Below are 72,089 nucleotides of genomic sequence, written 5' to 3' on the forward strand. Positions count from 1 at the left end.
TACCCAAAGGAGAGTTTCTTGGACCCTAGAAAAGTCTTCAAACACATTGTGTACACATTAAACTTTTCTTGCCCTCTGAAGATGCTTTTGAATCAAATAAAAATTGCTTTACTTTCAAAATCAAGAATCAATTTTCTGGAGTTCCCTTGTTGAAAAGGATACTTTTATCTGTGATCCCATCTGATTCTTGAGGAATCTGATAGCCCATTTTTCAAAGTTTTGTTGGGAGTGCTCCAGGATTCACTTGGGGCTCATTTTATAACCCAGATTGTCTCCCTCTGCCCTTCTTTCTTCCTCATTTCAGACTCCATGTATGCAGTCATTTGTTCTCTTCATCTCCTAGTCAGTATGCCCCCATCTACTCTTTGGGGTTTCTTTAGTCCAGAATCTGGCTTCAAAGTAGGATATGATATCTCTTGTCTGTTCCTCTGTCTGTTTTATAGGAAGGCAGATATTTACTTGATCATTCATTTTGGTTGTACACAGTTCATTCATGTGTACACTTACCAAATGAGAGACCTTTTTAAATATATCTACTGAATTTAAGACACTATTCTTGGCCTGTTTGGTTTCTGTATAAATAAAATATAATGCTTATAACCCATTCTCTCCTATAGTTTATAAGCTTTTGTAGTATTTGCCTTCTTGTGTTGCACATTTATTGTCATTAAAGAAGAAAGGGGGAAAAGTGAAATACATATACAAATATGGAACACTTGAGGAAGCTATACAAGCTTAAGAAATCATATACAAGTATACCTTGGCAATATTGCAGTTTTGGTTCCAGACCACCATGATGAAGCAAATATTGCAATAAAGCAAGTCACACAAATGTTTTGGTTTCCCAGTGCATGCAAAAGTTATGTTTACTCTATAATGTAGTCTGTTAAGTGCACAATAGCATTATGTCTGAAAAAATATGTATATATATCTTAATTTAAAAATATTTTATTGCTGAAAGAAAGCTAACCATCATCTGAGCCTTCAGTGAGTGGTAGTATTAACATTAGAGATTGCTGATCACAGATCACCATACCGAATATAATAACAATAAAAAGTTCAAAATATTGGGAGAATTACCAAAATGTGACACAGAGATACAAGTTGAGCAAATGCTGTTGAGAAAATAGCATCAGTAGACTTGCTCCACACAGGGTTGCCACAAACCTGCAATCTGTGAAAAGTGCATTATCTGCAAAGCAAAATAAAGCAGTCAATAAAATGAGGTATATCTGTAAAGGACTCCGAGTCCAAGGGTCTGTTCTATAGTTTCTGATTCCTTTTTTGGAGAGTTCCTGAAACCTCTGTATCTGTACTCCATTCCCCATCATACAGCAGTGTTGATTTCATCCAACAGATCTCTTTTGACCTCGGACTTCAGCTGCCCTGCAAATTCATGCTGACACCTTCTTCTTAGAAAATTTCACATTGCCAATTGTGGAAAGAATGAAATTATTATTTGTAACTAGTGGGCCATGTAGTCTTATGTTCATCCTATATATTGATAAGGAGTTTTATAAATAAGTGAGATACTCTTCAAAAAGCAAATCTTATGATTCATCCATTTGAAGAACATTTCACTGATGACCAAGTCACAAGTGTTCAACTTTCTGCAAATACAAAAATTATAAATATATTATAAAAATTAAAATAATAAAATTTATGGCAGTTGAATGGGGGTGATTTTGCTAATTCTGATAATTTTTGCACAGATTTCATTGAGTAGATTTTACTTTGTTTTTTATTGAAATATTTTAAAAATATTTAAATGGTAGAGTTAAAGGACTATAAAGTGATACGGTCTTATGAATGCACTAATATTGAGAGGATACTACTTCATTACCAAAACCCAGAAGTCAACATTTAATATGCAGTTTTTCAATTTATATCAACTCCTTTTGAATCCTTTAAACATAATTTCAATCTCTGTCAGTACTTTTAAAGAGTTCTTTCACAGATATATAAAGTTGATGCTAGTTTATTAAGCTTAGATTTGGAAAATTTAGATTAGATTTGGAAAATTGTAACATTGCTTGCTTTATGCTATGATTTTTTAAATATTTTAATTATTTCATTAAAATTTCATATTTGTGGTTAATGCCTGACATAATGATGTCATTATGACAGTTCACCCTGGGCATCCTTCCTTCCTGCTGTATTGCAGTGTTTTACTTAACATATTGGATCATTCAGTAAATTGCTACCAAGTTGATGTATCCCAATCATTGTTCCTTGTTAAGTACCAAAATTTCAGAATTTTATTACTCTGGACTATTTAGGTTACTTTCAATTCTTTTTAATGTATTTTCTTTTCCTTTAAAATTCAACTACTTTTAGTAGAATTTCACCAGTTTCACTGAAGTCATATTAACTTAATTTTGTCAGCTTATTATTTATACTTTTTGTATTTCAAATAGCCTTTAGTGATAAGATTGCTTCAGTCTCTGTGAATAATCCTAAATTCTTTAAGTGTTAAATTTTACTAATCTTCAGGTGGTTTTTACTGTTGATTCATCAATTACTCAATTCTGCATCAAGTTTAATCCTGAATTCTTAGCTATTAGTAACTAAAATATTAATATTCCAATTTTTTTCAAAATTCTTCCCAAACATCATATTGATGGTGAAAGTATTTCAGATTAAGATTCTATTCTCATCCTGATATTTTGGTTACTGCTTAAATATACTTTTTTAGCTATTAAATATTAAAGAAAAGGAAAAGATAATAACAAGCTTACTTATGACTCTTGGCTTTGAATAGATCATCCATTGCTTAAATTTCTTATATGAAGACAAAATAAAAACAAATCAAGAACTTTCCCCAAAACAAAACCAATCAAAAGTTGCTAAAATCCTGATCAAGAATAATTTCTTACAAAACTTCATTAATATTTAACATTAATAAGTGTTTAATAAATAAATAATTTGGTAAAATAAGTAATTGGTCATTGAACAAATGACCATAATTGCCACTCAGACAATTCAGACTTTTTGGTGATTTGAACTGTAGCTGATGCAAAATAGTGGTAACTGCTGTTGCATGCACTTGTAGCTTCAGGTATCTTCTCTACTTTCTCTCTTCCTTCATCTCTTTCCCACCCTTCTTCTTTCTAACTTCCTTATCCACTATTGGTTAAAATGAAGATAGTTTTCCCTCTTTACTAATACTGCCACATACATGGAATTTGCTTAAAACGCTACTGTGATGTACTGTAAAGCTAAGAGGCAAGTTAATCAATCATCAATTATTATAAAACTTAGAACTGAAAAGAATTCCAATAAGTCACTTGGTCCAGCTTTTCACCACAAACAGGAAGCATATGAACCCCCCGCCACACACACGTGCAAAGATTAACACCATATACTTTAATCACTGAGGCATAAGAAAGTTCTATAAACTTTCCAAGTTCATCAAACTATAAAGCAAAGCTCCCATTTGTGTAAACAGTCTCGTTAAAGACAGTAGGGGAAAAATTAGGTTGTAAACTGTAACTGTAACCGTGTAAGAATGAGATAAATGGATTAGCAAAGATTATAATAGTATAGTGAAATTTTAAGTGAACCTTTTGATTTTTGCCCTGGGTTTTGAATATTCTATAATGTTATTATAGACTTACAAAAAATAAAGTGTAACGAATTAACTAGGTGAAAGAACCCTATGAATTATTTAAGGCACAGATCAAATGCAACTTCCTCTCAGAAAGTTAAGGAAAAGAATTGTTGGGGAGTACATCCATGAAAAGGGTCAGACGAATGAAGAAGACAAGTCTTCGTTCCTGAAAGGTGTGCTTAGACCAGGTTGATCTGCACATTCTGTATGAGTTTTCTTTCAGGGGTAGTGACCCCCACCTTCCCACAATACCCTAACACTCCTTATATGCAAATGTGAGAACACCTTTATCAGTGAAGTCACCCCCCCAAAGTATGGGAAGCTAAACAATCTGGCTATAGGAATTACCTATGGTTGCCTGATGCTCAGTATGTGGAAGTCTAGGGACCAGCAGAGTTTTACACAGTGGGGAGGAAGACAGCCACACTAAGGGAAACTGCCTGAGCACAACGCCCTGGCTGAGAGTGAGGGTGACCCAGGCAATCCCAATAAGTACCAGGGTCATTACTGGAAATTCCTACTCCTTGCATCACGGGGAATTTCAGTTATGAGAGAGAAAAGATTAACGAGTTTCTTCATTCTCGTAGTGCCTTAATGAAATCCTTGAGTAGCTCCCATAGCCAAGCCCCCTGATGTGACATATATGTGCGATAGTTCTATCACCACAAATCTCCAGTACTAGTTTGTAAATGCAGAATAAGGGCCATGTCTGTGTTTTATTGTCAGTGCCTCATGTATTATCAGGATAGAGTAAGTGAGCACTTACTGCTTGTTGAATAAATGCACATTAGGCCCTTTCTTAACTTCTGCAGTTAGAAAAATGTAATTCAAATTTCATCAACCAAAATTTTCCATAGCTATTTTATTCAGGCCTGTGTTTTCCAGTCTTAATACATTAATATAATTCGAGTTCTATTCTATTGTATAACCAATTATGTTTAGATGATGAATGTGATGGTACCTTGACTGCTTCTCATCTAAAATAGTCCACTCTCCTTAATAGGGAGTTCTGCTTCAGTAATGTCTTTTTAATGCCAGATAAAATATATATTTATGCAATTTCTTCCACAGAAAAATTTTTAAGCTTTTTTCTATTAATATAAAATTAGATAATAAAAGCCCCTTATTTAAGACCCATGAGTTACAGATAGCAGCCCATTCAGTTATCGAGGCCCATAGCTTTCAGAAATTTAATTAAAAATAAGTGGACATCACTGGTTCCAAGTCTTACCTCCATATTTTTTAATGTGAGTTAATTAAATCACTAGGTTATCTTGGGAATTATATCATTTTAAAAACAACATTAAGCTTGTCGTCTACAAGCTTTTCCCCAAGTTCAGCTAACTTCTTTAGAAGTCCAAAGTTTTGTATAAATTACTAGTAAATTAGCCAAAAACAATCTGTAAGATATAAGAATATACCATAATTCTATAAAAATTAAAAATTGAACTGCCATATAGTTCAGCAGTTATACTTCTGGATATTTACCCAAAGAAAACAAAAACACTAATTCCAAAAGCTATACACCTCACAGCGAAAAAAAAAATGTGACAATGAATATGTGAATGTTCATGTATAACTGAAAAATTGTGCTCCACACTGGAATTTGACACAACACTGTAAAATGACCATAACTCAATAAAAAAAAGTTTAAAAAATAAAACAAAAACAAAAAGCTATACACACCCCAGTGTTCATTGTAGCATTATTACCAATAACCAAGATGTGAAAACAACCTAAGTGCTCATCAGTAGATGAATGGATAAAGAAGATGTGCTGTATATGTACAATGGACTGTTACTCAGCCTTGAAGAAATGAAATCTTACCATTTATGACAACATGGATAGATCTACAGGGTATTATGCCATGTGAAATAAGTAAGACAAAGACAAATACTGCATGATTTCAGTTACATGTATATAGAAAACCAAAACAAATGAAAACACCTGAGATAAAGAGAGCAAATAGGTGGTTGCCAGACGTTGTGAGGTGTGGGGAGGGTAGGTGAAATAGGTATAAGAGATTAAGAAATACAAACCTTCAGTTACATAATATATTAGGCATGGGGATATAATAGACAGCACAAGGGGTATGGTTAATAATACTGTAATAGCTTTTTATGGGGATAGTTACTACACTTATGATGGTGATAATTTCATAGTGTATGCAGTTGTCAAATTATTATGTAGTACACCTAAAACTAACATAATATTGTGTGTTAACTCTTTCAATAAAAAAACAATACATTGAAAGAAACAAAAAAGATTATTCTAAAACTTTAAATAATTTTTCTGAATAATTTGGAGAAATTATTTTCCAGATGCGTGCATGTATGTGACATTCATTTAATTTGACTGACTCATTCTTTTATCCATTCATTGATTCACTCATTCACCCATACACTAATTCACTAATGCAGCAAGTACTGACAGTGTGCATGACACTGCTAAATTATGGATGCAGGTCAATGAAGGAGACACTGCATAATAAATAGAGTAACGGAGGAGACAGGAAGACAAGGAAAGAGAATATTTTAAGAATGTGATAAATAATATTGTTCTGACAGCAGAGATGCTTATGGAAGGGTCAAAGAGGCTGCCCCCAGTGTCTGGGAAGAGACAAGAGATTTCTGGGAAGAAGTGACAGCTAAGAGAATTTTGAGGAATGAGTAGGCATCATCCCAAAGAAGAAAAGTGGTTTACTTTATCTCTGCAGTTCACTTAGACACTGCTCATTTGTGATTATGTTTTCTTACAGTTTCAAAAATCCTGAGGAAAAAAAGTCTCATGGATTTTTCTGTAAACTGACTCACTGGTTGCCTGAAATATCTCAGTCGAGTTTTTAATTATGGGGAGGACACAGCTTGAGTGAAAGAAGATAAAACTAACGTTGATTTATGATGGGGACAAAAAGTATATGTGCACATTCCTCCAAATCTACGTTTAATATTGTTCCATCATTTTAATATATGCTGAATGATTGACTCTACCTCGGTATTCTATATTCTACCTTCTTTATTTATTTATACATTTATTAAATATTTGCTGAGATTTTACAACTTGCCAGTTGATACTTTTTCATAAAGATAGTGTGGCAATAGCAAATTAGAGAAGGAGAAAGAATATTAGTGTCATAAATAATGATGGAAATCAGATTCGCCACTCTGTGTCATTTAATTTACGTACATTATCTCATTTGGTTTTTTAAAAGTATTTTATTTACAAAAATCTACATGTGAAAAGTTAAGTTCAATGTCACCCAAGTTTTAAATATCCAAATTGAGAAATGAACTCGGGGATTTTGTCTCCATATTTCAAGAAATAGCTGTCAACTGTAGTGGCTGGAGAAGACTTCATGGGTGAAATAGGACTTCAAAGACTCAGGACCAGTTGTCTGGGGTTTAAAAAGATGAATCTGAGAAGAATTAGACTTTCACAAAAGGGGAATCATCTGTGCAGTGTGAGTCCGTGTCAGAAATGTATGTTTTATATCCAGGGAAGAATGAGTTACATGGTTTTGACTTGAACAGCTCTATCAGGTAGACAAGTGACAAATAATCAAAAACAAATGTAGACTGAAAAAACTCAAATATCAGAGTAAGAACTATATCCTCTATCCTGTAGGTGCAAAAGGAAGCCACGGAAGATAGTTTCCTTCATAGCGCTGCCTTGAGCAAGCCCGGGGCATGGGCAGAGAAGTGAAACTTGTGGCCAAAGTTGCAATTTTTTAACACTGAGCTCATTCCTTCTCACTGCATTGAAGCTCTCTTGGGTCATTCGGTCTTTCTTTTCCTTCCTTCCTTCCTGCCTTCCTGCCTTCCTGCCTTCCTGCCTTCCTGCCTTCCTGCCTTCCTTCCTGCCTTCCTTCCTTCCTTCCTTCCCTCCTTTCTCTTTCTTTCTCTTTCTTTCTTCCTTTCTTTTCTTTCTTTTCTTTCTTTTCTGTATCTCTGTGAGCTGAATGCTCTGCCTTTTTGAGTAGATGCTGGTGCAGGGGTGGGTGTTTAGAGGACTTTCCATGGTTATTGTTGCTATGGTGACTGCCTTCTTGATATTCACTTGTTCCTCACATCTGCTGGTGTTTTGTTTGTGATCTCTGGGGAGAAGCATCTCTGTGTGGTGCTAGCAGGAGAAGAGTGGCTCTCTAGCCACACTCAGAGAAAGCAGTATTTACACAACCCATAGGAAAGCGTTTCATAGTATCTTTTTTCCCTCTTTTCACACAAACTGGGATCTGTCATCAATGGATGATGTCAATGATTTGGGATAAAAGATGGAAATGTAAAGAAAATGGAAAAATGAGAGGGATTAGTGACATCTATGCGAAGAATTCCTGATCTGAGTTCATGTGACTTTCTCAGTGGGATATCTGTAGTGAGATCTCTTTTATTCTTCAGAGCTTTTCTAAGGCCATTGTTTATTGATTGCATTTCTGATATTCAGAGCTGGGTTAGGGGGTCTGCAGGGGATCTAGGTCTTGATAATAGTAAAATCAGTAAGAAATCAACCGGTTCTAATGATGACTCTTCATAACACAGAGACCTGCAGTAAAATTACCTAGTTCAAAGGGTAAGGTGATAATAACCCACCCAGGCCAGAGGCGTTAGTTTTGGAAGAACAGATGATAAGGACAAATTCCCAGACAAGGACTTGCAGACACTCAGGCTTTTCCATGGGAGACAGGATCCAGTGTAGAGAATTAGTTACTAGATAAAACATTGCTGGTAGTCTTGACAGGCCTTTAGATATGAGAGGCTTCTAGAACCTGAAAAAGGAGAATCCAGATTTTAAGCAATGAATTTGTGATAGTACCAACTTTCTATCCCACTGTACCGTGGAATAGAAACTAGAGTCAAGGAAGAAACAGAGTTGTGTGAATTGACCACAAGTTTTGGGACTGAGGAAGTTGGTAGATGTCTGATCCTGAGAACAGCAATAGGACTTTGTGTTTCTGAGAAACACTGCACTGAAATCCCAAGAGTTTTAGTAGCACCAGCCAAACTGCTAGCAGAAAGGCGTGGCCAATGTAATACTGAAACTAGTGATGGTAGTTGAGTAAGCAAGGGCTAGAAATATCCCACATTTAAAACTAACTCAGACTAGTGGTGTCTCCCCAGGGGACCAAGAGTGTATCTTCCTCATACCTTTGTACCTCCAGCTTGTGTAACAGTGTCTGCTATGCAGTAAAAACATGATTGGGTGAATGGATAAGGAACACATGAATGATTACCTCGCATTGGATGACAGGGTAGGGAGGAAAGAGGGAGATATTGATGAAGGTGGGGCCATACTCAGTGAGTAAGCAGGAGAAATTAAGCACTATATTGTCAGGATTTTAAGAGAAATCACTACTTATTTTCTGACAAAATTTTATTTCATAATTATCTGGAAATGTTTACAAGGAAATTGCCAAAAGAGAGCTATTGTGAAAAGCCCGTATGATGAGAGCCCTGTAAGTACAGGCTCTAGTCTAGAAAAGCTGGGGTAAGCGGCAGCAGCAGCCTGTGGAGATGGGGGGCAGAGCGGCGTGGCAGGCACGACCCCTCGGTGCGTCTGCAGCCCCCTGTCTCTCTGGGTGTGGGGGGCTCTGTCATATACTGACTGAGAGCACAGGCTCTAGAATCAGGCTGACTTGGGTCAGAGTTCCCCTGTGACACTGCATTGCTGTTTAAACTTGGGAAAGTAGTTTACGCTCTGTATTTCAGCTTTCATGGCCCCGTAGTTACGATATTTATACCAAATACTTAAGGTTCACATGAGAATTAAAATAACAGTAGTACCTGGCATTTATTGATTGCTCACTAAATGCTAGGCGTGTTCTCTCCCTCTCTCTTTGTGTCTCTCCTGTTCACAAGAGACACTTGGAGGCAGGCTCTGTTCTTAGCCACCCAAACGTTGGCACAGGGCTCATCCAAAGCCCATAGTGAGTAACTGGCATAAATGAGATGCGGACCCCATCATGGAGCTACAGGGCCGGTTATCTTAACTGCGTCTCCTTTTTCCTCTCTGAGAATTTAATACATGTAAAGTAGTTGGTGTACAGTCAGTGTCAGCTGTTCATATCTCTGTAAATTTTAGCTGTACTCTTGGTGATCAACTTGATCTAGAAATAGTAAGGTTAAATGCTAGTGCTGCTGCTGCTACTGCTATCACTACTACTGAAAATAATAACGTCTGCTACCATTTGCCTGCTCTGCGCCAGGCACTGTGCCGTGCATTTTGCTTGTACTATCCCATTTTATTATATAGTAGCTGGTGTAGTATACTATCTCCTTTAAATAGCAGCAATGAAAATGTAAACAGTAATGTGTTTACACACGTAAACAACAGTTTACGTGTGTAAACAACAGTAGCAAGGGCTTAGCTAATACTTCTGTTACAGTATTTTGTATAATATTAACAGATTTAATTCTCTCAATGACCCTGAAGGTAGGCACTTTTACTGTCCACAGTTTACAAATGAAAAACTGAGACACAGAAAGGTTAAGTGACTTGACCAAGGTCGCACAGCTAGTAAATGGCAGAATGGGTTTTATGTACAGTCAGTGTGGATCAGAGTGCATACTCGTAGTCATCATCTGGAGCCGAGAAGGAGCTGAACTCGGGGCAGGCTAATCAACATGCCCAGAGATGCAGCAGGTCAGGGCTTCCCTGAGTCAGTGATTGAATGTGTTTAAAACTAGCGCCTGCCATTTACTAAATGAGGAAACTCGTTTAGTGAATGGATTCATTTCCTAACCTCAACTGAGCACGCTGTCCTGAACTGCAAAATGCAGGTAAGATCACACCCTGGTCCCTTCACTCCCTGTCTGTTCTGTGTTACTCTGTGAGCACTGACGGTGGGCCGTGCACTGGACTCGCTGCAGCAGCTCTTGCGGCCGCCAGGACAGTGCGGCCCCTGCCCCACTCACTCGCCTCACAGACGTTCTGCAAGTGGTACCGAAGCAATGAGAGCCTTGAACGGCTGTGCGCAGGCTGCTCTGGGAGACACAGCAGGGGACTGGACCTATTTAGGGGCCCAGGAAAGACCAATCTGAAGAAGAAATTTTGATGAGAACCCTTCAGAATGAGATCTTTGTATACAAATGAAATAAAGGCCCGTGTGTTAAAACTTAACTTTGGGAAAACAAATAAGACTTCTCTATAAATGTAAAGAAATGAAGTTGCCAAAGACAGTATTTTTCTGGCTGAATACAGTGAGGAGATCATAAAATGCAAAGATTGGAACATCTATCCTCCTGCCATTTTTAAATTAGTTAAATAATTACCTTAGAAAATAATCTGTTTCAATGGGTTTATTTTATTATTGAAATAATATGGTTGCTTAATGCAGTTACTGTAGCCAGGTCATATAACTCACTGTGATTCCTAATTCAATTGACTTTACTGTCTTACTTGTACAGGGACATATTTGTAGGCTTTTAAAAGTTTCTCTGTTCTATTTTTTGCCACCTTCATCCTTCTTAATCATCATTATTATTACATTCTTCTTCTTCTTATTAGGCAAGGAAGTAGCATGAGATCTCTAGCCATATATGCAGAATGGATGGAAGGAGTCAAGGTTAGGTTTTATACAGGCAAAGAAGATGGAAACATTGGACAATCTCAGTATGAGGAAGAGAGGATCTTGTTGGAGGAAAAGTGGAAACAGAGCAGGGCACCTCTTGAGTTATGCTCAGTGTAAATCATGGCCTCATTAGACATAAAATGGAGAAACAGTTGCGCAGAATAAGGCAGAGCCTAGGGTGGCTCTCAGAATTTGAAACTTAATAACTCTGAACCAAATCGTATTTTCCTTTTCATTTCTGATTCCTTCCTTTATTTATAAACTCCTATAATCCTTTATCTTCATCTCTTTGTAGCACATGTAACTTTTCACAGACGTATACTCACACACACAATCACACACATATGCCACATACTTTGACTTTTAGACTGTGCAAACCCCCAGGGCAGAACATCTGTTTGTTTTTCTCTGCCCTTCTCTCCAAAACTCAGACCCAACAGTGCTCCTCACAAAAAAGACATGGCACGAACATTTTAAAAGCACTATCCACTATGCTCAGTATCTTTCATCCTTTATTTCTTTTTAACATTGGGACAATTCTAATACATAGAATAATCACCTTGTTTTTGAAAGGGATTATCTTAGAAGAGTAATCATTAGGTACCTTATCCAAAGTCATAGTCAATAATAGTAGAGGAAGGATTTGAACCTCGAATTTTCTGAGTTCAAATACCCTGTCCTCTCTATTCCAGCAAGATGTTTTCCCTTGTTTCCCCAGAATAAGTATCATATATATATATATATATATATATATATATATGAATAAATAATTGCATGGAGCCTACAATTGGAAGTTTCTATTTTATGCTATGTTTTTAAATGTACTGTGGATCACATTTCATGCTGTTCTTAATCTGTCATCCTCATCTCCATCTCTGGAGAGTACATGAAAATTGGACCCCACGTGTGTTTTCTACTTCCGGTCAGTGCCGTTCTGTCATGTTATCTCATCTTCCATTTTTTTTTAAAGACGTGCAAATGATGTTCTCTCACTTATTTCTCATTCTTTCCTTGGACGAAATATTGCCTCCATGGTCATGCATCCCCCTGGGAGTGTGAGGGGGTCTCAGTAATTACCTTGGAAATCTCATATATAGTAACAATAATAGTGTAACACAAGTCACAGTCTACTGAAGTAGCACAAATCTTATTACAAGTTTCTGTGTAGCAGCCAATAAGGTTATTGTTTTAGAACTGCAAGTCCTTCCTAAGAGAAATATGGCTTATGTACAAATGAACAAAGGAGTATTTATGGAGCTGAAGTAAATGAACACAAATTGGATATATATTGAATATGTTGACCTTTGAATGACAAAGCAAGACCACATAGTGACTAAACCACATGGGGACAGGAAAATTACCTAAAAAGGTTGCAAAGCCACAATCAAGCAAATGGCATATGCCAGGAAATATACAGATCCTGTTAGAAAAAATTGATAGTTCTCAATAAAACTCCATCTGGTTTGCCGGAACCCATTCTAGGTCATTTTTATTCATCCCATCCCAAAGCTACAAAATTTGATAAGGCTTGTGTGAGAACTTCAGGGAGGGATTTGCGGGCTGTGAGGAAGGGCTCCTGCGTAGATGCTGGTGGCCACAAAATGTAATAAAAATTCCCATTAAACTTCTTTTCTGTTTACTGACTTTCTGTCCATCTGTTTCTCACTGAGAACAACAGCTTCCTAGGTCTGTTAAAACCATAAGAAGGGAGGTTTTTTTTTCTTTTAAAATGTTGTACCTTCAGCACCAGAGTCAGAAACTCCTCATCAAATGCAAGTGTATTGGAGTCGATGTTCAGAAAACTCAGACATGTCTCCTAGATACTGTGTAGCCAGACTCAAGAGAAATTTCAGTTCCAGACTCACTTCTTAGAGAGGCTTAACAAACATCATAAAGTTGAAAATTTTTCTTGTAAGTCACTCTGAACACCAAAACAAATTTCCTTGACAGTCTCCATTGTACATTTTGTGGATCTTTCTTGGATAGATGCTTGCACGGTTTCTGCACAAATGTATTTAAATGTTGTACAGCAGATCTCTGGAACGTACTCATCTTGTGGCACGGAGACGTTGTGCCCGTTGAGGACAAACATGATATGTAGGTTTATTTTCCAAGTGTAGATTTACAGTAGCTTGATAAGTAAATTCATAGGATTGCTAGACGGGCAGTATCATGTCATGAAAAGGGTATAGTTCTATGCCATCTTAAGAAGTTTTAACTTCTAGTTTTGCCACTTTCTACTCATATGATCCTAGGAAAGCTATGTAGTTCTGTAAATCAGATTTTGTGTAAGATGCCTTCTAACAATTATATCCCATACTGTGATAAAGAAGTTAATCAATGTTAAAAAGTATTTAAGTATTCAACTACATATCTAACATAATAGAAACAGACTATTTAGCAAACACTTGGATTTTTTTTTATTTCATGTTTTAGCTCCAACTTTTGTTTTAGTTAGGGTACAGATATGTATGTCTTTGTAACACCAAATGTTGAGATCACACTAATCTAGTGTGGTATAGTAATGAATGGGTTTTGCATACAAGCCAACAAGAGTATGAATTCTAAATCCTTAATTTAGTATCTATGTGAGCTTAGGAAAGATAGTCAAATACTTTTGGGCCTGTCATTTCTGATTTGCAAAGAAATGGTACTAAAACCAGTCTTAATCCACTGTGATGAAGACTCAGGTTTGTGTGCTCCCTAAGAGCAGCATCTGTGCCCTTCACACTGATGTAACCTCACACAAGGTAGGTCTTCAAATACTTTCCAATTTGTGGAATGATTAAATGAAACAACACGTAAGCATCAACTGACACATGATATCCATACATGCTAGTTTCTCCTTGGGCCCAAAAAGGAAAATTTCTGTAAGTTACCTTAAACAATGAATTGTCTTAATGAGTAGGGTAAAGGGAGTTTGTCCTTTTCAGCAAACTAAACTGGCGTGGATGATCTAACCACACCAGCCAACTTTGTAATTTGTATTAATCTAAACCACCTGTTTGCCATCTACACACACCCTCTCATTTTCAAACACGCTTTCCTCTACTCCCTAGCACCCTTGCCTGATTAATTTTTTACCATAGCATTTATTGGTTTCTACCATACTTAAATAATTTATTTCTCTCTCCCTATCTCTCTTCTTCTCACTAGACTGTATGAAGATAGGGCATTTTGCTTTATTTATTTATTTATTTTCTACTGCTTTATCCCCAGCAACTAGAATGCAGTAGGTGCTCAGTAAATGTTTGCTGAAAGAAAGAATTAGACAAAGAATATCAATATTGTTTTAAAAGACCATTCCAGATCTTTTCACATTCTTTCTAATGTATGCTTTTGACCATCAGGGTTAGAAAGCACTGCAAACATATGTTATCGCTGTCACCCAGTGCCCAAGGCGGGTGACTAGTGTTCTTTCCTTCGGGATGTGACTACAGATCCTCCATAGCTCATCCAGTGCCCTAGGCAGCTCTTCCAATCGATTAGGGTCCCCACTTACAATGGAAACTCAGCACCTCCCAAAGCCTACTCTCTATACTTCCTTTGTACTTTTTTATTCATACCACTGTTTTACTTCTGTTAATGTATTTATTTCTTAGAAGTTAGATTATTAGGTCAGTTTACATAACCTAACGTTAGGCAGAGGGCCATGAAAGGACAGACAGTATGACGGTTTGCATATCAGCTATAACTGTGCCACCACCTAACTTTAAGGCTTAGAGAAAACCGAAAGGCTTCATACCTCATCAGGTGTGACAGAGCATTCTAAGGTACTGAGGAGCTTGCAAATTGACATGGCACTTGCATGAAGTCTAATGAGACAAAACATAAACTATGAGAAGATAACTTGGTACAAATATAATAGAAAAGCATTAATAAAAGAATTACTAAAATTTAAAAAGACAACCTAATTTTGACCTTTACCTCATCTGAAAAACAAACACTGAAGTTCAGGGAGGTTAAGTGAACTTGTAGACTTTAGTACTTGAGCTGGGCAAGAGCTCACAGATACTTCCTTCCACCTTTTCATATGCTTCGTGAATTTATTTCTTGATTTTTCCCCTTGGATTTAAACTCTATGTTCATGACGTGCTTACAAGGATTTACTAAGTTTATGCAGAACTGAGAAGAACAAATTAATGGTGTTAAAAATTCTATTGCATTTACTAATTATATTACTATGTGTTGGATAGGAGGAGGAATGTGTGAGTATTCAAAACGAAAAGAAAGAGTGATACTGTGAAACTAAGTATGCAATTGGGGATTTGCTCAATTTCAATCTTCAGCTGATGTTGGTGTTAGTACATTCTGGTTCAAATTAACTCAGCTCATGCACAATTGCTGCAAGAATGAGTCACACCGCTGGGTTTAATGGAGAGATAATGACTTGCATTTGCGGTGGCGATTCTGAAATCAAATATGGAAAGAGACTTTGTTTGTCCTTTGCAGTTTTGCCCCAGTGTGGGGCCATAGATCATCACAATTATTTTTTTTTTGGCAGGGGCCGGGGGAGGGGGGGAGGTGGTCTCTGTTGGTTTAATCAGCATTCTATAGTATCAGGCAACTAACTGTTTTTGGCATTACTTCTCATTTGCTCTGAAACAAGCTTTTGGTTTTTTTTAAGGTGCTGATATTTTCTAGAATTCTTTGAAAGGCATCATTCTGAGAATCTAATGTGTTTTATCAAGCATAAATACAACTGTGCACACGTGGTAAGGGGTGGCCTCTGCCCTGGAGATTGACAGGACCACAGACACAGGTGGGGCTATACTGCAGTGTGGGGGGAGCAGCAGAGGAGAGCAGGGCAGTGTGCCCGATCAGCACTGAGAGTCAGGGACAGGCACGTGCCAAGTCCTTGAGATGTGTTTGTAAGAACAAAAAATTCCTTGCTGTAGTAGGTAGTTGTGTTATGTTCAGACATAACAGAATCAACAGAAAACTGGAACTTAGGGTAAATGCTATAACCCAAGTCACAGATTGTTATCACTTGGCAGGGCTGGATCCTGTACTGTGATTGTCCCGTCACCGTTTACGTGTCTTCCTTGTGAAACTGAAAATACAAGCATTGTCTCTTACTTTTCTCCAAATTAGGACAATATCCAATAGACAGTAGAGATCTTATGAATGTCTGTGCGATAAACGAAGGAGTGAATGCGTCAACAACTTCCCCAGGTAGTACCCTGTGAGGTCACGTTGGCCCCCTTGAAAACCTATTGTATGTCCATTTACACTTTCTTGCCAATAACCCAGTCAGAGACAGAAAACTACAACATCCACTTCCTTTTATGCATTTTCCCCCAGGCCTTATTTTGCTGCAGGTGGATTTATATCTAGATGAAAGTATTACTTAATAAATTCAGCAAGTATTTATTGATTATCTACAGTGTGTTGAGAACCATGATAGGCAATATAGACATAACAGAAACTGCTGATGTATTGGGTGAGAAAGATGAACTAGGAAGATACCTCGGTAAAATGATGCTTGTGTCAGAAACAGTAAGTAAGCAGTATCCTTCAGATGAGGAGGACAGAACATCAGAGAAGGGAGCGCAACCAGTATTCAGAATTCCTTCCTATCTTTTCAGTTCACTTGTGCCTTGTTCTCTCTGCTTGTCTTTACACTTTCTCCAGCTTTATTCCATGTCTGGAACAAAGATTTCTGCCTCTGGATAAGTCCCCAAATCACTTTTCCTTTCTCAAATGTATCTTGATTTGTTTACCTGGTTCCTGACCTTAACTATCTAGAGCACTAGTGATGGGAACGCAAAATGGAGAAAATAACATAATGAATTTCCACATCCCCATCACACAGTCCCGACAGTCATGACCATTTTGTCAGTCTTGCTTTCTCCATCCCCTCCCCACTTCCCCCACTCCACCCCCAGAATATTTTAGAGGCAAATCATAAGTATCATAGTATTTATTTCACTTGTGAACACTATCGTATGTGCCACTGTCAGCAAGAACTTTTTCCCTCTTTTGTTTTTATCATTTTATCATTTCAGATTTGTGGTACAAGTTCTTATAACAAAAATTAGGAACTGAGGAAGCTTATATCAGCTCACAGTTGGCAGTACTCAGAATCACTTCTTTTGATCCAGTGTTTAGGTAAATCCTTTTTTTCTTTTGGGTGAGATTTTTTCCTAGGAGGTTGACCTCAGTCTCTCATAGAAATGCTTTGTTGAACTGACCCATTATTCCATATTTTTGACTCATTTACTGAATCCTAGAAGAAATATATCTCACATTCACAAACTGGGAATTCTGTGTCATAAGAGTTTAATGGAGTGGCATATTAATTAGGGCTTTGTGTTTAAAAACAATATTGGGAAGGGGTAAACCCATGATTTCTTGAATGTAACATTGGGTGAATCGAATCTTGTCATCAGTTGTGATACGCTGAGCATTTACATGTAATAAAGACCACACTTTTACCTGGCAGGCAGAGCCGAGCTGAGAGGGTTGTTCTTTGGGGGGAAATGTAAAGAAATCATCGATGACTGCTCTCTACCCAGTGGTTCTGACCATGGCAAGCAAGTGGCAGTCTGATGTGGCATAAATATTAGATGCTGACAAATAACTCTGACATTTTGGTCAGACCCAGCAACTTGGCAGAGATGAGTGCCAGCGTTTGGTGACAGACGGCTCGAATCTGACAGTGTGCTTCACTGCATGGACTTTCATCCATCACAGAGATATTTTTAAAAATCACAGAACACAAAACACCCAACACTCAAAATTGGGTGACAGGAGGTGGGATCTGAGAAAAAGGCAAATCAGAGGCAGCGACAAAGACAGAGAGCCTGAATTGCAAAACAGTGACTCTCGTTTTATTTAAGATTCCCATTTTTCAACATTCTCTGCTCCATAATTTAGAAGTGCATTCTGCTGATATTTTTATTAAAATCACAAAAACAAAGAGTGTTGGGAAAGTAAGTGGTTGAAGTTGTTCCTGAGCCTCATACCTGATCATCAAAGAGTTAAGATGATCTAAGTATTTTTTGTAAATGTTTATTTACATATAGTAAACATGTATGTAACTGTATAATAAATAAAATACATATCATATGAAATATATAATTTATCTATATTATTGACAAATAGTATATAAATATATATCCACAATATGTAAATATCCCATACAACTCAATAGTAAAAAGATAAACAATCTGATTAAAACATGGGAAGAGAAACTTAATAGATGTTTTTCTAAAGGAGACATACAGATAGCCAACAGGTACATGAAAAGGTGTCCAGCATGACTGATCATCAGGGAAATGCAAATCAAAGCCATGCTGAGATGTCACCTAATACTTGTTAGCATGGCTGTCAGCAAGAAGATAAGAAATAACAAGTGTTGGCGAGCCTGTGGAGAAAAGAGAGCCTTTGTGCACTTTGGGTGGGAATATAAATTTGTGCAGCCACTATGCAAAGCACTATGGATGTTCCTCAAAAAATTAAAAATAGAACTACCATAAGATCCAGCAATTCTACTTATAGATGTATCTCTGGAGGGAAAAAATTCATGATCTCAAAGAGATATCTGCACCCCTGTGTTCATTGCAGCATTATTTACAGTAGCCAAGACATGGAAACAACCTGAGTGTCCATTGATAGATGAATGAATACTGAAATAAATATATGAATATTATTCAGTCATAAAGAAGGAAATCTTGTCATCTGTGACAGCATGGATAGACTTTAAGAACATTATGCTAAATGAACTAAACAGTTCAGAGAAAGACAAATACTTAATGATATTTATGTGTGGAATCTTAAAAAAACAAAAAAGAACTCATAGAAACAGAGAACAGATCAGTAATTGCCAGAGGTGGGGGGGGGTGGGAGGGTAGGAAACCAGTGAAGGTAGTCAAAAGGTACAAAAAAAAAAAAAAAGATTTGATATAGGCATTTTTCATTAAATATATATGATATTTACACCATATAAGATAATTGGCTCTCCTAATAGCACAATCTGCTAATAGTACAGTTTAATAGAAGTCAGTCATGATACAGTGAGATTTTGAATTAGACAGCCCTATTCTTCAATAAAAAAAAAAAATTGAAAAAAAGTCCTAGTTTGTGCATTAGATCTGCAAATTATTAAATGTGTGAATTAACCTTCCTAACCCTCAGTTTTCGCACTTGTTCATTCATATATCAAATATTTATTGAACACCCCTAATGGGATAATCATTCTTCTTGTCCCTAAAATACAGTGGTAAACATTCGAGAAAGATGGCCCCTACCCTAGTACGATTCCAGTAGCATCATACAAAAAATGAACAAGTTAGAAAATAGTCAAGTTATATTTGTGTTATTGACTGCAGAAAATAAAATAAGATCATTTGCAAGTGATTAGGCCATGTTTGGGGGTTGAGGAGTCTCATTTAGATGGGACGGATGGGGAGGACTCTAAAGTGGTGATAGTTTTGCCTAAACTTTAATAATGAGAAGTGCCAATCATGAGAAGACCAGAAAGAAGAAAATTTCAGACAGAGAGAATAGCAAGAGACAATTTCTTTAGAGACTGTGGAGTCTTGGAGAAATAAAGTGAAGGCCAGTTTGGACATAAATCCCTGTCAGAATATCAAACTACCAAAATAAGTTTCCTGGAATCACTAAGTTAAGGAATGTGAAAGTGTTTTTCCCACGTGTAATGCATGATGCTTCAAAGAACTCCTTTATCGCATATGTGGAAAAATACAATTAGCATCCTAAGTAGTTGTAGCCCAAAATAAAATGTACAGCCCTGAGCCCTTTTACGAGGGCCCTCCTTTAACCAGTTACAAGGGAGGTCCTGGTGTTGGTCTTGTTCAGATACAGGCACTTTCAGGAGTTGCTGTTAGGTATATAAAGGGGGAAAGAGACACACTACTTTGTGAATTTGAAGATTTCTTATTCAGTGTTGATAAGCATTTGATTTTTGTTGTTATTGTTGCCGGTATTTATTTTAGGATTAGAAAGAATCAAGCTCTGAATCAAGCTCTGAGGGATATTACACAATCTGAGTGTTATATATCCTCAGAAGTGCTGAGATTTATTATTGGTGTTATTACCGAAGGCACAATTACTCTAGACTCATACCTGTCCCTGATCCCCTGCCCCAGTTTAAACCATCCTCTACGTGACTGCCTCAGTGCATTTCCAGAGACCATGTTCAGTTATGTTTTTCTTTCTCATAACAAAATCTTTTGAAGGCTTCACCATTTTATAGATACAATTCATTTGACACTTAATTAAAAAACCTGTCCTATATATGTAATAAGTACCAGACACTGTAGCTGGATTTAATGATGCATCAGTGACTAAGTTAGACACCGTCCTTGTCATCAAGGAGCTTTTATTCTAATGGAATAGATACGTTAAACTAAACAGCAACAACAATAATGATAATCACAAGAAATTAATGCTGTATTAAAAGTGATACCCAGCCTCCCCTAAAACAAACTACAGTATACATAGAAAAAAATACATAGAAGTAGAACAAATTCAATGGAATGTGTAAGGGAGTTTGTGGTACTGGAGAGTAATATTACTTCTGCTAATTACTAGCTCTTCCTCTTGCTGCATAAAAAATATATAGCAAAATGTGGTGACAGCAATTTATTTGTTCATGGTTATTTGAGTCAGCAATTAGGGCTGATCTTAATTGAACAGTTTTCATTCTGATTTTGTCTGGGGTCATTCATGAGACTGCTGATGTCCAGCAGCTCAGACTGGGACTGAGAGTCAATCCCAGGTAAACTCAGGCACACATCTGGCTATCGGAGCTGGCACCAAGGTCCTAAGTAATCTTAACATAGCAACACTTCTGCTGCTTCTGTTGGACAAAGCAAATAACAAACTCAGTCCAATTTCAAGGAGTGGGGAAATAGAATCCACCTCTTAATGGAAAGAGCAAGAAAGAATGCTTGACCATGTTTAATCAACCACACTTTAGAAAAGATTATTCTCCCTGGATCTTAACTTGACTGTAGCGTGGAGAAGTAACACGTACTTCTCAAGACATTTATTATGATCACATTATGCAAAGAATTTGAAATATCTGGTATATAGTTTATAATATATAGTTTATACTCAGAGAGTGGCATGAGATTCTCCAATCCTCTCCCACTTAACTGTGAAAACTTATTGTGCACTTAAGAGGAATACAGTGATGAAGAAAATATTGTCTTTTTCCTTAAGAATCTTTTCTCTAAAGAGTTGGACATTCAGATATCATTCACCAGTAAAGGACATCAGAAAGATGTATAATTAGCAAATTGCTTATGAAGTAAGTCAGTGTCTTTCTGTTGCTTGTTTTATTAATTTCTAATATATCTGTGATCAAATTCATGGTTTTATGCTATTAGATTTTTTTCAAGGAGTGGCCCTGTCTTCTTAGCAGCATTCACGTACCACTCCTTTACTTTCTCACTCATTTCCCTAACAAATATTTGCTGAGCACACAGCTGGTGATGTTGTGCAAGAGACTGGTGACAGAAAGATAGGTCCAATATGGTCAGTGATCTTAAAGAAGAGCTTGGTCTTAGATATGGAGGGAGGGGTGCAGTGAAAATGATCATAGAGGGTGACCAGGGCTGTAAGAGAAGAAAGCATGTGGTTATTCTAAATAAGATATTCTTGATCTGTCCCCAAAGAGGTGACATTTGGATTAACTGTTACTGGAATTTAGCTGGCCAAAGAAAAAGGGATTTGGGTAAGATCATACAAGGCAGCTGTAAGTGTAAGAATACAGCAGTATAAGGCTATGGTTGTTCAGTGGGAGCCCCCAGTTCAGTTAGGCTGCAGCTTAGGGTACTGATGAGCTGGAGTAGGGAGAGCAGGGTGTGAGAACTGAGTCTGGAAGGGAAGCATGAACCCCATGACCCTGAAGTTCCAACTAAGGCACATGGATTTTATTTTGGAAGATTTTTAAGTTCCCCATCACCCAGTGAAATTCTTTATCAAAGCCTTTCATGAAGCCAGACAAAGATCAACATTTTCACTAGTCTTAATAAAAACATAAGAGTGCCCTCTGGAAATACTGATAAAATTGAATTTTTTATGTAATACACTGAATTTTGTTTTTCCTCTTTCTCTTGTATTCCACTGTGTCTTCCTTCTGACCCCCTCTTTCTCACTTCTTCCCTTCCCACAAACATGTATTGAATTCAAGCACCATGCTGTGGACTGCTAAACACAAATTCCTGGTGTGCATCTAGGGCTCTGGTCTTCCAAATCAGGCCAGCTTTTTCACATCCTTTGCACAGGAAGTTCTGTCAGAGATGGTCATTGCCCTTCTCTGCACTAAATGGCCTTATTCTTTGAAACTCAGTTCAAACTTTTTATTGTTCTATGAATATTTCTCTGATTCTCCAGAATGTTAACCACGTCTCACTCTTACTCTACATGTACATCTGTAGTTATGTTATCACATCACTGTTCTAAGGAGGGGCTGGGGTTCTGTAGGTGAACCCTCAACACACACACACGCACACACACGGGTTCAGACAAGTACTCAGACTTGCAAACTCGACACCAGTACTCAGATGGCACTAAGATCAAGTGCCATTAGTTGCTATGAGATTTATTGAGCCCGTTGTTCACTCTGAACTTCAGTTTTGTTTTGTTTTGTTTTTTTTTGGTCTATGGAAGAAGAGAGGTTGAAGTGGTGAGCTCTCTATCATCAAAATCAGTAATCCTTTAAGTGAGACATCATGCAACATGGTCTTTAAAATCCATATACTCGCAGTTCCTAGCCTCATCTGATATATTCACAACCATTAGTGTTTCCATGTGAGAGTACTAATAGGAAAAATGACTGGAGAAGACCAAAATATCTGTCAGACCCAGATGTGTAGAGGTGACTTACAGAGGGAGAATTGGTCATCTTTGACACTCCGTGAATCAGTTTCAGAAAGTGATCAACATGAAGGCTGTGAATGGGGCATAAGACACTAATTAGAATACCCTCTTCTTAGGTCATTCCCTTTTGGTCTCTCCATTTCCCATGTCAGAGTCTGCTTTTTAAAAGCTGCTATGGACTGAGTTGTAACTTTGACTGGCACGTAACTGTTCTCCTGCATGGGGGCTGATTGAGAGACACCCTGCTTCACAGAGCTTGTGAGCATTACTGCCTCTGCTGCTCGTCTCCCTCTGGCATCTGATATTTTATGAAAATTCAGGAGTCTTGTAGAATAGGTGTTATTTTTAATTATTCCAGGTGAGCTTTTTAAGTTTAAAGAAACACCTCTAAGTGGGCAGCCCTTGCCGGCACCCTGACCATGGTGATCATTTTGAAATCAGTTAATCCACGATTCCAATTTTATTTTGATGGGCCTTCTAGGGAAAAAAAGAACAGACTTTTGGAGTCATTTAACTGAAGTTTTAAGCCCCCTTTCCATTCTTTACTAATTTTATTCTTTACTAATACAGGACTTTTTTTAGTAGATCTGATCCTTATTGTCTACACCTGCTAGATGAGGAGTCTAATGCCCACCACAGAGATCTGTTGTGAAAATGAGGTGAAAGATTGATATACTACATTTATCATATCAGCTGGCACACTGTTGAAACTCACAGACATTTTTCCCTTTAAAATCCATGTTTCCTTAGGAACATATTGGTAATTAAACTGCTCAGCAGCAAAAATAATATTATCAATAAATACTTTACCTATTAATGTATATATTTATATAGACTAGAATAACAAAAACCAGAACTCTTTTTGTTGGTTTATTTGTTTGTGTGTTTATTTGTTTGAATGGAATTTAGGATAAGGAATTCCATGAACACCGGATTATTGAAAAAAAAAAATCCTAATGAGTGAAAACAGGTAGGATCCAGAAAGGGGGGTGACAGCAGCTATGGAAGGTCAGCTCAAGGACAGGTTCTCAGGTATCCTCACCATTCACTGATGATCTTTCAGTTTTACTGCACTGGCACTGTCACTAGTCTAAGCAAATCTGGGGCCAAGATGGGAGAAGAGGCAAGTGTCCGGGCAGAGAACAGAGACTAGCAGGCCTCTAGGAGGAAGGGAAGAAACTGCTACTTCAGCCTCGACTCTTGGTTCCTACTTCCGTTGCCTCATTGAACACGCTCACCATTAGGCTTGCTCATGCTGTGCGAGTCCTCATTACCAGATGTGTTGGTAATCCTCTGTTGTCTGGAAGCTAATACCCACTCTAGCCCACCTGCCTTAGACCTGGAGGTTGACCTGCTAGCACAGGAACTCACTCATTCCTTTCTATACTGTGCCTTGTTCTGTTATAGAACCTGCTGGACAGAATATTTGTTTCCCTGTCCTTGCCTTCCACTGCCCCGCTACCTTCTCTACAGGAAGGATGAGTCTTAACTTTGGGCAGTCGCAGTGCCCAGCTTGTCGTAGGAGACCGATTGAATGAATGTGTAAAAAAAAACGAATGAATGAAAAAAATACATTAAAAGTAATGAAATGTTTGCTAAGGAAACTTCAAACTCTAATATTTTATAATCCTACTTAACCCTCTTTGGGTATCCTTATACTCACAAAATATTAGGAGAGAGCTAAGCAACATTCATCAAGGGGCAGAATACAGAAAAGAATCTGATTGAATTTTCTTCTGATGTGAAGAATTAGCTGATAGGATTTTCATTTTGCCTGTGAATAAAGTAAATCTCAGAGAAGATAAATACATGAGGCAAGGTCTGCGTCTCAGGTCTGCTCACCTTGACTCCAGCGTGCTGACCCCTGTGTCCGTCTGCAGTTTGTGAAGCTGTGCTGCAAGGTAGCTCCTGATGCTCCAGGGATATGAATAGCCCCGTCTTCTGCCTGACCAAATTGGCACAAAGGACCAATTTGGGAATTTTATACATCCATTTCTTGTTTTCATTTTGGAAGAGGATTTTTTTCTCACCTCCATTTCTCTTTCTGTCTTCTGGGAGTGTGCTTATCCTTCTTAATAGCTGAGTGTAATTTCATTCTCAACTGAAAAAGTCCTGGAGAGAAGCTCATGGGCACTAACAAGGAATGTGAGCAAAATCAGCAAGACAAAGAAATTCATAAGTAAATAGGGAAACAGCTGTTTTAGTCTCATGTTGTCTTTCATGCTGATTCTGCTTGACAACCCCGTCTTCCCCATGATGGCTTCAGTACCACCCCTGACCTGGTGGCTGCTTTCGCACCATCCATTTCTTATGCTCAGAATACCCACATCCCTCCACTGCCTCTTCTTTACCTTAATGGTCCTTATTCATCCCTTTAGTCTCAGCTTTGACTTTGTCTTTTCCACAAAGAACTTTTTGGCTTCTCCGTGGCTGATTTAGCTCTCCTGTGTGTCCTTGAATTTCCCTGTCCATCTTTATTTTTACATTTGAGTCTGTATTCACCACTAGACTGAAACGTCTTAAGAAGTGTGGACCTATCCTTGCCTTTATTCTCAATGACATGGTAGTGCTCAGCACACATTAGGTGAGGTTATAAAAATGTTTCTGCAGGAGAGAAAAGTAGGAGAAGAGAAAGGGAACAAACGGGAAAATACATCACAGAGTGAGAGCAAAAATCTTAAGATAGTAGGGGGCGCATGTCCCAACAGCCAGTTCCATTCCTGTGATGCTTTGACAGAAATCCCTTCTTAAATTGAGCCAGAATTGATCTCCCTGAGAAGTAGACACCTTGGTCCTGGTTGTATCTCTTATAACCATTTAATACTGATATTGAGAAAATAATAGTTGACTTTCTAAATTTTTCCTTCTCTAAGCCAATTCCTGTGCCTTCAAGTTCTTTCACACTCTCTCATATGAAAAAGGCACACAATTTGTGAATTCTTATTTCTCTGCAGCATAATGACATAGGAGAAATCACAGAAAGGAGAGTCAGCTTCTTGAGAATATACAGTGACACGAACCTCTTGGCAGAGTCTGCATCTGTCAATACCAGTTGTGATAGTTTATCTTATTCAGCAATAAGGTCAGAAAAATGTATTGTCATTCATAACATCAGAAAAAAATGTTTTGTGTTCTAATTAAATAACATGGGATTTACTTTGTACAGTTCCTGGATACACGCCTTTACAGATATCTCCCAAAGTTAAAGCTGTGTGTGTATGTGTGTATACTGGGGAAATTACTTTCTGAATTATCTTAATGCAGTGGTTTGGGATATTTCTATAGTACAAGAAAACATAGGCATTGCACCTGAAATAAGGTTCCTTGTAATAGAACGAGGAATGGGGAATAAGAAGGTGTGAGCTTTAGGTTCAGCTCTGCTACCATCTAACTGCATGATTTGGGAGAAACTGTGACTTTCTTAAATAGCCACATTTTCCGTATTTTTAATATGGAAGAGTTAGGCCAAATCATTTATGTGATTTCCTCTAACTCTAAGCATTATTATTCTATTCAGTACAATCAAGAGTTATTCTATGACAGAAACAAAATAGTAAAACTCCAGTGAAATCTCAAGAATTCTGGGGGGAAAGGGGCTAAGGGAAAAAAGAAATAAAGATGGAATCAAATTTGGCCCATTGGCATTTATTCAAAAACCCTTACCCTTTCCCCCATAACAACTCACAAAAAATGCTGGAGTTGATTTCAGAAAGACACTGTTACTGTAGAATATGGCCCAAAGATAGGTCTTCTCAGATCACTTCAGACAACTGTCCTTTAAATCTCTAATAACTTGGTAAAGCACAGAATGGCACCATCCATGTCTAATTCAAGTTATACCTAGTAGTCCCATCAGCGTGAAGAGCATGAGGCGTACAAACTGATGTTTAAGTAGTAATTACACACACATTTGTTTCTAGGAATTGGGGGACAGTATTAAAATGAATGCCTGGTTTCCTGTCTAGCTCTAGTAAAATGCTCCTACAGTAAACACAAGGAGAAAATGTGTGTGTTTTGGATGAATTTGTATTCCATTTAATTCAAGAAACACCTATTGAGCTACCACCGTGTGCTGTATATTGTACTCAGTGCTTAAGGACAGTGGTCAGAAATAAACAAGGGCTCCCCTTTGAAGGTCACTCAGCTCCTCCGTGCCTCTCTTCTGCCGTTTTAATTTCAGTGTCACAGTTTGAGTACCCAGTTAGTTAAATGATCATAAATTAGTCTTGAGAATTGAGCATTTTATACATTAGGCCTCAAAAATATTTATTGAAAGAAAGAATGAATCCAAAACATAAAAATATTTAGTGAATACTTGACTAGTTCTACTGGTATAACATATACCCTAGGCCATGCCGTCCTTTGTTCATTATACTAGTAAGTGACTATAATTGTATAATAAAAGTGATAGCATGTTCTTTCACATTAAACATTTTTTATTTAAAATATTTTCACATTTATGGGGGAGAGGGTATATATATAGCTCAGTGCTAGAATGCATGCTCAGCATGTGCAAGGTCCTGGGTTCAATCGCAAGTACCTCCATTAAACAAACAAACAAACAAACAAACAAACAAGTCTAATTACCTCCCCCCTCAAAAAAAAAAAAAAAGCAAAAATAAAAAACCCTACATTTATGTATATTTACAGTTTTTTCATTTGCTCATCCAAGCAAACACTGCAAGAAGCACAGGAACTGTGCTGCTGTAAAAACAGATCACCAAGTCAGTTGCTGAAAGCTGTTCATGCTAGCACGTTAGCAGAAGTAGATTTCTATCTAAAATACTTTTTTGTCCTCCAATTCGAAAAATGACTCTACTTCAGAATTGAAATACCTCTAAGGAAAGTATCTCAGATGTGGCAAATTTTTGTTGGGGGACATTTGGGCGGACTTCTGTTCCTCCTCACCCTATTGTGTGAGGATGACGGCTCTGTTCTGCCACCTGTTGGCTGTAGCTGAAAGAGAAGCATCCCACCTAAATGGTCAAGAGTGCGAAGTCCAGAGCCAGACCACGTGGATTCAGCCCCACGTCTTCCACTCAGTAGCGCTCACTGGTTAACGCGATCTTAGACAGATTGTTCAACAATTTCTGCCTCGGGTCTCTGCCTGTGAAACGGAGAGGGTAATATTATCCACCTATTTAGGTCACTGTGGAGATTAAATGAGTTAATCCATGTAAAGAGTTCAGAGGATTGGCCCATAATTAGCACCATGTTAAGTGTTTGTTAAGTAACTGACTCCTAGTTTTTAAGAAACCCTGAAATTCTGACATTTATGATGTAGGGTACATTGAAAAAAGTTGTTGAAAGACAGTGAAACTTGGGAAAGGAAACATTAATTCTAGTCCTGCCACTGTTAAGCCATAGAATCTTCACCACCCACTCCCTTTCCTAGACCTCCCTTTCTCCATCTGAAAAAAGTAATGGGCTTGGACACAATGATATCTGGGAAATTGAGACCTAGAGGCTAAGAGCATGGCTTACAGAGTCAGACAGATTCAGATGGAAACTCCAGCTCAGCTGAGTACTAGCCACTTGACCTTGATCATTGTCTCACTTGGCATAGTAAAAAGGGAAGTGCCTGCTCATGGTGGGTGCTAGTGATTTAATAGGATCATCCATTAAAGCAATTATGAGTATTCATCATGTTGTAATTTAATACATGTGAGTTATTATTATCAGTATTATTGATATTAGCTAAAGACCCTTTACTTCAATAAAATTGTATGATGCCAAGGACTATAATCTTTTTGTAAAGGGCTAAGTAAATTCAATATTTAAAAGGGGAAAAAAGAAATGAGTGCAAATTGTACAAGTCCAAATTCCATACTGGAAAAATTCTGATTGATGTGTCTTCCCTTAAACACCACTCACCTGAATCTCCACATTGCTCATTGCACGTTCCTAGAATGAATGCTTTTCCCATAGGGGATCTGGGTAAATTCAGAGAAGAGGTGAAAGGAAAAGGAAATGCAAAATATATATATATGACAATCTTTATGGTTTCACTTTGGGAATGTCAACCTGATCTTCTCGAGAGTAGAAGTTGCCTTCTATTTAGTTATGCAAATTATATGCAAGAGTGACTATATATTACTGACATATTTTTTACTGACATATTATTGACACATATTTAGACATACGCTTGAGTTTCAGAAATACTTGCCCTTCCCAGAAATCACCTTGTAGACTCTATACATGCCTTAAGGATATAGCCACTTGAACCATTTTTGACACTCACATTGAAAGAGAATGTAAAGCCCCTTATAGAAGCACACATGAAAATGTGTTTCAGTGCCATCCAGTATTTGTCCACTAGATTATTTATGGTGACTGCAAGGTTTTAACCTGGTCCTTAAATGCTCTAATCAATATATGATGTGATATATCTGGAAATGAGAGTAAGTAAACAAACATGTTCCTCACCTTTTCTGTGACTGCAGTCTGTAAAACTATATAATCAAACTTTATAAACGCTGTGGGGGATTATAATATAGTATGAGAAAATACGTAAGACTTAGTTTAAATGAGAAGGGATTTAATTTGGAAAGGTTACTTTGAATGGATGCTATTTGGATTGAGATCTGAAGGATGAGTCATAACTAGGCAGAAGTAAGTGAATGCAATAAAAACTTTGCAAGGACAAGTACAAAACCCAGGTATCCAAGAGTCTAGAACCTTGGGTAAACTGAGAGAAAGCCAGTATGGCTATGGAATGGTGAGGCTGACTATGATACCAGCTGAAGCTAAGGAAGTAGGCAAGGTTGAGTGCCTTTAGGACCTTGTAGGCCATGCTAAATATTTTTAATTTTGTCACCATACTCACCTATTATGAAGTACTACTTGGAGCTAATTCTTCATGGAAGAATCACTGGAAATGAATCTTATTTAGAATCAAATGACTTCTGAGAACACATTTAAACTGTCATATGGGCTACAGGCAGTATCTCTCAACACCTGTTTTAAAATTTTTCCAGGCCAAAATTGGCTTGGCCAGTATTTTGTTATGAAACTCTAGCATCTCATAGGACCATGAATTCTCTCCTTTGAAGAAAATTTAAAATTCATTCCTGTAGAAAGACACAACTGTAGGCCAACTTTTAGAAAGTTACCATAGTAGTTCATTCAAATATGGGCACTGATGGGGCTGAATATAGCAACTTTTCCACCATGTTTAGTGTACATAGTATTTGGATCACTTATTACACACCTACTAGCTATCAAACAGTCCTGTAAGTCCTAGAGAAAGAAACAAACCAAAACAAAATTAATGTAGCCACTGCTAATTTTATCAAAATTAAAAATGTTTGGTCTATAAAAGATACTATGAAAAAAATAAAGAGACTGATTGACAAAGTATTTGTAAAGCATTTATCTGATAAGTGATTTGTATACAGAATATATAATAAACCCTCACAATTCAATAAGACAAAATTTCCAGTTTAAAAAAATGAGCAAAATATTTGAATGTTCATTTCATCAAAGAAAATATACAAGTAGTAAACATGCAAATAAAAATACATGATGCCATTATTTGTTAGGAAAATAAAATTAAACCACAATAAGATACTAGAACACACTTGGGATAGCTAAAGCTAAAGATGTTTAGTTCCAGTGTTAGTGAGGATGCTGGTTAATTGGAGCTCTAGTATTTTGAAGGTGGGAATGCAAAATGGCACACTTCTTTGGAAAATAACTGGCAGTCTTCTGTAAAGCTAAATACACATTTACCACATGACTCCAGTCTTACTTCTAGATCTTTGGTCTTGTGTTCACACAAAGACTTGTTCTGAAATGATCATAGCAGCTCTATTCATAATTCAAAGATGGCAAACCATCCAAATGACCATCAACTGGTGATTGGATAAACAAGCTGTGGTACATCCATACGATGGAGTACCACTCAGTCATAAAAGGGAACACACTCCTGATATAATAGCATGGATGAATTTCACAAGCATTTCACTAAATGAAAGAAGCCAGACACAGAAAAGGATTTACTTTATGATTCCATGTATGTGAAATCCTAGAAAAGGCAACATTATAGAAAAACAAATCATTGTTTACCAGAAACTTTTTAGCATAATGGACAAGTTCTTTATTATGATTAATGGTCATTAAACAATGATATACATTTGCAAGAACTCATAAAAGTATACACTAAAATGGGTGAATCTTACTGTATATAAGGTATACTTTAATAATAAAGCTAACTAAAACAACGTTCGAAATTAATTCATCTCCACTTATGATTTGTTTATATTACTGGTATATTGGAGGAAGTTCCATGAATGTAAATGTATTATAATATGATGCGATAAGTGCTATAGCACAAGCATGCACAGAGCACTATACGAACACTTAATGAAGCACAGCAAGAAAAGGGGTTAGTCAGGGAGTATTTCCCAGAGAATATGACCTGGTCTCTGAACCTCTATAAATGAGTAGACTTAAGCCTTGCAAAGAGAAGGACTAAGACATTTCTAGTGGATGAGGCAATCTACGTAAAGTCTGAGAAACACTGAAGAAAATGGCATTTGGGGAGAGCTAAAATGACAAGCAGTTGAATCTTGTCAAAGCATAAAACTCTCCTGGCAGGACTGTAGGTAGTTGAAGCAGGAGGGAGCCAGTTCTTGGAATACGCAGGTTAGCAGACATGTCAAGGGTGTATCCTGTGAAGGGCTTAGACAGTTCCGAGCACAAGAGGGAGATATTAAAATGAATTTTAGTAGGAGCAACATTTAAAAACAAAACAAAACAAAACAAAAGTATACCCCACAATTACAAACGATGATGGTTTAAATCTGGTGTATATTTTTGGAACTACTGCATTACCCAATCACTGATTCTTTCTTCATTTGGTAAGTTTATGTGTGCATATTTGTGTATTTAATTAACATTGTCCTACTTCCTGAAGACACAAAAAAAATAATAACTTTTTCTCTCCATTCTCCAAGAACTCATTGTCTCCTGGGTGACAGGTGTAGGAAAAGAGCCCTGTTGAAAGCTGACCGATGTTCAACTGTGGTATGCAGCTGAGATCTAAAACCACAGAAGGGAGAGGCATTGTCATGGAATCTGGCGCTAATGAGCAGGGATATCCTGTCTGGTGGAAAAGGACAGAGCTGGGGAGACATTGTCAGCAGATTCAAGAAAGTGAAGGAAAGGGAAGCAAACGTGAAGGCAGGAAACCTTGGGAAGTGTTTCAGAGACTCTAAGTAACTGGACAAGGCTATGGTATAGCAGGTCTGAAGATGGAAACATATAATCAGGTGAAAGTTAAGGTTCAGATACTAAGGATGCAGATTTTGGGGAGATGAGTATTTTCACTACAGAGCCAAGCAGTCATAGCTATCAGGGAGACAGGATTAAGCACCCAGGAGCCAGCAGAGAAAGATCTGGGGACATTGTCGTGAAAATCCATGTGTTCATGAGGCCAGATTGTTTTAAGGGTGGATCTGCAGGTGTCTGGTATATGAGTGCAAGTGTAAGTCCCAGAGACCAGGCCAGCATCGTGTAGGAAGAATTGATTGGGAATAGTTGAGGCTGGGAGAGGAGTCAGAGGGCAGATCTTGAAAGATTTTGTATTCAGTAACGAAAAATTTGGATTTTTAAACAAAAGGTCTGTGCTACTCAATATTTTCCCTGAAGCGACTCTAAAGACAGAGAAAAGAGCGTTCAGGAGTCTGGTAACCCGAAAGCACCGGCACAGTAAGTGTTTCTTTGAATCCTGATGCTTCATCTCTAAAACGTAAGCGAGTTTTATAGTCAGTGATTCATTAGTGTGCATTCTGGTATGATCTGTTTTCCTCAGATAACTTTAGGCGACACTGACACCTAGGCATCTGGCCCATGTTAAGCAGTGCTGGGCTTAGTGACTGTCTAATACACCCTCATCTCCACAGGGGGACACACGTCCCATTTGAGGATCACAGTTACGGGCCGTCAGGACCCACGCTACAGTGCTACACTTCAAAAGCATCACAAGGCATCACCCTTTCCTTTAATGAGAGAATCCGTGTGCCTCGTGGAGTTCCGTAGCATGATGGAATAGCCATAATGCACCCAGAGTTCATTAGGCTCTTACCCCTACAGCTCCACACTTACATTAGCTCTGAACCTACTGGTAAATTAAAAGGCTCTGCATACTTTATGCTCTCCAGTGACTTTATTGCTCCCTAGAGATTTGCGATATTAAAAAGCACCCAAATTACTTCTATCAATTAACGATATTATACTTAAAGTCTAGATAAATTATGGAGTGGTGTTTGGAGCTACTGTGGGGAAGGTCTGCATTGAACAAGGAAATGTGCTCGTGTCCTTATCTTATGTGAGTGGGAAGGTCACTTTATACATCCACAATAAATCATAGTGATGACGATGAGAGTGATAGTGGTGAAAATAAAGTTATTTCAGGTAATTAGAAGAAACTGAGAATGCAGTTTTCAGTGACAAAATCACTGGCCTCACATCTGGTCATTGTGTATAAGCAAACCAACCCCCAGTTAGGTTACAGTATGATAGATACAGCAAGGTTGAATGCAGCATGCCACTGGAATATAAATGAGGGTGCCCCGTGGAGACACAGGGACAAAAAAGATTTCTTGGAGAATGAGATGCTTAGCCTGAGCCTCAAAGTTGGTTAGAAATTACTTGGTCAAGAGGGCTTGGGGACCTGCAGAAACAAACTTTGAAGCATGTGCCACAAAAAAGAAACATGGAGAAATCAAGACGTAATGGAAGACTAGAGGTTAGCTTTGTTTGGCTCGACTTCATGGTACAAAAGAGAATGATAGGAGGTTAATAGAATAGGCTGAGGAGCTTGGCATGCACCTGCAAGCCAGGCAGGCCGGGTGGGTCTCTACTGCATCCTCAGGACGCTGAGTCACCTGGAGGAATGGGAGGCTGAGACTGCAGTTTCATTCAAGCTCCACATGCCAAGTCAAGTCTGTGTCCTAAATCTAGCACTTAAAAAAAAAAAGAAGAAGAAGAAGAAAAAGAGAAAAGCTTCCATGTGTTTGTTAAGCCACGTGCCCTTGGGGCTCTGTCTGTTGGGAGATGTGCCTTTGTGTAACGTGTGCAAAGGACAAAGGAGCCGTAGGGGCAGGAACGGCCTCAGCAAGGTGTAAAGAGTATGGCAGGTGTGCATTCTAGAGAGAGGACTCTGGTAGCTGTGTGAAGCCTGGGATGGAGAGACACTAGGCGCTGATCTGCTGCCGTTATCCAGACAAACTATGATTGCTTATCTAGTGGAAAAACAGAAGAGGGGGCACATTTTCCAAGTATCTTTATCGGTCTTCACGCATAACAGCCTACAACTTGTGATTCATTCCTTTGGGTTAAAGACGGGCGTCAGTGCCCTTTCTTTACTTCACATTCTGTTAAGATACTTACCAGCCACTGTTGTTCCCCTGTGAGGGTACTTAGCAGATATGTAGTAAGACGTGTGACAGTTGGGTCATCCTCTGCCGAGAAAAATGATGTGTCAAAGCCCTCTAATCCAGTAGTAGACATAGGTTTTCAGGTGCTGAAAGCTTGAGGAGGGAAGCCTTCTATAAAAAAAGTTACGTAAAATATAAGTAAAACAATAAGCTGAAAACTGAATATTTCATTATCATGATAAAAGAAATCATTCAAAAATAACAAATTAGAAACTAACAAATATCACAACATCCATTAAATAGTATTTGTATTAATTAACTGCCTGACAAAATTCTGTAGTAACATTCCTCATTATTTTTAGTTACATGCTTTTGATTGTCTCTTCACTAAGAGGTGATTTTGTCATATAATTTTCTATGGAGAAAATAGAAATGTTTGGAAATGTTTTTCTGTCTGTCTGTCAGTCTTGTCATTCCTAGCTACAGGACATGGGGCTTATCACCTAAATTTGTCACCTGTTTTTTCCTTTGAAATATCTTTCACAAGATTACCTGTGCTGTGCATGAAAAATAGAAAGTCCAAATGTGATATTTCTGTGTGTTCTCCTTCTCCTTTGAACTAACAGAGAGATGTCAGTTTGTAAAAATTCAGAGCACAGCCTACCTGCTAAGGCTATGAGTTCTCCTAATTCTAAACACACTAGTGTGAAGGCCTCTGACAACCCAGGACTCAGGTGCAGGCCCAGACTGCCACAATTTCCGCCTTCCTCTGCAGGCCCCTGCAGTTGGGAGGAGTCTGCGACAGCATACCACCTCCTTAGAAAGCAGAGCAGAGGGAGGCAGTTGTCACACATGCCCCGCCAGTACTAAATAAGTCGGGATGTGCTGTGATCCCACGGGGAGACTCATACTGGGAGAAATAGGAGGTTTGAGCTGTGTCCCTCCCGGGAGAACAGCTGGATTGCCTGGTTGTGAGTCTCTCCTGGGAATTTCTGCAGAGCCGGTGAAGCAGGTTGAGAAGTGAGCCAATCACTTGGATGCTTTAATTAAACAGTGGAATCCAAGAACTACTGGAACGTTTATGTGTGAAACCCTGGAAAACACAGAGCTACATGTAGGTGTTGGGGAACGCACGCTCATGTCACTGAGCCCTCTCAAAGATCCAGCCACCTTGCAAGTCAGCCAAACAGATGCCCTGATCCAATCTTTCCAGCAACATCCCCAGTTCACCGGTGAGAAGCCAGGGTGTCAGAAAGGTTAAGTTTCCTGCCCAAGGTCACACTGACCATAGATGATATAGTTGAATCCAGAGTTCAACTCTGGGGAAGGAGAGTGAAGGGTAGCCCCTGAGATCTGGAATCGGGCCGAGTACTCACAAGCCTGGCGACATTATTCTTCCATTTGACATATATTACCTCACAGATCACCAACCTCAGATGAGTTGACTCTGATACCATGATACAATTATGCAAAGTAATCTCACTTCACAATTTTGTGTAACCACAGACAAAAACTATGTCAATGTGTTATGGACAAAATACCAAATACACCCTCTAAAGGCCAAAATGAGTGACTGCTGCTGATTTCTCAGTTAAATGCTTATCTTTGTTCTAATCTGCGCTACCTATAGAGAAGATTTGTTGAGATACCCACTCAGTCATACAATTGCTGTGCTTTCTGACAGCATCCAATCTAAAGCAAACTCCTGCTTCCTTTGATCCTCTCCTAAGTCACCCACCCAAAGTCCAAAACCTGTAGTATGTTATTTCTAGCTTCCTCTTACTGGAGACACTTCATGATTCCCCCATGATGTGTGTTGTCCCTCTCTGCGACAGGTGGTACTTCCAGCTTGTTCAACAGCAAACAACAGGTGGGTGGGTTCTTGGTATTTTTCAATCGGAAAATTGGACAACTAACTCCCCTGCTTCAACATGCAAAGACTTTGGTGGGAAATGTGGGGGAAAAGGTGGGTTTGAGAAACCATGAATCTTCATGTCAAGTTGGGGAAGTGCTAGTCCTTCATGACAACTTGGACAAGTCCCAGGACAAGTCCAAGACCAGGAGCCGCCTAATGCCGAAGATACAGGGTTAGGCGGTTGGATCTCCAGGGCACTTCTTGCTCTAAGGCCATGATCCCTTTAATGGCATTCGCTCTTAGATACTTACAGCTGTTTAGTTTTAGTATTTGTATTTGACAGAGGAGAGTAATGAGTTGCAGAAAGTCCAAGTGGCAGATCCAGTATTCAGCAGCTAGCTTCTTGGAAGTCCTGAGAATGAAATGAAAGCCAGTTTCCAAGCTTGGAGCAAAATTCGATGTACTCTAATAAAGATAATAATAGCAGCTAGTGAGAATTAGTACTTCTTATTTGCCAGTCCTCATGACAACCCTACTTGTTGGGTATTATCTCTTAGATATCATTTCCATTCCTTTTCTGTATAGGGAAACTAATGTACAGAAAGGTTGAGCAACTTGCTAATGCTGAATGTTGATGAGTGGCAGAACTCCAACATGGACCTGGGCAGGAGGGTCCAGACTGACGCTCTTCACCCTGTGGTTTGCTGCCCCTCAAACACAGCATGACCCATGCAAAGGATTGGAACGTTATCTCTCACACTGTAGATTGTTAGCTAGCATTAGCCTTATTATCTCATTTAAACATCCCAGTGCACCTATGATGCGGTGAGTGTTGATAACTCTGTTTTACAGATGAGAAAATGCAGAGTCATTAAATAACTCACCCAAGTCTACACAGGCAGTATGTGGCAGACCTGGAGCAGTTGAGAATGACTATACCACCTCTCATTGTTATTGTTAATTTACTCCATCTATAATCTACTAGAGATTATGTGATTGATAATGCAATGTATGCCTTATCTCCCTTAATTATTACAGCAAGACTATGACATAGGTACTGTCATTATCTTAATTTCACAGATCAAGAAACTGAGGCAAACAAATGTCAACTCATCTGCCATTATGTGTTGGAGTCAAAAATTCAGATATATTTTTCAGTGACTTCAAATATTCTCTTCATTACCACAAAGTCATTTTGCTTCTGATTTTTAGTGTCTCACATTTTATATTTGACTAAAGCCTCTTTGATTCTATAAAAAATCTAGTCACATTTCAGGATCTCTCTGCATTTTATGGAATAGGGGGCATACTATGAACAAATTATTATATATAGTAAACATCACTGCAGATGAGACACTTTGTCTAAGAAACCAAGTGACATTTATTTTAACAAAAACAACTTATATAGTAATTAAAATTTTTACATTAAAATACGTTGCAAAATATTCCTTGTCTTAGTACTTCAAACAAATGAGAATTTTTTTCAAAATTCTTGTTTAAAAATAATAATTCAAACAGCTTTCCCTCCTATTATTCTAACTGAATTCTTATATTTACATAATTATCAATAGTGGAAAGGTTACATTTATTTGCAGTTGTATTTATTTAAAAAAACAAAAATCTATGGAACACTCATGCTATTTCAGCTGCTTGATATTCTCAGTAACTCCAAGGAAACTCTGACTCAGAAAAATAAATGATTTGCCTGAGGGCGTTTAAATCCTGGTCTTTTTAACTCTAAATCACTAGTACATTGAATCACATCTGAATTATAAAATGTTTTTCTCAGTAAACTTTCTACTGAAGAAACTTCTTGCTAATATTTTGTAGACACAATAAAACAAATTGACTTTGGGTCAGTTCTTGTATTCAAAATTCTGGAATGATCTTTTCAAGCTATGAAACTTGAAATGAGTTACTTGAATTCTTTGACTCTCAGTTGCATCATTTTAAAAGTGAGGATAATAATAATTATCTTGCAGGATAGAAAAACTACTTGATATTTTTAGCTAGGATCAGGCACACATTAAGTATAAAAAATCAGAAATTATTTTTTTAAAATTTAAGAGTAGTCAAAAAAAGAATGTGTTCCTTAATAATGCTCCTGTTTTGATAAGCAGTTTGTCAGATTTTCAGTTTTTCTAGTCAGGAGTCTAATTTTGATTACCTTTTTCCTAGTGTTAGCACGTCACTCGATAAATGTATGTGGAAAATTGCTGAAAATGATCCAAGTGATTTTTACAACTAAAATTTTAGTTAATTTCATCTTTAGGTTTTCATTTTTAGCCTTGAGACTGATCGACAAAGTAGAAATTGAGAAGGGAAGATTCTTGTTTTCCACTTTGTTTTCAGTACCTCAAAACCTAACAGAGTTCTTTAGGCTGAAAGGAAATGATGCCCGGTAAAAACTTGGCTCTATGGCATGGAACGAAGAGTACTGGAAATGGAAGATATGTTTAGAATTACAATGCATTCCCTCTCTCAATTTATTTAAAAAACAATTGATTCTTTAAAACAAAAATGAAATAATGAATTATAACATTTATTACATAAATATAAATGTATGAGAACAATAGAACAAAGGAATAGAAGTATATAAATGAATACATACTTAAGTAAGGTCCTTATATCAATGTGCATATTAATTAATGGCAGATAATATAAGAATGCCTATTGCAATCCATATAACATCCAATAAATATAAGAAACTATAAAATCCATAATCATTAAAAACACACACACATACACAAGGGGGAGATTAAAAGGAATACTAAATAGATAAATAAATACTTGATTATTTCAAATAAGGCAGGAGAGGGGAGAAGAAAACAAACTGAACAAATTGATAACAAATAACAATATGATAGACTTAAATCAACCATGTAAATACATACATTAAATATAAGTGAACTAAACATTCCAACTGAAAGACAAAGACTGTCAGACAGAAAACAAAAACAAAACACAAAAATCCTATTTGCTTTTTACAACATATATGGTTTAAATACAAAGAATCATAGGTTAAACTAAAAGGATAAAAACTATATGAAGTACAAAACCTAAGACTATATTAATGTATTCATTCTTAGAAAAGTAAATTTCACCATAAGGAGTGTTATTTGAAATAAAGGTGGCTATTTCATAAAGATAAACGAAACAATCAAGAAGACAAAGCAATCCTAATTATTTAGGTAATAACAGAGTTTAATAATGCTCAAAGTACCATAACAATAACAACAAGTAAATACTAATTTTTTGAAGTGAAAGATGCATTAACTAACCTTATTGTGGTAAACATATACATGTATCAAATCATCACATTGTACATCTTAAACTTACACAGTGCTGTATGTCAGTTATATTCCGATAAAGCTGGGAAAAATACATAAAACATTTAATTGACAGAAGTAAATGAAGAAATAGAAAATCTTACAATAATAGTTGGAGATTTTAACTCTTAAGGAGTAGATAACAAAATCAGTAAGGGTTTAAAGGATTTAAATGAAATTATTGACCAAAATAACATAAATGACATTTATAAAAACCTTATATTCCACAACTACAGAATATAAATTATTTTTAAGTTCACGTAGGACAATAAACAATATATACCGTATGTTAGCCCATAAAACAATTCTAAATATATGTCAAAGAATTGAAACCATACTTTTTTTAAAAATTAAAAAGACAGGATTAAATTAAAAAACAATAATAACAAAATGATCTCTAGAAAATTCCCAAAACATTATACAGCATACTTCAAGCCAAATAATTCACAGGACAAAGAAGAAATCATGAGAGAAGTTAGAAGATACTTTTAACTGAGTGATAATTAAGACATGAAATAGTGGAGTGTGTGCAATACAGCTCAAGAAGTGCTTAGAAGAGAAATTTACAACTTTAAGTGGTTATATTAGAAAATAAAGACTAGGTTAAATGAACTATGCATTTCAACCTAATTAAAAAAGGCTCAGAAATAAGGACAATAAACCCAAAATGCTTAGACAGAGGTAAATAATCAAAATTAGATAATACATCGATAAAATGAAAATGGAAAACTAGTCAAAAATATACATACTTCTAGAGAGAGTGATCAATAAAAAGCATATTAGCGATACCAGGAATAACAGAAGAAAAAACACTGCATATCTAAAGGACATTAAAATACAATAAAGGCATGTTAGGATCAAAGTCCTGCCAATAAATTCAACAAAATTAGTGGAGATGTGCAGGTAATAGACAAATTCTTTTGAAAACACAGGATACCAAAAATGACAGAGATAGGAAATGTGAAAAGAAACTTCTCCAGAGGAAAACGCCACATGGGAATGACCTTATTGTTGAATTCTATCACCAGTTATGAAAGAAATAATACAAATTTCTCTCAAACTCAGAAAATAGAGGATGAAGAAAGATCTCTAACTCATTCTGTAAGACTAATATATCCATGATACCAAAGACAGACAAAACATTGCAAGAAAATAGAATTACAGACCAGGATCCCTCAAGAAAATGGTTCAAAAATTCTAAATAAAATATTGGTTAATCAAATTCAGCAATATATGAGAAGGAATAGCACATGAAGACTAAATGGGGTTGACCTTGGCATAGTTTAACCTTCAAAAACCAAAGTAACTAGTCACATTAACAGCATGCATATAAGATCCTAAAGGGTGGGGTGGTTTGAGATTTGACTTGGAAGAGTCATTAAGGCCCTTCTGAATTGAAGAAATTAATCCACATCTAATTGGAGATTTGGGTTACATGGGTGTATGCATTTTGGAAAACTCCTCAAACTATAAACTTAAGAACTATACATTCACCATATATAAATTATACTTTAACAAACGGACTTACACATCAAAATATGCTGTTAAATATTCTTTAACATTTAGGATTGTCTTTTCATAGTAGAATTGACACTTTAATTTTATAAAATCTTAATACAAACCTGTCCTTATATTTCTATATCTCAGTATCTCAATGTAATAAATATTTATCTCTATATAATAAAGGAGTGGGTTCTTTCCAAATCTGTTCATCTCTTTGAGCCTGAATTTTTTTTATTCTGTAAAGTGGGTAAAAAATTGTGAAGAAATATGATTGCATAAAAGTAATAATATCCAATATTATAACTGAAAGCCTGTTTCTACACTGTTTCTCTATACCACTGTGCATTAAGGTGTAACTAGTATGGAGTTGCAAATAATCTGCTTGAGAATAAGGATTCTCCACTAATCATTCAAAGCCCGCCTCTGCATCTTCTCCCACAAGTATTCCTTCCCTATCGGAGTCCCAGTTTATATTAATATTTCCACTAATTATCTTTACTACTACTTCTCTTCTTTGAATTCCCTTCTGCTAAAATAGCACAGCATTTAGACTTGACAGCTCTGTCTAAATTATACACAGTGCAGTCCCTTAAGGTCTCTAGAAGGGACCTGTGTGATGAGAAAAAGTCTGCGTGGTTGGAGGTGCAGACTCCTGGGTTCCAGCTCTATAAACTCTCCAGCTTCATCTCTGAAAATGTTAGTTCACATCCAGGAATCTTAGTAGCCCCATGTGTGAAACAAGAAAGTTGGATTAGGTACTCTCAGAGCTGAGCTGCCTTTCAACTCTGAGATTTTACTGTCTTACTAGCCCCTGCGGAGCTTTTTACACCCGGCCGTCAAGAGGCCCACGGAGCCAGGGAAGACTGCCAGGGTCATTAAACTCTCCTCAGTGGCTGATTCTTTCCCGGGAGAGCTGTAGGCATGGGGCAGCCAGAGTGCACAGGGATAAGCTTCAGGGACAGAATTGGATCAAGGTGCCTGCCATACCCAACAGACAAGAGATGACCTTCCTCTGACCTTGAGAATCATTTACTTCTATATTTGAAATCAGTAATAAGAGTTCACTTCAATTTAGTCTTCAACATTTACCTTCTTAGAGAAGCTAATTTACTTGGTAGAAGGGATAAACTAGTTTAGAAAATAACGTATTTCCTCAGCATTGACAGACGCCCAAATTTGGAAGTTCAAAGGAAAGTCAGCCTTATATACGGTGGAAATGAACAGTAAAAGCACTTGAACTGACCACAAGTTTGTGCGGTTTGTGAGACACTATCAGTGTGTCATGGCCCTGACAAACCACCTCGTTTTTGATTGCAGCTTCCTATCTAGTATATGGAGCGTCCCCCTGGCAGATGTTCAAGAGCTGAAACCTAGGTCGAGTCAGGAAAATAGGCAGAATCGGAGCGGTGCAAGAATCAGAGACCAAAAATAGCCAGAGAGCAGCATAAGATTAGTTCAGTAAAAATCTTTATGTTTTAAGAACTTAACTCTTCCCCCAGCAAACATTCACACATGTACAGATAGAAAATCAGGATTCGTAATGTAACACAGCCTCAGATCTGACTACCTGATGATTTCATATTACTTCTCGATTGTTCAGCATCGATATGTCTTTCATTGAGTGGTACACTGCAGCCATCTTATTGGCCTGTGAAAGTTAATTGTTAAATTCTCTGGAATTTTGCAAATTGGTTGTGAAGCATAACCATTATTAAAAATTAAGTTCTATGCACTTAAATTATATAAATTTTAATATGTTATGTTAGAAACAGAGATCCATATAGAAACTCATCACTGTCTAATTATTTTACTACTGAGTGTGTCTGTGCGGTGTAAATACTGTGGTGGTGACTGCTGCACCAGCTCCATACTCAGTGATGTCGTACTGAGAGCTGGAAACAGGCCATGATGGAAATAGCTATACTCCAGAAATTAGAAAATGCTACAAAGCAGAGCTGGATTTATTGTTGTGTTGATTGTCTGGACTTAATATTAAGTGCTAAATAAAATGTGGATAATGCACATTAAATTTTAAAATACGTCATGTTTGTAACCATTATGTTGTAAATAGCACAGAATATTTAGTCCATATTTATCCAGTATTAGACAACTCTTAATTCAGTAAAGAAGTTGCTTGCATCATTAACTAATGAACAAGTGAAATTATGACATCTGTCTTTGTTGTTTCACTTTCATTTTACTTAACATAAATGAAAACATTAACCAACATTCATGTCATTCTTTTGTCAGTGTTGCGAGCAGCTCATCTCTGTAAGTGGACAGTAAACGCTTATTCATGAGTTTGGTTCTGTGACACTATCATTGGCAATAAAATTATTTTAAAAACTTAAGTTTTGCAAGAAATAGCAAGGCAGGCTGAAGTTATAGATGTATTGAATTTATAGTATATGTTATTTTCTAGTTTATTATTTTTAAGTTGTGTACTATATATTCTTTATATCTGTATAATTTTTCCTGCAAAGCCTGTAACCAGGATACTTTGCTATACTTTTGTTCCTAAAATCCAGTCTTTTCCAGCCTTTCCATTCCAACAGTTTACACTTTTCCACAATTTGATTTATATAACCCCACTTACCCAAATTCAAACATTCACTCTTTTTTTTCCCCCCTTTATTTTCCACTCAGTTTACTCTCTCAATGCGAAGTGCACTTCCCTAGTCAGGGACTCACAATCTCCTGTCTGGATGGCTGCAGTAGCCGCCTACCTGAGATTCGGTCTCAAGTCCTGTCAGCCTCTCACACATCCTCCATCTTGCAGCCTGGCTGATATTTGTAAGTTACAAATACTGTCATAACCTTCCTTTGTTTAAATCTCCTGAAAATCCCCCTTTGATGTAACATCCAGGTTTTCAGCACAGCATCCTTCTCTCCAGGAGTGTTACGAGATATGCCTTGTCTCCCAATAATTTGCCCTTGGCCTTCCCTGGTCCTTTCTAAAAAATACCGTAGGGAGGGGTAGGACTGGGGTTTTTGGATTATTCTGCATCAGCTGTTTTCTAAATGCCTTATTATTTTAAAGAAATCCTATCTCTCTACACAGTTATCTTTATCTCTAAGATCAAAATTACCAAAAGTAGCAGCCGTCTTTCTGGAACTTGTCGTCTGGCAGTGAGCAGTACATTTCTGTTTCTACCTTGGCTCTCCTCTTATATGCTGTAAGCAAACATGGAGTGGGTGGTGATTCATTGAGAATGAAGTAAAACAGCTTAGCTCATGTGCCATAGATTGTAGCCCTCTCATCTCCCCAGAGTAATTTCTAGAAAGCTGTCCATTAATGCTGTGAGCTGTGCACCTCGGTTGATAATCTAGGTGGTGTGGAGGTCAGTAGTTAGTGAATCACCCACATTTTGAGCGATCTGCCCTGATAAGTGGAGAAGCTGGCTGGCTGGGCAGGAAGGAGGGGCAGGAAGTGGCTTTGTGGGAACAAAGGCCAGTACAGGGATTAGCAGCTGACAGCTCTCCCCCAATTCTGCTTTAAATACCTCGTGATCACAGGGCCAGTAACACCAGCCCTTGCAGCCTTAGTTTCCCCATGTATAACATTAAGAATTTTGAATTCTTGCACATATAATCGATCACCTCCAACAATTACCCTGCCTTAGCTCTGTAACAGCAATGGGGGCGACAGCAGTAGCGGTAGCGACCGAGACACTGAGGAGGTCCATCGTCCGGGGGTTGTTCTGAGTGTTTGGCATATATTATCTCAGTTCATCTCCAGAACAACCCCGTAAATAGCTGCTATTTTTTTATTGGTATTTTTCCAGAGGAGGTCACTAAGAGTCAGGGGGGTTGAACACGTTGATCGTGTTGGCTGAGCTAGCACTGTGGGTTTGAATCCATTTAAACCTGCTCATTTTACACTATCAGCCCTCTACCCCAAATGTCAGTACACATTTATAGACACATATTCACATCTAATAATTCTTATCTTTTAGAGCTCCCTTTAGATATTACTTTAAGCAACTTTTTTTCCGGATATTTATGGACCATGTATATAGTAGGTATTTGACCAAAATTAAGTGCAAACATTTTCTGATAAGTCTTTCCTAGTCTTTTACGATGGAAAGACCTGCCCTTTCTATGTGCCATCACACACCTTGTGCTTAGTGCTTTCATAGAAGGCATTTAATACATGTTTTTGTAATTGTGGGTTTATTTGACATCACTTGGGAGGAAAGCTATTGTCTTCCCTGTTCACTCCTGACTAGCACTGAACCCACTGCCTTGCTCTTTGTGTAAGATCAATAAGCATGTGATTGAAAGAGCCCAGCATCTATTTTGAATCAAAGGGAAATTAGGCAAGTGATCACAAGTGATGTTATCACACTGTCTTCCCCAGAGCCTGCAGTCTAGATCACCTTGGGTTAAGGCAGTCTCTCTCTGTGAGGCCCCTACTTAACATGCAAATATGTTACCTTGCTGGGGTTTTGTGTGAAGTCATTAGAAACCACTAACACCTTAGCAAACATTAGTGTCTTAGAGTAGCTGCTTAAGAACCTAATGGAGAAAGGCGCTCTGGAAATACTAGACAAAACTGGGATGAGAAAATGGTTTAAAAGAAACTGAAATTGGAAAAAAAAATTTTACTCTGACTTTCATAAAGCACTTCCTTTGTTGTCTGTTCACAATAATATAATAGACAGACACTGCACTAGTCACCGAAGATAAAAAGACAGCCACTTCGTTGACTTTGTGGGCCAGTGAGAGACAGGCAGGGAGCTCAGTGACTGCAGTGCAGTGTAATAATGCACACGCTACAAAAGGCTATTATGGGAAAACGGGGTGAGAACGCTTTGGGTCAGTAATGATGTCAGGAAAGAATGTACAAATTTGCAAAGAAGCATGCCTGTTTGAGGGGGGAAAAGAGACATTCCTGATGCTGGAAAGTGCATGTTCATGACTGCTGAAAGGATTTAATGAAATCATGCATGTGGAAGGCCTGGCAGACTGCAAGACACTTCAAACAGGCAGAGAAGCAACACTGTTCCTTAAGCACAGGGCACTCATTTGTGCTCATCATGCACTCCTGGCAAAACGGGTGACACCCCTGCTGGGTCACGATGGTATTAAATGCAATAACAGATAGGAAAGCGTTTTGTAAACAGTGTGATGTTTTAGTGATGGGAGTACACAGAAAAAAGCCAGATTCCTCAACTGTCCTGCAGCCCTGCGGGATTCTGCTGCCCCCCTGCCCTGCCCCACTGCATTCATTGATCCTCCCCAGCCTTGCTTTTTCCTTGTTGCATCAAGGGACTTTCTATTTGATTCTTTACGCTCGTTTTTTCCTTCTTCTCATTTCATTTTCCTCTTCTTTCACCCTCCTCCCCCCAGATATTTCTTTGCCACTTTACATTACTCAGGTCTCCACTAAAATATCACCTCCACAAATGATCTTCCTTGATCATTTTTGTCAAAGGTGCTGAGCAGTCCCTCAGTCTCATCACGCAGTTCCATTGTCTTTACCCCCTTAATTTATTTGTCAGCTTTTATATAAACTAGATGCCTCCCAACCTGGGACAGAGACTCCAGAGAGACAGGTGCCTTGTTTCCATTGTTAACTGCTGTATTCTAAACATCTAGCACACTGACTGTATCTCAGTAAACACTGAATGAATTGATGAATGAATTAGTGAAAGTACTCATATAGCCTTCATGATTACAGAATCAACTGCATGAGCAGGATATTAACGAAAGCCTTCCTGACTGTGGGTAAGGATACAATGCCTAGTTGTACGGGTTCAGAATTCTAAAAGGCACATGATGTCAAGCTGACTAGTGCTTTAAGATTAGGAGACACATTTTCAATTTTTCTAGGCAACAGAAACACTGGCATTTGAAATAATTGCCTCAGCAAAATATTTGAGTCTGTTCTACATGCCATGGACACGAAGATAATTGTCCTTCAGTTATGTTTTCCTTTTCTTGTTTTAAAAAAGATACATTATTCACTTCTTTTTTTCTAAAAGGAGAAACCAACGTTATACCAAAACCCCCCCTTTTCTCCAGATTTCTAGTTTTTGAGACTTCACTGTGGACAGATTATTCTTGCTCTTAGCAAACATTCTTCCTGTGATCTATTAATGTATTTATCTCTGTCAGGATCCGGAGACTTAATAACCAATTCTCTGAAACTTCTGCAATGTAGCACCTAATTTACCTCCCTTCAAATTGTCAGCCATGCTCCTGTGTTCATTCCCCAATAGTACTCCCTTCTCCCCTCAAATGTCAGATTGAATCCATTACAAAAAATTGTTTTCAGGATGTATTGCTCTTTTCCACCTCGTTCTCTTTCTTCTTTCTGATGACGTCATGCTGAGAGTGCCAGCACTTCACACACTGCTGCAGTAATTGGAAGCGACAGCAGATACCGCAGGGCTCCCCTGGTGGTCTTCCCAGGGGCACCAGTGCCCAGTGATCCGATGATCCGGGAGGGGCATCATCAGTCTCAGCGGGCAAAGGAGGTCAGATGGGCTCACTGCACAGATGGCTGTAAACAAGGAGAAAACACTGCACAAGTCTGCAAACTCAGACTACATATCGACCCTGGTAATAATGAGATTCACTGCTTGTTTAATTCTTTATAGTTTGTATAATGCTTTGCCACTCATTACCATAAAAAGAACCGTATTTGCCCAAGAACATAGTGCCCCTACGCACTCCCAGAAGGTCTACAGTAATTTCCCTCCTGTCTTCCTGATGGGAGCACTGTCTGGAGATGGTCGTCTTTTTATGACCTTTTTTGATTCTTACAATAGCCTTATAGGGCTATATGTTACAAATTAAAACAAAAACAAAAGTAAATTTCAGAGACAGAAAGGGACTGGCTTATATTTTCATAGCAAGGCAACGGCAGGACAGTGATTCAAAGTGATTGTCTTTGTCAGACCCCACGGACAATTTTTGCTCAGACTGTTGCGTTTGACCAATGTCATATTTAGAACAACTTAGAGGGATCTCTCTTCCAAAAGGAATGGTGAATTGCATCATCTTATGAAGAAAAAACTTCTGCAACATTACACTTCCCTAAAAAGGATTTGAGAATGCAACAAAGGCGTGGCTGTATCTGAGAGACCAGTGCATCTCCCACCTTCCGGGAGAGCTGGCAGCCCACGTGGAAGAGACGGCCTTTCCGTAAATAATCATTTACACAGATAAATAATTGTAAGTTACTGCACACGGGGAGAGGGTCATTTCTAAGGGAGAGAATGTTGGGACTAAGGATTTTATTTTGTTTGGGAAGTTGTTGGGTGTGGTGCTTGGCAGAGGTCCGGAAAAGACTATTTAAGCGTTTGAAATTGAGCTGAGGTCCTGAGGACCACTAGGAGTTAGGTAAGGAAAGGGCAGAGCCTTTGGGCAGGAAGGGCGCAAAGGAGCGCGAGCCCCTGGGGGCCGGCGTTGTCTGTAGCAGGTGTGGCCGCACTCTGCCTATAGCCCACGGTGCTTTGAGGAGCCGTGGAAATGTTTCAATATCTTTAAAATCAGAAGAATAAAATGAATGTAGTCTAGCCTGGACAACATTAGTTTTCATAGCAATTCAGTCGTAAAGTATATTTTTAATACTTCTGTGAAGGAAGAGACCTGCGTAGGCTGCAGACCCATGAGCATCATGTGGCCTGATGTATGAAGGAAAAGCTATGGTGTTTGAGAGGCTGGATGAAGCGGGTGTTGCTGGAATACAGAGTCTTCTGTTTCCTGCCATCTCGTTTTAGATGATCCTTAAAAAATAATGATAAATAAAAAAGAGGGAGGAGAAAAAAAATCCTGGAGGACTTGTTCATCCCTTCTCTTTATTTCTGAGGTGGATTTCCTAAAACATTTCCTCGATTATTGCCCACCCTTCCTCCATGAAGCCTCCTGGTTCCCACCCCAACCCCATTATGCTTATTGAAGCTGTCAGTTGAGATGGGATGGAAAGGATTACGCTAAAACATAATAACATAATAATAATAATTATGCTGACTACATTTTTATTGAATTAATGAGTGAGCGAAAACTAAGCTGTTTCTGTTAAAGTGGGTGGAGCCGACAATAGGTGGTAACAGCATTCAGATAAAAAGCTATTCCTGTGTGATGCACTTTAACAGCTTCAGTACAGCTGCCTTCGCAATACCTAGTGTAATCAGCAGGCTGGGAGAAACAGTCAGGAAAGCAATATACTTTTTTGATCTGGGCATGAATGATGAATGGAGTATGGAAATGCAGGGGATGTGGAGATGGGCCTTTCAGTTAGCGGAGGTGATGTGACCCGTGATGAAATGGCCAAGAATGCAACGTGGCTGGACATTGCGAGGGCACTAGGGATCGCGCAACAGACTGAGAAGTTGGGCTGGAGACAGTTCCCCAAAGTCACTAATCCTTCCTTAATCAGATAATATATGCAGACAGTTGGATATTAAAATAAGTTGAAGAGGCAAATGTTAACACGAATCACCATCATTATTTTTTCTCTAAACACTTACATAGCACTTTCCACTTTACATCAAACTCTAGACAAACATGCATTGAAAGTAGTAAAACGAGCATTTCAGGGTCAAAGACTGGCTTGTGAGCTGACTCTGAAAAGGGCAAAAGCAAGAAGAATCATTAAAAACATTTTTTTAGCTTGGGGAAAAGTTCCTAATATATCAAAACGTCCCTGAGTGATTAAAGAAAGATTATGTTATCAGTAGTGTATTTAGTTTAATGTGGGAGAGGGCTAGCAGTCACAATCACTTTGAAAGGATTCCCTTCAAAACACTGTTTCTAAAATACAGCGGAAAAGACATGCTTCATTTATTTAAAAAAATTTGCTTAGCTTGAATCTCTTGCCTCTTTAAAATGTGTTGTAAATAGTGTATTATTTTTCTCGTTACCATAATTTATTATACATGGATTACAGAAAAAAAGGTATTGTGATTCTGCTATGCTTCTTCCTGACTGCAGACTTTGTTACAGTGTCTGTAATTTGTACATCAGTCCCAGCACTGCAGGTTTTATTTTAACAAATGTATAACTGTATGAGCTTCAGCTTCAGAACATTTTGTATGTAATCATTAAAACATAAAATTGCTGTCTGGAACCAAGGATCATTATTTTTCCATTTGTTCAGATCCTGGCACACAAAATGATTCAACTTGATTCTCAGTCTGAGGATTATCTCCTTACAGGTCAGGATCCAGCACAACACTTTCTCTAGGCACAGACCCACCAGGGAGTTTCAGATAGTACATCCCGTCCCGTCCCGGGAGGGCTTCCCCCTCACTCTTGCATCCATCACAGCACTAACCAAACGCCTGGCACACTGCCCCGCTCTCCAGTCCCACCCAGCTCAGCTCAGCTACATTAAACTAATACTTCATTCACAAAATACTGTGACTGATACACTGTGATCTCTTAATTATCCAGAGGTATAAATAGGAACAATTTTATGTCACCCATAACTACTTCTATGAATATTTCTTTTTCTTTGTAGATAGCTTGGATGAGGGCATCTATTAATATCTCATAATTGTTTTCCATAATTGTTAACCTGTTCATTTATTGAGTCTCGTTCTTTTATTTTTTTTTAAGACTTAGTGCTATTCTTTCAAAGTTTCAGATTCATATGCACTTCAGAGTTCCCCTCCTTCCTCTCCTTGGCAGCATGCCACATAGGCGGACTGAAGATGGCTTTCTGAGAGCCCTCCAATTGCTTCTCCCTGGTCCTTGCCATTCTAATTTTGGAGCAGTAATACGGGATGGATGCCAAGACGTCTCATACTTCATTGTGGATTCCTGGGTCCCAGTCCTCTTTCTGTTGGTTGCTGTGCTTTTCTCACATTGGTGCCCTGTTGTTTTCCTGTGAGCAGTGAGAAATGCTAACCGGTCCCACATCAGGAAAGGGAGGCTGGTTTCAGCACTCCACATTTTGTGGCCTCTTGCTGTTAGCTTAGGGGGAAGGACTTAATGTCTTCTTCTCTGGCCAGTGCCCTTCATCTGCTGACTAGGACAGGGAATGCGATGGGAGCCATAGGAGCAGTTCTGCTGAAGTGGCATGTCTTGGTATTTTCAGAATTTAAAATGCGGGATATTTAGAACTGTTTGGTCTCAGTTTGGGGACTAGACCCAATTACAGGACAAAAGTGAACAAACAAACAAAAAGTACTTGCCCTCTAACACCCTCTGTGACATTTCTGTGAACTAAAGCGCCCTGGTCTACACGCAAGAGAAAGCTGCTGGTTAGTGGGAGACGGACTGTGGTAACGCAAGGTTGAGAGAGATGTGGTCAGGTGCTGGACAAGCACCAAAGAGGAGGGTTTAGCTCAGTCTTGATATCCAGCCGTCAGGTTCTGGAAGGAATGCCTTCATACGTTGCTTAGCAAGGAAGGTAAGAAAAGGATGTTCTATACAAGGGACGCAGGCTGTTTTTGCTTGTTTGTTTTGATTGTTTTCAGGGTATGTCATGTGTTGTTTTAATAAACATACCCATTGTTAAATGATAACCACAATCAATTACGTCACGTATTTATCATGTTTTATGTGTATGTGGTAGAAACATCTAAGAACTACTCCATTAGCAAATCTCAAGTATAAAATACAGTATTATCAGCTACAGTCACCATTCTGTACATTAGATCCCCAGAGCTTACTCATCTATAACGGAAAGTTTGTACCCTTTGAACAACATCTCCCCATTTCCCCCACCCCTAGCCCCTGGTAGCCACCATTCTAGTTTCTTATTCTACCAGTTTGACTCTTCTGGGTGCCACATAAAAGTGAGATGATACAGTATTTGTCTTTCTACATCTGGCTTATTTCACTTAGCATAATGTCCTTCATGGTCATCCATGTTATAATCAGTGGCAGGATTTTCTTCTCTTTAATGGCTGAATAATATTCCACTATAGCTACCTACTGATGGTTCAATCACGTTTTCTTTATCCACCCATCCACTGACAGACAATTATAAGTTGTCCCCATATCTCAGCCATCATGAGTAATGCTGCAGTGAACATGAGAGTGCACATATCTCCAGATAGTGATTCATTTCCTTCAGATATATACCTGGAAAAGGATTACTGGATCCTGTGATAGTTCTATTTTAAATTTTTTTCAGGAACCACTATGTCTTTTTTCCATAGAGTCTGTACCAATTTATATTCCCACCAACAGTTCACAAGGATCCTTTTTCCACACCCTAGCTAGCACTTGTTAACTTGATAATAACCATCCTAAAATGTGTGAGGTGAAAATCTCATTGTGGTTTTGATTTGCATTTTCATGATGATTAGTGATATTGAGTACCTTTTGATATAACTTTATCCATTTGTATATCTTCTCTGGAAAAACATATGCAAGTGATAGGAAACTATAAAAAGTAGTTAGCAGATTTTAAAAATATCAATTAGAAACTTTAGAACTGATAACTACACTAACAAAATTTTAAAACTCAATTAAGTCTGGTAACATATCAGGTGAAATTACAGGGAGGAATAGTGACCTGGGAGATAGATCTGAGAAAATTATTTCAGGATTCAGCATAGAAAGATAAAAAAGAGAAAATACAAAAGTTTGAGACATGGAGGTTACAGAATAAAATGTCTAACCATATATATAACTGAAGTATCCACCAAAGAGAAGGGGGTAGGTAACGAAGTGATAATGGCTTATACTTTTTCAGAACTAATCAGAGACCTGTTTTAAAAGAAGCTGAAGGCAAGGGTAACAAAAACGAAAATAAACAAATGGGACTATATCAGACTAAAATGCTTTTACACAGTGAAGCAAACTATCAACAAAACAAAAAGGAAACCTTTTGGTAGAAGAATGGAAGAAGATATTTGCAAATGATATTTCTGATGAGGGGTTAATATCCAAAATATACAAAGAACCATACAACTGAATATCAAAAAAAAAAAATGATTGAAGAATGGACAGAGGCCCTGAAAATACACTTTTACAAAGACAGATGGGCCTCCAGACACAAGAATAGACACTCATCATCACTTACCATGAGGGAAATGCAAATCCAAACCACAATGAGATATCACCTCACACTTGTCAGATGGCTAGCCTCAAGAAAACAACAAATAACAAGTATTGGTGAGGATGTGGAGAAAAGGGAACTTTGCACTGTTGGTAGGAATGTAAATGGGTGCATTGACTATTGAAAGCAGTATGGAGGCTCCTCAAAAAATTAAAAATAGAACTGCCATATGGGTCAGCCATTTCACTTATAGGTATTTACCCAAAGAAAACAAAAACACTAGTTTGAAAAGACAGATGCGTGCTAGTGTTTATTGTAGCATCATTTACAATAGCTAACATGGGAGCAACCTAAGTGTCCACTGATAGATAAATGGGCAAAGATGTGGTTTACATATGCAAGGGAATATTACTCAGCCATAAAAATGAAATCTTGCCATTTGCAAGAACATAAATGGGCCTAGAGGGTATTACACTAAGTGAAATAAGTCAGACAAAGACAAATAGCACATGATGTCACTGATAATGGGGGATCTATGAAACAAAGCAAACTAAACAGAAGCAGACTCATAGATACAGAGAACAAACTGGTGGCTGCCAGAGGGAAGGGAGTGGGATGTTGGGCAAAATAGGTAAAGAGGTTAAGATGTTCTACTTTCAGTTATAATATAAATAAGTCATGGGAATGTAATATACAGCATACGGAATATAGTCAGTAATACTGCAGTCACTGTGTGTGGGGACAGATGGTTACTAGACTTACGGTGATCATTTCATCATGTATTGAAATATCAAATTACTGTGCTATACACCTAAAACTAACCTGTTGTACATCAACTATACTTTAATTAAAAAATAAATAAAGTTTAGAGGGTGGTTTCAAACACACAAAAAATTAAATGATAAAAGAAGCATAAGGAGCCTTATGAGGAATAAATATATAAATAAATGACTGTGTAAGTAGATAACTGTTCACAATTAGACCATCATAACAAAGAATGTTGTAAATATGTGAGTAAAACTCAGTGAACAAGATACACATGCCACTGAGAGTTTAAAGAATGTACGTCTGGTTATAGGCCTGGAGGCCAAGAAGGTTTAAGTGTGTCTTGAAGAGAGTGATTATCAACCTCTTACAAGGTATCTCAAAGCGTTATAAAGTTTTCAATGAGATTTGCAGCTTTAGGGTGTTCCTATTCACTGAAATCCATATAAACCACATACAGAGTTTTCAGTGTCCTCCTTTGTCCAATGAATGCCCTAAAATCCACAAAAGAAACTTTCATTTTAATTCTGAACCCTGTATGTGGCAGAGACTGTGGGTGTTCTGTCCAGATTCTCTAGAGATGTAACACTAGGGGGCTAATTAGCAGTCATCCAACTAGCAGCAGCTTCATCCTTTTGCCAGAACTTTCTCCAGTGGCAGGAGTCCACTCTATTCCTGCCATAAAGTGGAGAATGAAACCCCCTGAGCCTCCAGCGATCACCAGCCGATGACTGACTCATGTTGATCTGTGAACACACCTGACCATCAGTGGTTGGAGGGATCACCTTGCATTGCGTCTTCTATACTTATCCCCGGAACTCCTCAGCGAGTTTAAGCTTCACGTGCCCACAGCAGTCACTTGCTGAATAACACGCTCTTCTCTGTATGCTTTCCCCTCCCTGTCTTGCTTCCCCATTCCCCTACTGGTGTATCCTGAAATCACAGCCCAAACAAACTAATTTGTGCTGGTATCTTTGTTCAGCGTTTGCTCTAGGAAAACATACACTAAAGTGTCACAGGATCCAGCTCTAGGAAACATCGACACTATTAGGAGAGTCTATTAGGACATTCACAGAAGCTCTCTGGGTCTCTAACTGTGCCTTGAGGAAAGATGCTGAAGCCCTAAGTTTGTTATTTACTTTCTGTAAATTCTCCTGTGTGATCTGGGTTAGAATTCGACCCCATAGACTTATACACCTTTTTTTTCTTTTTTTTTCATACTGCTATATTTCCAAGTAGCCTGTGTCCCAAAGGCTTACCTACCATAGGTATTTCATCCCAGGTAAGTAAAGGTGACAATTTAAGTTACCCTCTTACTCATGGATACAGTATCCTATTACCTATTAGTGTGAGTATATTGTTTCATATTTAACTACGACAAATAGACTATCACAGATTCCCATATAAGAAAGTATGTTTCATAGAATAAATTTCTGTACTAAATATTCCACATGTCAAGGTATATTGGAAAAAAGAAAGTACTTGAGGTATTTCAAGAAGGACGTAATTTAAATCAATAGAAATAGAGGCTTATAAAAGCTTTAAAAGGACTGGATTAGTGAACATTGGAGAGCTGCTTTTCAGAGATTAGAAAGTTGTAAATAGCAGAAATGGAAAGACACCACTGCCAGCTTCTTCAGTGGCACAGCACACACTGAGGGGTGCTTTGTAAGAAGGTGCATGAAAACTACTTTCACAACCTCATGTTTTGCATCTGCCAAAAACCACGTACCTGCCCTCCCCATAACTAGATCCGTCCCCCTGCCAGCACAGTGACGGTGCCCGCCTCGTGTATGCCTTCCAGAGCCATGCCTTCCAGAGCCATGCCAGTGCCTCCCGATGGAGGGATTTAACCTGAAACCTTACAGATATGTGAGCCAGAAAATGCTGGTTAAGGCTTCCAGCTTCCGCCCAAATGAGGGAGGCAGAGGGGGATGGGAATGAGAAAAGATTCCCATGGACCATCCATGACCACACAATTATGATACAAAATGATAATAGTTGTGATATTCAAATAAACAGAATGGAATTAAGTAACATGCCCATATTAATATAAGTCTGAAGGAGTATGAAAAAGTGTTCTGAAGTTTGTGTGGTTTGGAGAGAGAGCAGTTGTACCAAATTAGCTATGCACCTTGTAATTTCTTAGACAACACTAAAATGCTCAGAGTAGAGCCTGTAACTTAAACACTACTAAAGGGAAAAGTGGAATGATAAACAAAAGTCAGTACAAAGGAGGAAAGAGAGAAAAGAATCATGGAACATGTAAGACAAATAGAAGTACAAAAGAAGTTGAGGAATTGAAATTGAAATAAATGCATAATCATTTAAAATCTAAGAGGATTAAATGCTCCATTCAAAAATCCAAAGATTGCCAAGTTAGCACAAGAACAAAAATCTCAAAAATGAAATTAAATTGCATGTCTTTTAGAAAGGATATCTAAAATAAAAAAATACAAAAGGACTGAAAATGAAATGATAGAAAATATATTTTGTGCAAACTACCCTACACAATGAAAATGATTTTGATTATTATGCTGGAGCTCAATTGCTCAGATTTGCTTCTTTATTCAAAAAAAGAAGTGTAGGCAAAATACTCTTGGACAGCTGATGGTATCATTTTTTTGCTCCTCCACTTCCCAGAAGGTCACATTTGCATAATAGTTCTGAATGCCAGTTCATCCAATAAACGGCGATTTTAGGGCAGGTGGATTTCCACATACTTGATACGGAGGCTCTGAGAACATCTTAGAAAAATATTATCTAGGCAGATTTATTTAGCCACTACAGATTGCAACAATATTTATTACTTACTCTATAATGGGTGCATCGTATGATTGGTAATTCCTGGAGCCAGTGTAATATGATCACTTTAGTAGCTGCTTCCTGTATGCCACAAAGCACAGAGGCAAACAGCGTAAAAGACATCAAAATGGGGTCATACACATTTAGAGGTTCTTTGAATTAATCATCAGAGAGAGCCATTGCTTAATGATGTGCCCTCTATGACTCTGTTTCTATAAATGAAGATAAAGTTAAGCCCAGAATGTATGTCATGTATATGGTATGAAGGGAGAGTAGAGGCTTTTTGTTCTCTCTTTCTCCTGACAACTAAAATCAATCTAATCATTGGGATCAGAATATTAAATATTATACTATAAAGAATAATTATGAGATAGATGCATTCATCAAACATTTATTGGATTTCTCTTTGCAGGCATTATGCTAGGCACTGGGGACATAGAAATGAATAAATCATGGTTCCAAACACTCCACAGGCATCTGTATGGCCTGGCCCTTTGCTTCTTTCAGAGTCCTGTGGATTCTGCCTAAGTGGCACCTTTTTGTGACCTTTTCTTGACTATCCATATAACAGAGTGACCATTTCCCTGGCCCTCCTCTGCACTCCCTGTCCTGGTAATCTGTTTTCCTTTCCCCAGAGTACTTATCAACTTCTAACATATTATGTGTCTGTTAGTTTAATGAATATCTTCTATAAGAATATAAGTTCCATGAAAGCAATGACTTTGCCTGCTGTAATTATTTTCTTGTGCCTCCATTACTCCTAAAACACAGTGAGTGGTCAATAATATGTATTGGATAATTAAGTGATGCAAAAATTTAAAAACATAGCCACAATGCAAGGGGTTAAATGTCATTTAAAAATGTATTGCCACCAGTAATCGAAACACAAGTGACTGAAGTCAAACACAGGCTCAGAGAGAAGAGAATGGGACGTAACAGTTCCACTGGAACGATAGTTCCAATAGGAGATCTAGTTCAGTGGGAATTACATTTTTACCTGAGGGATGCTCAGAGCCCATGCAGGAATGGTAAGGCTTTCATTATTTTGATAGAACGGAGACTTCTAATGTAGTTTTCATGAGGGCATCAGTATTTTTCATTTGAAGTTTTTATATTAACTTTGTTATGTTATGATAAAATGAGCAAGATTGAGTGAGAGGGTATTTGATCCTTTAGTCAGTCAGTCAACAAATATACATCGAGCTGCTATTGCTTTACAATCCTGAGCTATAGGCAGCAACACTAAGGACTCGGTTCACTTCATTCTGCATTTCCCTATTCCCTTTCTTAACAAAACTCTATTGCTATCCAGATACCTATTCTTCTTTACTGTAGCCCATGTGACTTGGGATCTGATCCCATCTCCTTGTTATAATAAGCACTGGATCCTTTATATCATAATTTGGGCTAAACAGATGAGAGATTTTTGGAGGCCTTTGGGTAAATTCTTTTCCAGAAGAGCATCCCTTACTCTCCCATGGAATATGAGGAACAATGTTAACCCCACTTGCAACTGGCATGAAAAATACGACGCAAGTGACCTTATAACTTGTCATCTGTCAGACCAAGGCACTACTGAGAGTAAGAGGGAGAGATACAGTGATTATCCTGGGCGAGTCAAAGGCGCAAACTGGGTCTTTCCCAGAAAACCAGGTTGTTTGGTCACACTGTTATGATGCAGAAAACCAGGTTTAGGAGGAAGAAGATGCTCAAGGCAGCCCATTGATGGTAGAGAAAGAGCTGAGGTCACGGCTATGTTCATGAACTACTTGAACTTCCTGCTGTGAATTGTCAATTGCTTTACTGGTTGGGCTTCTTTGAGTCAAGAAGTCTGTGTTGCCTGGAGTTGAGAGCATTTTAGGTCATATATTAAGAAGAATTTTTATTTGTTTAATTGTTTATTTTAGACATATGGGGGTGTAAGAACTATTCTGGGATCAAAAGATATAACTAGAGCAACAACAGGGAAGAAGTAGGTCTAAGAATGTATCATTTAATCTGACTTCAGAGATAAATGCAGGAAATAATCTGGATAAGCATATGATTGAGAGGCCAGTTGTGTAGTTTGTGGTTTTCATTCTAGCAGCAATTTAAAGGCAGACTCCTTCTCACAAAGGGGTAAGACCTATGCCAAGGGCCTAGAAATTTATTTCTGTTTCCTGTTGTGACACTGTAAAGCTGAGAGGCTTTGGACAAGCTCTGTTCTCATTTATGCCTGAAATTTCTTATAACTGTAGCCATCATTTCTTTTTCATTTTATCTCTCAACCTCACATCAGGGAGGAGCCATGGGTTGTATCTTCCAAAGAATCTACTTTAACTGATAAGTATATTTTAAATTGGGAAACACACACACACGCACGCACACACACACACACACACACACATCTCCTCTCACCTCAGAGGGGGCTTGGCCTTTTTGTTCCCCAAAGTACTTAAATAATCATTGCCTTGTTTACCTGTTATGATGATTAAATCCACCTCTCTTTGTGGTGTGGAAAGAGGGTGGAAGGAGTGGTTCTGGATTTGGAATCGTGTGACTGTCATCTGAGCTGATGGATTTGCCGGTGTTTGCAGAGTTCAGAGAGGTGATGCTGTATAGCCAAGTAAGAAGGTGAGTTGCATGAGACCCAGTCGTGTTCATGCAGGTTATCAACACCAAGGGACCAGAAGAAACAAAGCTAGTCTCTGAAGTCAGGAGCCCGAAGAAGTGTGGTAGGTGAGATGCGTATATTTTACTGGATGGAGTACTTACGCCAACCACGACGTGAATGTGGTTGAAATACTGACATGTAGAAGACCAGGGAAAGAATGGATCATAGATGATGCCGTAAGAGAGAAAGAAGGACTATCATCAGTCTTCGTATAGATAAAAGTCTCAGAAAAGTGAGCAGCCTGCCTAAGGTCAAATAACCATCATGGGAAAGAATCAGATACACCCACACCTTTTACAAATGCCCTGTCCTTTTGTGTTCTCAGGTATCAACTGTCCCTTTTCTTTCCATAAAATCTGTTCACCAACCCACCAGATTGATCTCCCAGTAAGAAAGGAAAAATCAGCAATGTTGCCCTGGAGAAATGAGTATTAGCAATTAGAACATTATCCAAGCAGGTCATAAAAAATAACTGCTGAGATATTAGAGGCAGGAGTGTTATCATTAAAGAAGACGACCAAGCAGTGGCCCATAAACATCTCCAATCACCCAAAACTTCAGTCCTCTATTACCCGGTGTTATAATGAGTCACGAGATTTTGTCTCTAAAATTGTGTCTTGGAAGACGAGTTATTGAGGACTTTCTCAGCCATTAAATCCATTGGCTATTTGAAGAGATTAGTTCCCCGTAGATAGGGCCTATCATAGAATGCATTTTGTGAATGAACAAGAGTGTGACAGTTAATTTTGCAGATGGTCTGTGCTACAGCATGCACAGCATGCTCCTACAACCCTTAGTGTGTCACTGCCTGTTACATTTGTCCCAGTTTGGCATATGGCATCATTGCTGATGTAACTGACAAGATTCTGCTGCTATAAATTGCAAAAGGTGAAATAAGTTGACATGGTCATTTATCTTTGAACAAGATATCAATGTTTAATACAGAAGAAGACTAACATTTCATTCTTTAATTAGGACAGTTTCTCAAATTAGAGTATGGTGAAAGTGGAACAGTTTTGTGGATGAAGGAAAAGCAAAAGAGGGTGAAGACAGAATCTCTCTTCTCTAGGATGGTTACCATTTTTAATTGACATCCTTTGCATACGTGGTGTCACGGGGCCAGGTCAGCACATAATTGGTCATATACGATTGATTGTTCACCGTCTGCCCCTGCTCACTTGGCCCTTCCCAGATGAATTATCTGATGCTCTCCACCCCAGGATTGTCTTCGCCCAATAACTGAGCCAGACTACCAGGGTCTGGACCAGGAATCAGGCTCTCCTACCACCTGCACACTTCTCACGTACCTGTAGTGAGTGGAGGAGGCATCACTGAGCCTACAGAGTCATAAGATTCAAAGTTATCCTCTCTTTGACCTTGGCTCCATCCGTAGAAATAGGCCTCTGGATATGGTTTTCCTACAGAGCTGTCAAGTTTTTCACTGGAAATGTAGCCCCCATAACCCAGCTCGCTAGAAGGCCCCCACCTGTGTCTAACGTCCATATTACTATCCACATGTGGTAAAGGTTGTTTCTCGTTCACTGACGTCTTGCCATGGAGTGACTGCCCAGAAACTCACCAGGATTATTACGTGAATTGCAGACTGCCACCATCCTAGATTCTCTCTCTTGCTGGCCTCATCAGATAGGCCCTCCTTACATACTGATAAAACGGTATTCATGTAATTAACATGACACTCCAGTCAACATAAAACCATTTGTTGAAGTGGAAAGTACCAGAAACTAAGGTCCGAGTGTAACATTAAAATACTTGTTTATTGTTTCTCATATATAACCATGACAAATTATATTTCTTAATATATTATAAGAATTAAGTGAAAAATACAAATCAAGTACAGATGATCACCATCCTTACAGTCATCATTATTAGCATGTTCAAAATTTTAGATAGTTGGTTATAGTATGCTACAAATTTTTATTACAAGACATGATTCTGGTCCATAAGGCATGTACCCTCCAATTAAATACATTTAAGTGCAAAAAAAAATCATTAACAATGTAAGAAAATTGAATCCACAAAACTGGTACATCATGCTCTATTTGGAAACTGAATGCTATAATAAACTTGCAGGGATTTTTTTTTCCTATAACATGGTTTATTCCTCCCACACTGTTATCCAGTTTAACCGAGTTCTCTTTCTCTCCTCATCAGCTTGTGCTGTGAATTTTCAACAATAATTTCATTCTAGTCTTCCCTTGAAGCACTTGTTTTGGATAGTCATGTTCCTCTTACAAGGAGAATTGGCTCTGTAATGTGGGCAACCAGATCGGTTTCTTTTCTTTCCTATCAGTGCATACAAAGTGCCTTAAACAGTGCCTAACTTAACAGATACATAGGAAAAGAGTAGGAAATGAAGAAGAAAGGAAAAAAGCTTTCTCCTTGGTCCTTCTCTTGAAGCTCTGTTCTCAGTACACCTTAGTGACTTATTTCCCTTGACTTTGCTGTGCCCTCAGAAATATTCCCAGATGAGCATACTGACATATTTACTGATGCTCTCCACCTGATACCCAACAGGTAATCTGACTATTTTATCTTGTTGCTAATCCTTTACCTGAGATATGAGTCTCTCCTCTCTTCCCTGATCATGTTGAGGATTTGTCCAAGTCTGTTTTCCTCCATAGATGCTTTTTGGCTATGTATAGATTCTGTAGTTTCTCACCCAGGGATCAATCCTGCCCTCGTTCAGATACCTGGTTTCACCTTTTGTGACCTGGGACTTGGATTAATACCCCAGGTATTAAATTTGCCCAGGAAGGTAGTTGAGACACTGCCTAATATTGACCATCATGTGCATTTCCCTTTTGTCTATATTAGTTAATGAGAAAATTAGAAGCTTGGCTTCCTGGGTCTCATCTAAGATACAGAATTTCAAAATTTCAGAATAGTGCAGCTTTTGGCCACATCATTTTAACGGTTGTATTATATTCCTTATTTTAATAATTTCCCATTGTTGGCTTTCAAAGCTTGTGCTAGATCTATATCAAATACAAACTTTTTAATACTTGAAACCACGACAGTTGTGTGTGATGAAATCTCCCCCCGGTTTAGGATTACCCTTTCAGGGTATATTAATCAAAGTGGGTTTAGTAGGGCAGAAGCATACAAATTTGAAAGGCTCTATTGAAATGTTTCTACGCTTACTGCACCTTCATATACTATCACAGCAGCAGTATGTGAGCGTCAGCTCCATTCTGTTCGTTCTTGGATTGGGCACTGCTGTTGTCCCTTTCAAATTCAGTCATTTGCATTATAGCATTTGGGGTATATGAAAATTAATAAAGGGAAACCTCACTAAAACAGGGTCAGGGGGCCAGAAGGCAGAGTTCTCACACATGAACTTGCTCGTCATCTGTGCAGACCCTGTAGGAAGAGGACTTTTCATCCCCAATAAGAAGCGGCCCTGCTTTACTGCCATCAGTGGGGAGAGTAAAGCTTTTCTTCTTGCCTGGCAACAGTTCAGCCAGTGAGAAACTGTGATTACTTAGCCAACGAAACGCCATTATACTTGAAATTATGTTTCCTCCAAAGGACTTTTTGTTTATAACAGCCCCTCACAACTTCCCCTTCTCCTCTCTAAAAGAAATTTTTTTCTTTTGTTTTATGTAACTTGCATGTGGTTTGCCATAGCCACATGTCCCAAATTGCAATTATTTGCTGTTTCCAAATAAACCCATTTTTTTCTGATAAAATAATTGGTTGTATTATTATTTAAGGTTAACAGGTAATAAAGAGTCACTCTTTATAATAAGTTTGCTGGAAAAGAGAAATTTATTTATCCAGTAAATACTAGTGGACATTACAACATGTTGGTTATTGTCCTAGGAACTGAAGATACAGCAGAAACGTAAAACAAGCATGGTTCCTGTCTCTCTGAGCTTTATTCTAATAGAACATATTCTATTGAAAAATTAAAAAGCATATTAGCTTCTTGGGTGACTTTTGAAGAGCTCTGGAAAAAAAATAATAAATCCCTTAACCTAGTCAAATGCCAAGCATACAAATAGAGATCTCATCTTGAAATGAATTTTTTTATTCTGTTTTGTTTTTTTAAACCATTTGGCTCAGAAGCCTTGACAATTGACGGTCATTATTTTAATAGCTTCTGCAAAGCCAGCTTCCTTTTCTGCATTATTCTTTTCTTTTTTTCCCCTCAAGTCAAGGGCAGCTGAGCAATCAGACAGGTGGCCTCTTTGCTACTTTATAACGAGCACCCATGAAGAAAACAATGCAGCTGGTGGTATATTTCTTGTGCCAGCTAACTCATCCTAGGAAGCTAAAATTATCCCAATGAGACAATTTGATAAATGTGAAAGATTTTCTTCCTGTAATGCAATGTGTCAAACTTTAGAAACTTTTTTTTTTTTTTTTTTTTGCCAGCTCTTTAATTCAACCATTTGTTTCCCAGGCCAAACTCAGGAGGAGGAAAAATATCAAGTGGTAGAAAATACAGGCAAATAGTAGCTAAAATAGTCTTTGGTTCTGCACACCCACAGAACCTTTCCTATCAGGAGAAGACTCCTAGGGTAGCCCTCACACCCTTCAGAGTCTTCCACCACCACCAAGTGGTCTGCTTTATCTAACTGCTAATGACACTGAATGCATAGCTCCTCCAATGGTTACTATTCTGATTGACCAGATCAATGATGATCTCTTTGATTAAAAGGAAATAAAATTAAAAATTTCAAATCCCTTACCAAACATGTATTGGTCAGACACTTGGCGTGAACAATCTTGTGCTATTTTATTTAACCCATAAGAAACCAATAAATCAGGCACTGCACTGTTGTGTATGAGAAATGTATATTTGGTCTTTGTCCATGGTTCCTGGCCCACAGCTCCTAAACCCTTGGAATTTCCTGTGATGAGAGCAGGAAAATGTATCCTTTGTTATGTTAGTGAGGTGACTTTTGGAAAGCCCTTAGGTAACCTAAGAATGAGGGCTGGGGTTAGTTGCCAGGAGAACCAACCCTTTGATTAGTGGGTTGGAACTTTCAGTCATGTCCTCCTCCCCACCCCCACAGGGAGAGGAGCTGGAAATTGAGTTCAGTTTACAGTAGCCAATGATTTAATCAGTCATGCCTCTGTAATGAAGCCTATATAAAACCCCAAAAGTATGGGTTCAGAAAGCTTCTGGGCTGGTGAACATATGGAGGTGCTGAGAGAGTGCTGCCTGGAGAGGGTGCGGAAGTTCCTCACCCTTTCCCCAGACCTTGCCCTATGTGTCTCTTCCATCTGGCTGTTCCTGAGTTATATCCTTTTATAATACACCAGTGATCTGGTAAATAAAATGCTTCTTTGTGTTCTGAGTCGCTTAGTAAATTAATCAAACCCAAGGAGGGGGTCGTGGTAACCTCTGATCTGTAGCTCATTGATCAGAAGTGCAGTTAACAACCTGGGCTTGCTACTGGCATCTGAAGTTGCAGAGTAGGGGTTGGGGGGGCGGTCTTGTAAGAATGAGCCCTCAGCCTTTGGAAATTGATGCTATCTCTGGGTAGATAGTGTTAGAATTGAGTTGAATTATAGATACCCAGATAGTGTTGGAGTATTGCTTGTTAGAGGTGTGGGGAAACCCCCACCCCACCACACACACACACTGGAATTGGTGATCAGAACACCCTATTCAGGCACCATTCTTCCCATTTTGTGAATAAGGAAATTGAAGCTCCCAAAGGTTAATTTACTCGATGTAATCCCTAAGATAAGTAGCAGAGTCCAGAATGAAAGCCAGGACTTCCTGACCCAAAGTCCATGCCTTTCAACACAGGGCACCTCCTCATGCTGTTGGGGAGGGATGAGGGAGAAGCAGTGGGTGAACATCCAGACTGGCCTTAAAAAGGGCATGGCAGACTAAGCTTAAGTCACTTAAGCAGTTCTTATTTTGTTTGTGGCTATGGGGTGCAATTACTGACATCCTAAAGGTTGTCTAACTCACAGTCTCCTCAGCATCTTGAGATGTACAAGGTCACTCCCAGGAAATGTACAATCCAGTAATAAAAGGGAGAATAACGTAGCAAGGCCTGTATCATTTTTTCCTCCTGTATAAATGGGGACTACAACTCTCAGGTTAAAGTCATATAAATATTCAGTGATGAATATTGCTGTTTTGTTCTTCTATATCACTTTGTAATTGCATCTTCAAGTTATCGTACTATCAAATTGTGCTATATAATACTTATGGTCCATTATACCATATTACAATTATTGATTAATAATCCTGACTTAATTTTTTCTGTGAAGTTTTTGGTGATGAAGAGCATGTTTTGTGTTTGCATTCACTTTCCCTAACGAAATATGTGGTCCAAGTAAGTTGTTAACAATTTCCTATAGAACTGAATTAACTTTGGACAAGTTACTCATCTATCTACCTACCTCCATAATAGATATCTGTGTTTCTGTCAATTTGTATCCCACGTATACAGCCTCACAGATAGTGGTTATAAAGGAATAAAAAGACATGTTTACCTGGGCTCGGGTCCCAGTTTCCTCATCTGTTAAGTGAAAGTGAACACATCATCGTCTTCTTCGAGATAAGTTATTCTGAGCTATAAAGTATCCACATTGTCAATCTCATAGGGTAATTAAAAGCCTAAATCATAAAGCAGGTGATTATATAAAAAAAAAAATTATGCTTCAGCCACTCTTCCTACTGAATAGTCCTAAATTCAAATGATTCAGAATCATTTGGTAGAGCTTTTAAAATATGAATATGCCTGACTTCAGTAAATCTCCAGTAAATCTGGATTTACGGGATTGTTTTCCAGCAAGGGTATTTTCTGAAACCTTCCTCCATCATTCTGATATGCAGACCCCAGTAGGAACTTTGCTAATCCAAGGCGAGTATTATGTAGAGGGTCTTGAATAAATGACATTCATTTACAGCTGCTCAGACAATGGACTCAGAGAACATATGCTTGTTGCCTTCACAGCATGTCAGACTTCTGTGTATTTTGTGAACTTATTAGTCACAGTTGGAATTTTATGTAGAAAAATTCTTTTTAAAACATGCTTGGTAATCTGTTTTAAGATATATAGTATATTACTAGGCTAGAGTGTTTATTTTTATTTTCTGAAAAGAGTACAAAGCATGGTCTATTTTAGAAGTTGGCCTTTCTTCATGACCCGTTCCCAAATTTCAGCCATTTCTAAATTTCATTCAAGGATTATTGGTTTTTATTTAACTTCTTTTCACAATTCCTATAAATTAATGTTTCCTGTAAGCAACTGTTTATTCCATTATTATCCTTCAATGTGATTAAAACAGCAATGAAAATAAGTAATCACAGCATAATTCAGAAAGTTGGTGTGGCTTTGACTATAATAAATACTCTGATACCTGCAGTATTTCAAATACTTACCATCTATCTCCCTTGGAGAAGATGACCCCAGATCAGAAAAGAGAGGCTCTCATTATTTGTGCAGGCAGATCTGTAATTTAGTAAATCTTGAAATATCAAGTTTACCAAAAAATAACAACAAAACCAAAAAACAAAAAACTTGTTGTAGACCTCTGAAGAGACATTTCTAAGAAATGGAACCCTCATTTCAACTGATGCTTTGGTTAAAATCAGGGGCAGGACTATAAATGCTTAGCCAAATTCTTGGTCTGACATAAATACAAGTAGGTCAGGCCTTTAAAAAACATAGCACTCTGTTAGAGAAAAGAATTACAATTAAAGGCTGAAACATACAATTCTACGAAAGTTGTTTATGTACTTTGCTTCTCTCTTGAGGAGAAGATGAACTCCTTGGGAACCAAGACTTGGACTCACTCAGTCTTGTGTCCCTGTCACCCAAGACGGAGTCTCACGCAAAATCAGCCCTCGTAAGTGTCTGTTAGATGGATGTAGGAATGGGAAACATATAATCCAAATAGTGTGAGCTAGTCACAGGAAAAACTACATATTAAAAAGCACAATATGAATGGCTTTCCTGGTTGATTACTTCCATTTGGCAGAAGGTTGTAGCAATAGAAAGGATTTATTTGACTTTTATATCTAGACCAATCCACTAATGCTGTATGTTGCTAAACTGTGGATTCTGAGGCCACATTGCATTTTCAGGGGTGTCCTCTCCCCTCTGCCACAAGTTTATTGTGGAGTGCATAAGACAAAAACTCAAGAAACAAATCTCCACAAAATCCATGTCTTATTCAATTGCATAGAAAATTACTGATTTTTTTTTTTTTTTTTACATTGCTAGACCACAAAAATTCTGAAAGTGTCATAGAATCTGAAGAAGCCTCATTTGTATTTACTAGGAGTAAGGGAAAAACAGTATAAAGATTTGACTGTTTCATAGTAGCTTGATATAACAAGTCTTATCTTGGTTGGTTTTTCATCTCCTTATGTTTGGAAAACATTTATTAACTACATTTTGGGGAGGAGGCAAGTTGGATAATCTTGAAGTTCTTATTTGAATTCCCAGAAGCATTGAATACTGCTCAATTGCCCTACATTACTGAAGCACTCTTTTCCCTAGGTTTAGTAACATCACCTGATTGTTCACCACCTGCTTTGGCTGCTTATTTTTCTCTAATGCACTTTGAACATTGCATTTCTTCTTGGTGTCCTTTCTTTTCTCACCCTATCCTCTCTTTAGACCAAATCGTATTCTTAGTCACAGCTGCAATTACCACCTTTACCTTGATCACTCTGTGCTCGTATCTAAGTTCCAGTGACACACTACTGTATTTGTTTCTAACTGCTTTTTGTTGTTACTTTGCTTTTTTCCTTCCGGCTAATAGCAAAACCATACACATGGCTGAGCATATTAAACTCTTGAAGTTTTGGTGATTGTTTTTTGTTTTTTTGGTTTTTTTTTGCCGCTCCTCTGTCTCCTGGCCATATCCAACAGATGTCCAAGTAATCGATCATATCTAATTAAGTCATGTCGAGGTTACCTTTGCCATGTGCTTCAGTGAATGATTCTTTCTGTCCCCAACCTTGTCATCCAGTGTATGAGTTAGCTGCCTCACTGGGAACTTGTTCCTCATCAACCCATTATTCCTGATGTTGGAAGATAATTAATTTGAACACATTTCGTATATCACTCCCTTGCTTAAAAGCATCTAACCACTCTCATTTGCCCCTAGAATGTAAATGAAGTCCTGACTTGGTCTACACTAACCTGCTTTCCAACCTCATCGAGTGTCTCTTTCTCACTAACTCTTTTTGCCACAGCCATACTTACCTGAATTATTTATTAAAGCCCCACTATTCTTAACTCACTTCAAATTCTTTACACGTGGACTATTTCCGAAATACTTGTCCTTCCACTTCTCTATCATATTTCTCCTGTTTATAAAATCTGACACAAGAGAATTCCAGTTCTGGCCATGATGGAGTAACAAATATCTTACTTCCTATATTGCCTGTAAATTGCCTGTATTCTCAAAAAATTGGGAAAAAAGGTAATTTTTTAGAAATAGGCTTTATTTTTTAGAGCAGTTTAAGGTTCACAGAAAAACTGAGCAGTGTATGGAGAGTTCTGTAGACCTCCTTCCTGTTCCTGCGTGTACACAGTGTCATCCAGTGTCAACACCCAGCACCACAGGGGTACATTTGCTACACTTGATGAATCTACATTAATACATCATAATCACCCAGAGTCCATGGTTTACATTATGATTAACTCTCAGCGCTGTACATTCTATTAGTTTGGACAAATGTGTAATGAGACATACTATTATATTATCATACAGAACAGTTTCACTGCACTAAAAATCCTCTGTGCTCTGGCTGTTCATCCATCTCAGCTCCCACCCCTGGCAACCACTGATCTTTATGCTGTCTCCATAGTTTTGTTTTTCTAGCAGGTGACATAGCTGGAATTTTACAGTATGTAGTCTTTTCAGATTGGCTTCTTTCATTTAGTAATATGCATTTAAGGTTCTTCCATGCTTTTTCATGGCTTGATAGTTCATTTATTTTTAGTGCTAAATAATATCCCATTGTCTGGATGTGTCATGGTTTATTTATCCATTCACATATGGAAAGATATCTCAATTGCTTTCAACTTTTGGCAATTATGAATAAAGCTGTCATAAACATCCGGGTGCATTTTTGTGAGGACGAAAGTTTTCAACTCATTTGAGTAGAATACCAAAGAGCACAATTGCTGAATACTATGGTAAGATTATTCTTTTAAACTGCCAAACTGTCTTCCAAAGTGGCTATAAAATTTGGACCCCCCACAAGTAGTTAATGAGAATTCCTTTTGCTCTACATCCTTGCCAGCATTTGGTGATGTCACTGTGTTGAATTTTGGCCATTTAAATAGATGTGTAGTGGTATCTTGTTTTAATTTGGACCTGTCCTTTCTTGGTAGGGGAGTGTTGAAGTTTCAAACCATAAGTGAGCCTTTTTGGATGTAAAGCTATGATCCTTAAAAGAAAAGACACAAGTGAGTGCCACGTCCAATTTGGTTTTCTGCCATAGAGCAGAAATAGTCCATACTGACACCGTGAAATGAGTTAAAACAAACAAACACCTGAGCAATTCAACAGGAAAAGAAAGTCTTTCTAGTAGATGGTACTAGAACATCTGGATATCATATCAGAAAAAAAAAATGTATGAACCTTTTCTGTATCTTAAACAATTAAAAATATTAATATCAGATAGATCATAAATGAAGATAAAAGCTTAAAAATAGCTTATTGCAAAAAACATAGGAAATTATCTCTGCAAACTTGGCTTTTGGCAGGATTTCTTAGAGAAGATATAGATTGTACTAATAATAAAAAAATACAGAAATATACATAAATTGTTTAATAAACATAAGTTACTTCATCAAAATTAAAACTTCTTTCCATCAAGAGTCCCTGGTAAGAAAATGAATAGTCAATGAATAGGAAGAAAATATTCATAATACAGGTATGGGACAAAGGACTTATATCCCAATATATAAAGAACTCCAACACGGAAATGGTATGAAAGAGAAACCACCCAACTTTTAAAAATGAGCAAAATATTTAAACACACGTTTCACAAAGAAAGATACACCTTTAACTAAAAAACACATGTAAAAGTGCTTGATATCATCGGGGAAATGCAAAGTTAAACTGCCTTGTGACACCGCTACAATCTCCACTAAAATCAACATACTTATACTGCTGGCAACACTAATTGTTGGCAAGGTGTGGAACAATTTATATACAAAAAAAGTTAGCTTTTATAATGTCCAACTTATATAATGTCCTTGTACATTTTTGGTAGGTGTGTAAAATGGTATAACCACTTTAAAAAATTGTTAGTCGTTTCTTATGAAGTTAAATATCTTACTTAATTGTGAGCAGGTACACTCTTAGCTATGTCAACACCAAGCTATATGTAAGCACAATCTCAGTAGTATTTATAGTAGCCTATAAGTTGAAGCAACTCAAATGTCCATCAACAGAGAATTGATTAACACATTGCTGTACAGTTGTACAATTAAAGACTATTCACCAACAAAATGGAATACAACTACTGATGAACAATATATGTGAATTTAAAAATCATCATGCTGAATAAAAGAAACCAGATGCAAAATTTGTAATAGATTGTGCATTTCTAAAACAGTTCAGTAAAATATGCAGTGATATAAATCAGAAGAGTAGTTCCCTCTGGGATCAAGGTGGAGAAGATCTGTGAAGGAACAGGAAGGAATTTGGGGATAATGAAAATGTTCCATTTTTTTAATAGTGGTGTAGGTTAAGCACTATATATGGTTCTCAAAACTCATCAGTCTCTATATTTAAGTCCTGGGCATTTCACTGTATATACATTATATCTCAATTTTTAAAAAATGGAACACACAAAAATGACCCTGTCAGAGATGTGTCTCTAACAAGATAGTTTTTTTAAATTAATTTATGACATATCTATTTGTATATTGTCTGTCATATTGAAGACATTTGTGAAATGTTATCTTTCTGTATTCCTTGGTATTTTGCAATCTCTTAGGCTTATAGACTCAGTGGTTCAGTGCTGGACTGGAAAAGGTATAAGATTTGGAGGCAGGTGTGTCTGTGTGTGTAGCTGGGTTCTATCACTTCTGATAGTGTTAATTTGAGCGAATTTCTTCTGATCTCCAGGGTGCTATATCCTTACCTGAAACATGGGATTTTAATAGAGTTGTTATGAGGGAAGGCAAGAAAAAAATGTATATATAATGTCAAGCAAATGATACTAGCTCAATAATAAATAATATATGTAGATATATACATATTAGTGATATATATTAAATATATATATGTATATACAGATTTGTGTATGTGTCAGAAAATTTGCTAACAAATTTACTCACCTCACCTTAATCCTTACAATATCCCAATGAATTAGAAGTTGTTTTTATCCCTCTATTCAAGATTAAGGCTTAGAATTGAGCTGAATAACTTGCTTAAGATCACATTGTACCAAACGGCAGAGCTAACTTTTTATCCTTGGGAGCTAGATTCAAGGCTGCCTTTTCAGTATTACTTTGTTTCATTGCCTCCCTCTAATTTGTCTGTATTAATTTCTCAAAAAATCCCATCTCCTTAGGCAGTTGCCCACTCTGACGCTAATTTAACCCTTTTAGCTTCAAGGAACTCCCAAGTCCAGGGATGTCATCCTTATTGAAGAGCTCCAGTGCTTTAAATATCGTCTTTATCCTGGAGAAGAATTTGCTTCTGGACCTCGCACATCCCCTGAGAACTATGCTACACTATTCTACTTTCTTTTAAAATGACAACCTTTAAAATACTTGAAAATGCCCACTACTGTCTTGTCTTTTCTTTTGGAGTTTCACAAGGGATTTACTGAGCA

This window comes from Camelus bactrianus, chromosome 25 (genome assembly GCF_048773025.1).
Source record: "Camelus bactrianus isolate YW-2024 breed Bactrian camel chromosome 25, ASM4877302v1, whole genome shotgun sequence".
Lineage (NCBI taxonomy): Eukaryota > Metazoa > Chordata > Mammalia > Artiodactyla > Camelidae > Camelus > Camelus bactrianus.